This window comes from Cupressus sempervirens, chromosome 9, assembly GCF_028749045.1.
Source record: "Cupressus sempervirens isolate cs-2001-9-10 chromosome 9, ASM2874904v1, whole genome shotgun sequence".
Classification (NCBI taxonomy): Eukaryota; Viridiplantae; Streptophyta; class Pinopsida; order Cupressales; family Cupressaceae; genus Cupressus; species Cupressus sempervirens.
In genome coordinates, this window is record NC_143126.1 from 724,959,991 (window position 1) to 725,032,079 (window position 72,089).

The window sequence follows — 72,089 nt, forward strand, 5'->3', positions numbered from 1 at the left end:
TTCAAAAATAGTTAGGAAATAGCTATCCAAGTAGTTACAAAAGGTTATCTAGAGGAGACTTATAAAAGAAAGACATTTATATTGTAAAAAAAAGGGAGAGAAAGGGGAGACTTTTTGTAAAAGGGGAAAAACTCTAAAGAACTATTGTAGAGTACTTATGAAAACTTGCTTTTTGACTTACACTTTTAAAAAGCATAATAAGGAATGCATTGAGTTTTTATACCTTGAATAAGTTTCTGAGCTGTTATCATCAAATTTTCATCTATCAATGTATTAATTTACTTGTGTACTGGTGTGATCCACCAAACTTTAATTCAACAAATATATACAAATGTTGAACACATTCACACCCTACCATCTTAATTAGAAGTGTTGAGGCTACTTGTTTCCTTGTATGTGGAAATATATTGCCATTCTTTCATCTTTTACATATCCAACTGAATTTTGTGCTTAAATTACTTTGCAATTATTATCTATCATGAAATCCTATTTGGTATTCTGATATGATTTATACTATTTGGTGTCTACTAATATGATTTATACTATTCAACTTTCTTTAGTTTTATGTCTTTGCCTTTGTGTACTTTCAGATTAGAGATACACCAAAAGCCCAAATGACCCCATCATACAAGAGATTTGTCCCTCTCAAACATAAAGGAAGATTGTGACAAATTGTTATTTGGTCAAAATCTCTCCAATAATTGGAGTATTTGTCACTGCTCATAGGGAAAATAAGGTCAATTTTGAAGAGTAATTTGCAGTGACAAATCTATTGATCAACAAAATTCAAACTCGCTTGACATGAACTAGTTGTTAATGTGTTGGACATAAGTGATAGTTTGTTAACATATGAATCTTGCTAGATGCATAATTTTACATGAAAGTTTGACAAGATTATGGGGTTGGAAGGGAAGGAAGGCAATGATAGGTTTAACAGAATTGGCATTTTGGAAACTAAGGTCACTAAGATGGATAAGAGATTGGACAAGATGGAGTGCACTCTTCACATCTCGACTAACTGGAGCCTTAATATTATCAAAGGATTAGATGATAATATTTTAAAAATGCAAGAGATGATGGAGGTGGGAATAGATGGGAATGTTGAAATGGTCAACGAGGAAAATAGGGCTTCTAAAGAAGATGCCAACCCCCTAGATGACAGCCCGAGCTATAAAGAGAGATCAAACAAGAGGAAGAGGGACTGGGAGTATACCCCAGAAGAAAATCAATTAATGACTGAAGCTGTCGAGCCCATGGAGAAGCTAGAGCTCAAGACGACTGAGCTAGTCAAAGATGCGGTGCCATGATCTATTCTCCTAGATTTTCTATTTTTTTCCCTGGTTTTTGTAGTTTAGCTAGGTTTGCCTACTCCTTTAGAGATTGTTCTGTCTTAGGACTAGTTTGCAACCTTCCCTAGCCTATTGTTTATTGTTGTTTTTCTTTTTGTTTTGAACTTTAATTTGGTTTTATTTTGCTTACTATTGTTAGAAATGCTTTAGAATAACTAAGAGGGGGGGTGAATCAGTTATTCAAGGTCCAAATGTCCAATTAAAATTTTTTCATCAAGTAAAGTGAGCCTATTAAACTATTCATACATCCACGCTTAAACTTTTCTTACTTAGCAAGTTACTGTAAATCATCATGCAAGAATAACACATGAAAGATCAACACATAACACAGTGATTTACGTGGAAACCCAATTTGGGAAAAACCATCAGTAACATGCTACTCAATTCTCACTCTTGGGAAGTGATGCCATGTGAAAGGCCTACCCTGTTAAAGGCTACAACACACTGTTAAATGTGACCTAGTTAAAGGATTTAACCACCTTGTTAGAAGTGGGCCTAGTTAGAGGACTTCAGAACATTCACTTGGAATGCAACCTTGTTAAAGGATTTACAAATGGTTGTTAAACCAACCTAAGTCCATAGGATTTTACCCTAATTGATACAATTGCTAGAGAGTAACAATAAGAGCTTTTGACCTGATACGGCTTACAACTTATCTTGTAGGTTTTAGATTACTCTTCAACTCATAACATTGCTTGGCTTTCAGTCTCTGCAACTCTAACAACTTGTCCTCCTTTCAAGCTTTGTCTCCTTGAGTCTCCATGCTCGATATACCAGTGCAATCCTCTATATGACTACTTATTAAAGGAGGGTCTATGTACTCTATTCTTCTTCTCCTTGATGTCTTCTTCTCCTTGACACCCCTCAACCACTTCACAATTTGGCACTCCAGCAACTCTAGCTTCTTGGTCTGTGACTCCTTAAATAGAAGTCTAGAATTTTTTTTTCCGCTCGATTCTTCCCTCCTTTAATTTTAGTTTCAATGGATTAGGTAGGATTCAATGAATCTAACCCATATCTTGTTCCTTCTAGAAACATCCTGAAGAATCCTCCTAAATTCACCTTAAAATGGTTTATCTAAACTTTTGTACCACCAGCTCATCATCCTTATCCTCCATCTAGTTCACAAAATTCAAGGTAACAACTTTGTCAGCTCAAATCTGGTGAATCTTTGACTTTTCCAATAATGCAACAACTTGGCACTATTGAAATTTCGGTGCTTGGCACATACTGTGTTACTCGGCACCAACTACATTTTACCGATGCTCAACACCTACTGTGGATTCACTCGGCATCCACTAAGTTTCTTTGATGCTCGGCACCTATTAGTTTGCTCGACACCTGAACATGCTCAACACCTTCTGTATCACTTGACACACACTAAATTTTTCATTTGCTCGACTCTAACTAGCTTGCTCAACACTCACTAATGAACTTAGTTAAGCTTTGCAGTCAACCTTGATACAACTTATACTTCTAAAGTTTCTAACTGTAGCGAACATTTGTATCTTCAAGTATATTATCAATACATCATTTTACCATTGTCTTAATTGATCCTTGTGCTTCATTACAAAACCATAACTCAAACTTTCCCTTAGGTGCTTTTGTTACATCTTGTTGATTAAATCCTCTTCATCAATCAACTAAGTGATAGTACTTGGATCTTATAAGCAATTGTCATTCCAGCAAATAATAGGTTTGACATCAATGACAAAACAATAATTGAAAACATTCTTTGTCAACCATCTTCCTTCTTTGCAACAATCTCCCTCTTTGATAGTATTCTTTTTCAATTAGATTTCTAACAACTATGGGGTTTCAGGCACCCATTAAAACCTATTTTACTTAATAAAAAACGTTTTACATGAAAGTGGCCTATGATAGAATTTGAAAATTCTGGCAATAAAAGAAATAGACATTAAGAATTTTTTGTTACCTTATCTTTTTAGGAATGTTGGCTCTTCCCTTTTCTTGTATCTTGCCTTAGCTTAAAAAATAGAATCATCAAGTTTAAACATCACATAAGCAAGATGAATTCTTACGTGTTGCATATGTATTGAAGATTTTTGTCAAGTATATTTATTTCTTATATTCACTCTTATTACCATTTATTGGTATAGCTCTTCAATTGGTGTTATTTTCTCTTTAATTTCCTCCTTGTACTTCTTATATATCTACTCATTCATTTACAGTATGTTACAACAACTCTTTGTTTTGTTTATTTATTGTTTTGAAACTTTTGTTGTGTTTATTTATTATTTTTGAAATTTTAAATGTTAGGCCTTCCACATTTAATCTTCTAGAAAAGCTCATGTAAAATATTTTTTAAAGTCTTTCATTCTAAAATATTTTTGCATGCATATCTAGAGTGGCAGTTTTCATTTTTCATATATTACTCTATGTTTTTTGCTTTGATGAATAATCACATCCAAGGAAAAAATTAAATTGTAATGAAGATAAGTTCTACTTAACACTATTATCCCAATTTCATCACATTATTTCAAATTAATAATTCATTCCAACCTTATGAGACTATTCTAAAATTTTGTTCCTTATTAGATTTCCCTTAAGGAAATGGGAATGAATGGTCTGTTAAGAAAATCAACACAACTATATTTTATTTTAAATACTCATTAAGTCTTCTAAATATATAATCTTTGGTACACAAACTTCATCTTTGAAAAGGATTGACAGAGGCATGCAAAATCGCTCTACTAGGGCTTTGCATGCAATACAACTTTCTTTATGAGACCATCTCTTCATTTTACCCCTGGCATACCACATCTTTGTGAGAGCATTAGGGGTTTTTAATATTGCTTCGGCCAACTTTAGAACAATAGTTGGTGCTAGTGTTGGAATTGCTCCGACGGACGCTCGTGGCACCTCCTCTGAACAAACACCCTCCCAAATTTGTTTTGAAAGTGTTTCATGAGGTAAAGCCCCCCTAATATTGTTCTTAACACTCAAGATTTTGATAATGCTTGTGGCTGGTTAGAGAAACATACTTTGATAGGGTATTTTGTGAGTATAACTCCTCCTAAAAGCATGCTTAAAGAATGAATTGTCAAAAGCCTCAAATCCTCATGGGGTGAAGGCATTCAAAGCCTCATCAAGGGAATTTTTACGGTTTGGAAACCCTCCCAAAGTCGATGCATTTTTAAACCACGGAACTTGGATAGTTAGGTCAGCACTGCTTATTTTTCAACATTGGTCCTAAGACTTCTTTATCTTAGATTATAAGAAACTAAAATTGTGTATGTGGGTTGAGTTCCTGGGTCTCTTGTGCCTTGTTGATAATGTATTCATGTTATTGCGCAAACCCTTGGCAAGGTGTTGTGCATGGAGTCAAAGAAGTTTTTTAATGCTCGCCCTCAAAGGAAGACTTGCGTTGAAGTCTACATTTCTCATGATCTCAAGGAAAATGTTGACATTCAAGTTGGGGCTCATTCCTTCACCCAAAAGGTGCTTTATTTGAACCTGCCAAATACCTGCTATCAGTGTCAATTTGTCGAGCATAAGATCAAGGATTGGTCATTGGTCATGCCTTGCAAGTTAGCTTCTACCAAGGAGATGTAGGCTAAGCCTACCGAGAATGGTAAAAAATATTAATGAACAACTATGGTGTGTAAGGGTAAAACTTCCTTGCCTTCTAAACAACCATCGTCTTCTTCTTCTCAGCCCTCGTTGGAGCTTGTTTCGGTGACTTTTTTGTTGTGGCAGTCACGTTGTTGGTGCCTTTTCTGCCACCACTTGTTTCAAACCCTGTTGGATAGGGGACGATGGCATGTGCGAGTGTTTCTCAGCCCGCTTGGGTCTAAACTCTGCAAGAAGCCTCTAAGATTGTTTCCCAACCATTGTGATGGTCTCATAGCCTAGATTGTCATAGAGAATGCCTTGATGGAAGCTCTAAGTAGCGGAGAATAATCTTTAGTGGAGATTCTTCTCCTAGCTTCATAACCAACTCCTTCTTGCACAACAATTTCTCCTTTCCTGGGGACGAGTATGACATGCAAGATTTTTTATCATGAATTTTCTCTCATGGAATTTGTGGAGTCTTACAAACCTTCCTGGGTAAAAGTACAAAGTTGTGTCACCTTTTAAGCTGATGTATCAAAACGACTAGATTTGTGTATTTTTATCTAAAAATCAATTTTGTTAAAACATATGATCTAGATAAATTTATTCTAGCTAAGTTATATATGGTCTCACACTTTTCCAATTGGAAATGGCTATTAAATGCATGTTTCATACTAGTTTGTATCCAATCACTAAAGAAATAAAATTATTTCAAAAAAATGGCGTTTCAATAACTCTTACTATTTTTTATGATTTTTTTTAATAACAAATTAACACCATTTTATAGAGCTCAAAGTCAAGAATATTCTCATAGAGAGTTTATAGTGTTTTAATTAGATATAGTCTACTGTAATTAAAAATTTCTACAAACACACATATTTTCACACTCTAAAAGATGCCAGTTTTGAGAAAGAAAAAAATATCAAATCATATCAAAAAATCTAAAAATTATATGATGTTCTAGAGGAGAGAGTCCTCTTCAAGAATGTATAATTTTTTTGTTGGTTAGAATAGATTTGTTTTTAAAAATGTGGCGAGGGATGAAAACTATCGATTTCAGATGAGTTGGAATTTGAATCATTATAAAAGAGAAAATATAGGTCTAAAGCTTATTTTTATTTTTTTATTATTCTAGCTATATATGTTATGTATAACATAGTCTGAGATCAAACAGAAATAAATTTATTTCACTATAGTTTTGTGGTGGGAACTAGACTCCCAATTTTTAGCATTTTTCAGCAGCTAAAAAATTGTCTATAAAAATTAGGAAAACATATCAATTCTTATTCCAAATAATTATTAAAAATTGTAATTCTAAACTTCAACCATTTCTACACCTTTAATTAGTTTACTTCATTTACAAATTCAAAATAATAATACCAATTTTATGTCATTAAAGGTGAACAATTATACTTTTGTTAGCATTTTCCTTTACAAGAGGGTGACAAGGGTTTGTGCTTTCACCCTCGGACCCACAAATACTATGTTCATGACAATAAACGTTGGCTTGGATTCCTGAATATTTTGTGTCTGCATGAAGTTAAAATTTTAAGGTTTTTGCTCATTGTTGCTTGTCGTGTTAGTTGACCAAACAATGTTGTTTTTTCTTTCTAGCATGAAGTTGGCCAAGGTGGTGTTGTTACTTTACTCTCCCCTTGTTTAATTTTTTTGTTTATTTCACATGGCTCTAACCCCATGCAATGAATTGTATGGATTTTGTTGTCCTTCAATAATCATTATTTTGGTATAGTTAATGTTTATTCTCCCAATGATGTTGTTGAAAGATAATAGTTTTGGTGTTGGATGACGGATCGTCTGCCATTTTCCACTTGAGTCGTTTGTGTTAATGTTTGATAGATTTAGTTGGATAAACTCATGAGACTAAACTAAAGTTACATAATATATTATATATTAAATATGTGATATTTATATAAATTCAAATATATGTGTGTATAGTTAAATAAAAAATTATTACATTGATTAAATATTAATGAATAGGCATGTCTCATAAAGAAACATGTCTATTCATATTTCATCTAATATAAGAGAGATGGTTGCCATTTAGAAAGCTTATACCAAAAGAAGCAATGCAAATACGTTTGCAGATATCCCAAGATTTAACACATTCACTAAAAGCAATGGCCTATGGGCATTGGACCTTTTTGGATTTGGAAAGACTTCAAGAGTAGAATTTATAAGCTTCCTTCTACATCAGAACAAATATTGGGAATTTCACGAAGATCATGTGAATCCAGAGTTTGGAAACTATAGGTGGTTACAATTGATCTACGTATATTGTTCAAGAGGTAAAGAGGGAAGTCACTGTGATTATTTGTCAAACATTTCAGGAAATAGATTTCCCTCATGTGGTTGAATACTCTACAAGTAATAGCATATTATCCCACTAGTGTTTTGCGCAACTCAGACATAACAGGAAAAATCTTAGGTTGCAGCGGCAGCATGCTTTGGAATTTTTTGTGCGACGATTTAGAAGGTATAATGCCATATATATATCCTACCTAAGTCATCTGAATCACAAAATATGATGGGAGACGTAACGCATTCCACTTCATGCAAACTTGGCGACGTTAAAAATAAAGCCCCATTCACCGCATTCAAAACTGAATGAATAGAGAAAGATATCAAAAAATTTAAAACCAGGCATGGGAAAAACATAAGAGAAATGGTATGTTAAAACAGTAACTTCTATTTGGCCAAATGATGTGACGTATTATACAATGGTTTTGTACTCCATCGATCTGGCAATATACGCAAGAAAGATTGGTTTTTTTTTTTTTAAACAAGAAAGGAAACTCGTCAAAGTCTTGTTGTGTGCCACATAGGTAGGTGGACAAAGTATGAGAAGTTCAAGTGCCCTATGAAGAGGATTCATTTTTAGAGATACTAACTCTAAAGGATATTAAATGAGATAAGTATTTTCTTATTATTATATTTTGAGAACTACCTTTATTTACTTTTATAGTTAATCTATTTATAATTATATATGTATTTTAAGAGTTATTTGCCTTAATCTTTTCTTTTTTCTCTGGAGATGTTTTTGCAGAAAAAGAAAGATTGATATCAAATTCAAAAGGAGTCTGACACTTGATCAGAGTTAACATTTGGATGAGGAACTCAGATGATTGATGTTCAGGAGGAGTTTGAAAGTCCTTGTGTGTGACTATATGATTTAATGGACCTACTTGGGCTGTGTAGATCATGAGGAAGTAATAACTTCCAAATGATTAATACTTGTAATTATAGAAGTTATTGAAAGGTGACGATCTTACAATAACTTAATGTTCTATTATAATGGATATCTTATGATGTCAATGTAGATTATGATAGATTATAGTTTTCATGGTGGATGTTCATAAGGTAAGCATTATCAGAATGTGTGTGCACATACATTGTGAACATTTTGAGAACAAGGTGAATGTTATGTAAATTGATGTTCATCAGGCCATTACACATACTACTTGGTGAATATTATATGAGATGACATTCAAGAGGCCATTACTCACAGTACTTGGTGAATATCTTGTAACTCAACATTTTGAAGGCCATTTCTCATAGAGTACTTGGTAAATATCAAATGAGTTGACACTCAGGAGGCCATTACTCCCTATATCTTTACTTGAAGTATTTGGTAAATATCATATGTTGATATTCTGGAGGCCAATACTCATGATATCAAATGTGATATCAAAATGTTAAATATCTTCTTACCAAAGATATTTTATATTACATTGAGATAATATATGGTCTTGTGTATATCCTCCCTGACTAAGAGGGAGTGTTAATGTTTGGTAGCTTCAATTGGATAAACTCATGAGAACAAACTAAAGTTACATAATATATTATATATTAATGTGATTATTATATAAATTCAAATATATGTGTGTGTATAGTTAAATAACAAACTATTATATTAATGAATAGAAATGTCCCATAAAGAGACATGTCTATTCATATTTCATCTAATATAAGAGAGATGGATGCCACTTGGAAAGCATATACCAAAAGAGGCAAAGCAAATACATTTGCAGCTATCCCAAGAATTAATAGTTTGTGGGGATTTCTATATGGTCGAGCTATTTTTTGGCAAAGATGGGATTTTAGCTTTTCGCTAGACAATTGGGCAACGAGAAGCTTGGTACTACATGCGCAATAAATTGGGCCTTTTTATCCCAATGCTCACCACTGCTAGAATGGTGGGGTATGGCATACTTGGTCCAATTTTAGAGCTAGTTCTGATGGGATTTTTAAGAAGCTTGATCGTGTGATGATATCTGCATAATATTTTTTTCTCTTTTTCTAAAAAAATGGAATTATTTGGCATTCCTCTACATGATGTGACTTTTTCAAACCACCATCCCATCTTATTTACTATTGGTTGGCAAACAGCTCAACGAAATCCTTCTAAGACACAATTTTCCTCAACACGTCACTCCTAAGTCATGATCCCACTATAGCTTATATTTTGCATGTTGGAAATTTGGAACCTTAGTCCTGCACCCGCATTGGATGGATTTAATGGTGGAATGATGTCATCTCCCATATGGCAAGATTTCTCCACATCTATGGTAGGCAACTTTTTTAGTATTGCAGATAGTCGTATGACACAACTACCAAAGACCTGTGTGCAACTTTTAAGGCCAAGGCCATGAATCCATTTGATTCAAACCTACAACTTTGGCTTGAAAATCTATGCCACCAGAAGCAAATTGGTAACAATTATGCTGCAAGGGGTGCTCAGATTAAGACTCATCTCCACTGGCTTGAAGTTGGAAACCAGGCTTCTAAGGAATTTTTTTCAGGCTCTTAGAGCTCATCATACTTCAATAGGGATCAAAAGAATTAAGGAAGGCCAACATATTCTCTCTGAGCTTCATGACATTCTTCAAGCTTTTGTTTGACACTATGAGAAGGTTTTCATAGTGCAAGGAAATTCAGCTGACAGGGACCAAGCTTTGAAGGAATGCATTGTTGTTACTCCAAATCAGCTTATGGTTGAGCAACGTGCTTTCTATGTGAAGATGCTTACCATCAGTGACCTCAACAAATTTGTCTTCTACATGGAAGATGAAAAATCTTCTAGGTGTGATGGCTTCCCATGTGAATTTTACAAGGCTTTGTGGGATTCCATTGGGCCCGATCTGCATAAGGTCTACCTTGAAGCTTTCTACTCTAAATCCTTAGGCAACATTATCAACAAAGGAAATGTTAAATTCATACCTACAGCCAAATATCCTAAAGACATTTGCAATTGGAGACCTATCACTTTATTGAATGTCTCCTACGAGATCATAGCCAAGACCTTGGCTCTCAAAATCTATCATCTTTTGCCTCTAATTGTGTGCCCAGAGTAGACCAGTTTTATCAAATCCAAATATATTCTTGGCAATGTAATTGTTGTTTGAGGAGGTATGGAATGGGCTCATAGGTCTAAGTAGCAAACCCTTTTTTCTCAAAATTGATGTTGCCAAGGCTTATGACCACATCGAATGGCCTTCCATTATTTCAATGCTTCAAGCCATTGGATTTGGTCCAAGGTTTCTCCAGTCAGTTGAAATGCTCTTCGTAAATGCTTATGCTTGCATAACCATCAATGGAAAGTAATCTGAGGCTTTTGTTCTCTTCAGGTCCATCCACCAGGGATGTCCTCCGGCTCTGGCTTTGTATGTTCTTACTGTTGAAGGGTTTGGGTATCTACTCGCCCATGCCAACTCCTTTGGCCGTGTCAAAGGTATTTCCCTGCCTGAGTCACCTACTCAGCTTGTCAATTGGCACTTTGTTGATGACTCCTTTCTCACTTTCATTGAGGATGAGGAAAATGTTTCTAAAGCCTTAACACTCTTTGCTTGGCTTCTAGGTTTGTCATTCAATGGCACAAAACTTTGTGCTATAGGAAATCCTTCCTTCCTACCCCACCTTTGCTTGCTTGGTAAAACTAGAAATGGATTCAACAAAAAGAGATTTCCCATTTTTTGGGAATTTTCTTCGCCTTCCAAGACTTAGTTGTGGATCTTTGGAATGTTGTGCTTGCCAAGATTTCCAAAAAGTTGGATTATTGGCTCACCAAGCCTCTTTCCTTGGCTAGAAAATTCCAGATTTATTGTAAGGTTCTTGATGCTACCCATGTGTATTATTCTTCCTATTTGGCTCCTTCTAAGGCTTCTTAATTAAAGCTGGAGAAGGTCCTTAGGGATTTCCTTTGGGCTTCAGGATCTAATCACCATCGTTTTTAGAGAGTTGCTTGGGAGTTATGTTGCCCGCCCAAGGAGTCTAGCAGCCTTGGCCTTATCTCAACTCAAAAATAGGGTATTATCTTATGTGTGAAATGGGTCATCTATGCTCTCATTGGAGATGAAGCCTGGAAAATTCTTCTAAGGCATTGCATTTCTTTTGGATTCACAGTCAAGGGACCTCCTTGGAAGGGGATTGATCTGCAAACCCTTCTCCTCACATCAAAACCAGTGTAAATTCAGGGCACTTTTATTGTTAAAAGCATATGGAGATCTTGGAAAGCCATCAAGTTGTGGCTTCGTTGGGCTGGTGATGGTTTCAGGGATGGGTTATCTATGAACCAACACAACATTTGGCAGTCTCCCCTTTTTGCAATGCAAGGAGTTCCACTTGCTAAAGTTCAAGGTGCCAATGCGCTACATTTTTTTCAAACAAGGCATCAAGACACCCAAAGATATGTTTTCTAGAGTTACCATGAGCCTTAGAACATGAGAAGACATGCAAGTCCAATTTCGTCTAACCCGTCTAGATCGACAAAATTTTGACCTATTGGTCTCGGTGTTGCCTCCTCGTATGCTCCACAAGTTGGGTATTCAGCCGGTCAAGCCATGGTGGAAGGACTGGAAGTGTTCTTTGTGTACTCTTATTAATTACAAGCCCAAGATGGGATACCTTTGGCTGGTGCTACACTTGCCTATGGTTGATTCTCTCAACCAATGTTGGCGCCTCCAATCTTTGTAGTAGAACTGGAGATATAGGTTTAATATGATTTTGAATGCCATCGCTAAGCCGAAGATTTCACACTTTGCTTGGTGTGTTTTGTTCTAGGGATTGCCTTTGGGTCATCGACTCAAGCACTTAGGAATTCCTGACCCTCTTTGTCCCTTTTGTGGGCAACCTGATTCTTTCCTACATATTTTTTGGTTGTCACAGAGCCCAACAATATTGGATCTGTATTTTTATTATTTTTTCAAGCCTTTCAAACCAGAGCCGATTTTTTGGCACATGATCTTGTTGGGAGATTCTCCCAGATTTCCCTTTTATGTATATCTAGATTTTGCATGCTTTCAAGATGGAGATTATTTTCACTCTTTGGAAGGTTAGGATGTTGTTCTTTTCACTCACAACTTTCTAGATACAAATGGTTCTATGTATACTAAAGCATGCATATGTAACAATGTAATGATGCAAATTCAAGTATAAGCCAACAAGGTGGCTCTTGAGGTGGCCCACTTGAAGGAGTTACTTAACCACTAGGGGAATGTGCATTGTGTGGTGGCCAGAGTGCCTCCAAATTCTAGTTCTACTAACTGCACTCCACCCCATGGTTGTCGCCAAGTTTGTAATACTTTAGCCCATTGCTCTCGAACACCTCGGTCACACACTCCCCACCGCTCTCCTAAAAGTGGGAATGATAGGCGGTGTCACCACTCGGCTTCTCTGTTGTGGCGTGGCTCTAGCTAGTCCCAGGATTCTGCTCTTGCTACTATTGGTTGGGCCACTCTTGGTGGTAATTTTATATGCCTTGAGGCCACTTCTTCCAAATGGTGATTTCCTCGCCTAGCCCTAGTTATTTCACCTCCCACAATTGAGGAGGAAAAAGAAGAAGAAAAAATAGTGCTAATGGGTGGTACTTACCCGACCAGGCCGTTAACCTCGCTGATGTATGGGATACTGATGATCGCCAAGATCCTCCTCCCTCGGTTGGCACTACTCTTGCAACCTGAGATTGCTTATTCTGTTTTATTTTTTTAATGAATAGTTTATAAGTTTATCCAGCCTTGCTGCAATATGTACTTTCATGGGGTGATCTTGTATCCCAGGCACTTTTTTTGAGAATATGTAACTTTAATATTTTTTTAATAAAAAAGGGACTATTCATTTAAAATGTATATAATCTTTTAATGATTTTCTAGTTTATTTGAGAAATAGATAAATGAAAAAGAATTTCAAAATTGTTATTTATTAATCATATTGTATTTAATTTCATAAATGAATAGTTTCATTTATTTATTTATTTTTAAAAAGTAGAAATTAGATTTCTTATGCTCTCTTGGGAATATGGATCATGCACTCTCATGACTAATCATATTGATGGATTGGGTAAGTCTGATAACTCAAAGTAGAAACTAGTTTAGTTTTAGAATTTGAATTGATTTATATGGAGAAAAATAAAATAGAAATATTGTTTGTATATCTAGAATATTTTTTATTTTATTTTTTAAATTTAAAGAAATAAAACATTGATATGGTCTATTTATGAAATTGTAAAGAGACAATCAAAATAACTAGAATGGATTTGTAACATAAAAATTTAATTTTTTTAATAATCAAATTCGCATACATATTTTAATTTTTTTTTTTAAATATTATCTCCCATTCATAATTGAATAGTTCATAATTATTTAACCTTAAAAAAATTAAAATATAAATACGCTAGTGGGAATATATCAACATTAGTTAAATATTTTACAGCAAAAATGAGGGTCTTGATTACCTTCACATCAGCCACGATCAAGTTTGAATTAACATTCCTTCATAATGATTAAAAAGCATTTACAGAGAAATAATTGTACAAACATGTCGCTAGCCAGTTTTGATTAGTAACATAATAGTATAGCAGCTTCCTCAACACTCGAAATTTCACAAAACTTAAAACTTTCTTTTTGGGCTACACTGAAATTGAAACATGTTTTAGGATGTGACGAGCGTCTAACTTCCTCCAGCATATCTAGATTTTGTTCTCAAGAGTCAAAACTAAAGGCGGGTCAAATTAATATACAATTTTGTCGTAAAGATATATAACTAGCACTTGCATCTTTGAAGGTTGCAAGGGTTATGCAGATAGTGTTGTATAATAAATAATGCCACTAATGTATAAATTTTTATTATAATATTTTGTGCACACAGTAAAAATAATGGTAGGATAATTTCATCTTTATTTTTCTTCTTCCTTGGTATCCATGGAATATACCTTGCTAGGCTTTCCATTGTTGAGCTTCATCTTTTCTTTAGGAATTTGACTTCTTCGTATTTTTTACCAATATCTACGCACCATGTTTTATTCAAAACAAATCTAACAAGCTCTTCGTTAGGTTAGAATGGTTTGTGCATTTAGTTTCCTCCTCCAAAAGAATGGGTTCAAAAACAACATTATCATTATCGTTAATGAAGCCCAAAATCTTATAGTGGTTTCCATCAAAATTATAGATCTGGGATACTTGGCTCTTCAAGTGGTGTACATGAATCTTTTTTTGAGTCAACATGAAGGCTATATAAATCTCAAAACAATTTTCTCATGTATTTTCTCGTTTTTTCATAGCAGTAGGGTCCAAATGCGAGGTGGGTGGATATAGAAGTTGGTAGACCAATGCCATGAACAACCAAATTCTATCTTCCTTAGGAGCCACCCCATACAAGTAGGGAAGTTCCCCACCCACCACCCCCATCCCCATGCAAGGATGAAACTTCAAATCAATATACATTTAGTCTCTTTTCATCAAAAGCATCAAAAGAAACAATTTAATCAATTAGCATTGACTTGATCACTTGTATTGGAAAGGTATTTAAGCATGGTCAATTTTTTCTAACTAATTTTTTCTATTTTGTTAATCAAATAATATATTTTTCAAATATTTATATACAATATATATGTACTCTAATATCTACCATTTTTCAATTACTGAATTTAAAACTAAATATCAAAGGAACTTAAAATTAATTCTAAAATGAAGAATAATAAGAGAAATAAGTTTCTCTCCAAACACAATATTTCTTAGATATAACTAATATAGACATACGATACCTATATAATTTTATTTTCAAATTATATATTTATATTTACCTCCACATAAAACATCAATATTAATTAAGTTTGAATTGTAAAATTTCCTTTCACTAAATTTTATAATATAACGTAGATTATATTCTTTCTAACACTTTGTTAGAGATTTTGTTGCACGAATTTTTTTTAATGAGCTCAAGCCAGGTTTATTTTTGTTTTTTATTTTCTACATTTCATGTCAATACATTGTGTAACTGATAAAAAAGATGTTGCAGTTTCTATATTTTAAAATTTTACTAATATATAGAATCTTTAAAATAAATATAAAAAATATTAGTTATTTCATTTATAAAACTTCTTTTAAAATTTACATTAAGTAATAAATTTATAATTCTATACAATATTTGCTCTATTATTTGTAGATTTCATTTGAGGTTATATATTGTTCTAATATTATATCTACGGATATTAGTTAAGTGTGATAATTAATGTTATTGCTATTATCGTCAAAACTGAAACCCTCTATTTATAATCAATAGCTCTAAATTTTGAATATTTACAGCTTAATAAAAATCAAAAAACCAAACCAATACAGAAATTAAACAAAAGAAAAAGAACTCTGTTCTTGGTCACAGGAATTTTTGGAGAAGATTATTTATAAATCTTAATTGCAGCAGCTCAAACGCACAATAGTGCAAATTACATATTTTTTCACTCTACCATCTGCGTAGACTTCATTCCTGTATAAATTGTCTGATGACGAACATTAAAAAACAACACTAAACTACAACTTTACAAAGGATTAAATCATTTAAAACTGGATTTTCGCAAAACCAACTATAGATAAACTAGCATGCTTTATTGGAACTATCTGATCACCTTTCTTTGATAAGTTGGAAAAAATTACACATGATCTACTCAATTATAAACTAAGTGCAAAAAAATAAATTGGGGTGGAACTAGAGTTTGAAAGTCATGCACACTCCCCTGGGAACAGCATCAATCCTCATAATATAATTCTTCCTAAAATGCAACAGATTTTTAGCCAAGATTCCAAATTAGCAGTGCCCCACACCATTTGGCAATATGGTCCAAAGCAAAAACATAATCCGTCAATTACATCAATAGAATAAATGCTACATTGTAATCATTTACAGCGTGACTAACCTTACAATAGAATAGAAAATATACCATAACCATAAGGAAAATAAATTAAGAAAATCTCAAAAGCAGGAAAATAATCCCTATCAATGAGGCGAACACTTTCAGGCTGCATAAAACATAGTGTGCAGTTCGGCGGTCATTTTGGTCAAATTTTGCCACCATTTTCCATTAACCGGATCTCGTATAATCTAATTTAAGGGTTCCTTCTAAGCTGCCCATGTTGTTGGTTGTACAAAAAGTTGAATTCCTTAATTCCTCTCAGACAAAAGACGTCTTCCGCACTGATTTACACTCGATAGCATTGCTGCCCATATTTTGGACCGTACATACTTCTATAGAAAAGTCATTCATTCGCTTATGTTTAAAAAGTACTCCCATTGATTAACTCTCTCCACCAAAGCGAAGAAATATTTAACTTCAATTTCATCTGCTGGTGGATTTAATGTGCGCTTAATTTCTCAAATGTCAAAAAACTCTGGAGCTTCATTGTCATCAGTTCATGGACATTTTCTCTTTTTCCATTCCACTTGTAGATGTCAGCCTCTCTACTGTAGGTCTTTTAATATTGGATGTAATCTGAACAATGAGAAATTTGGGTTGGAAGTTGCTGAGGTGGCTAAAACCTCGGCATACTATTCTGTGATAGAAGTTGTCTTTCCAGCGTCCGACAAAATCGAGAAATCATAACATTCCGGTGGCAAACCTGTGAGGAATAAGCCTATCGGCTTAATAACAGGACCTTTCACCTGCCCATGTATCATTCATAACCTCTCTTGTAAAGGGTAGCTTAATGTGCCTTCTTTTAATTTTGGGAAGTTCATTCAGAATTTCTAATTTGTAACAGTCCTATAGCATGGCCTTTTCTGGTGCTCTCATTTATCCTCTGCTTCTAGGGTGAATATCTTCTAATGTAACCACTTTTTTTGATGTCATGTTTACTGAAAATGGGCAAGCAAGCACTCTATTCCTTTTTGACTGATCAAACAGAAAATGATGAACTAAAGATAGGAACATGGGACTAAATACAAGGTAAAAATCTTACATGTGAATAATAATGGGATGTTATATGCTATAGATTCTTAACCATACAAAATAATTTTACACTGCTGTCTACAAGTCAGAAAAGCAACTCATTGTAACATTCGTTCCACCTGGCTGGAACCTAAGAGAAACCCACTTACATACAGGAAAAATACCTGAATATCACAGAATAAATACATTGAATGACACTTTGTTCTTGAAATTCTAAATGACACAGGAACCGTTCAAGAATGTAAATTACAAAATCCACACTTCATGACACGGACTTGGCATTTTCCTTCCTTTCCCACATTTTAACTGTCTGAAAGACATGAAATATAATATCTCAATGACTGTCTGGCATATAGTTGTTCAACTACCTCCTTAGAAAAAAATTGATTGTCAGACATCACCATTCCATTGCTTGTGTTCCCTATTTCAGGGTGACATGCCTTGTTTATGTACAAATCCTATCGGGCCATTGTCCACCATCTTAGAAAGGACAAGATGCACTATCCTATTTCATGAATGAAGATGGACCTGCAGCCCAAAAGAACTATTTAAATTTTGTTTATTTAAATACATCAAAAGCTTCTTCATTGGCATTAAAAAAAATCTTAGATGTGATTAAATTATCCTCTTTTGCATTTGCACATACTGCATGATTTCCTCAGGCTCAAAACAATCGAGGCAACACTGATGCATCCACCAAACTTCAAAATGGGTATGCACGAATTCATGGTTCCTGTCAGCTGACAAGTATGACTCGGGCTCTTCTGGAAGAACCAAAGCAAGTACATTCTAAGTAGACGTGCAAAATTTCTATCCTCTACCACCACCAAAACTCCCACCTTGTTGATTTGCTCGTTTTCCTCCGTCCAATTTTCTCCATATAGCTTAGCATAGCACAGAAAAGTACATTCTAATAAATGCAGAAGTTTACTATCCTATACCACCATCAAAGTTCCCACCTTGTTGATTTGCTCTCATTTTCTCCCTCCAATTTTCTCCCCATTTCTTAGCCTCAGCAACAGCACGCTCCCGCTCACAACCACGGTTTGATACGAAGTTCTTATGGCCTTCTCTAACTCTTCCAGCATAGCTAGGGCTATCTCGCTGACCTTCCCATTTCTCAAAATCATCTAAACTTCTTCTCCCAGATCCTTTTTCCTGACCTGTGGAAACATCACTCCCAGCAATTGAATGTTGTCTAGTAATGCTTTTCTGGGGCAGCTCTGGGGAATTCGGAGATGGTGATTGAAAACCAGTTTGTCTGCTGCCTCGATCCTTATGCAAGACTTCATCCTGGCAATCTGTAGCATCACTCAATCTTTTATCTTTCTTCTCTCTGGGTGTTCCTGGAGCAAATCTATTACTCTGACCAGGCTGCAGACTAGGGTCATATGTTTGAGAAGCCAGGTAAGCAAGTGCAGTTACAACATCACCAATAAGAGGGCGAGTAGCAGCTTGTTCCTGAAGACACATTGCTGCAACAGCAAGAGCTTGATACAATCCACGCATTGGATAACGACCTTGTAATAAAGGATCTGCCATCTGGGGAAATTTTCTGCGGTCTTTGAATAGAGGCCGTGCCTGCACTTGGTCACAAATGATGGAAAAATTTAAAAAATATTGGTAATCATGAGAATTGTAGGGTATTACTTCCAGAAATTACTAAAAGACATACCAAGTAACACACAGAATAATCATCTAAATAATGTGGAGAAATTTACCCAAGCTACAAGATTATGCTCTCCAGCAGCTCGACATTTATCAATGGCCTTTCTTCCTGTAATCAACTCTAACAAAACCACGCCATAACTGTAGACATCAGATTTTAAAGTTAACTGGCCTGTCATAGCGTACTCTGGAGCACAATAGCCATATGTCCCCATTACTCTTGTAGAGACGTGTGTTTTATCACCAACTGGTCCAAGTTTAGCCAAACCAAAGTCTGATAATTTTGGATTAAAATTGTCATCTAACAAAATATTTGAAGATTTAAAATCACGATAGATGACAGGGGGGTTCGCCTTATCATGCAAGTACTCCAGTCCTCGAGCAGCACCAGCTGCAATCTTCATTCTTGTGTTCCAATCCAGTGGCTCCTTATCAGGTGGAAGATCTGGAAAGGGATGTGTGAAACAGAGAAATAATAAATAAATAAAAACCAAAAATATAAAATTATAGTTTAAAATGACCAAATCAACAAGCAGCCATCGACACCTATATACAATAATGGATGAAACTTGCCTTTTATGTAACACAATTCAACCATACATTTGCATCAGACTAGACAAGATGTACAATTTTAAATTCTTGCTAAGAAGCTAAAGATGATATTAGAGACAAGTGATCATAACAAAGCTTAGGACAAGTTTACCAATGTGTGCTGACAATAAAAGTTAGCCAAGCTTAGTGGCTTTCAGGTCCCAACCGACACACCCTAGGGCAATCCCCAGTTCATCTAGGATGTACCTCAAACTTGGACTGTATTCCCCAAAAAATATCACACCCAGCCAATGCAGAACCTCATCCCTGTCAGCTCAGCACCAAAAGTTTAACCATTGTATAAACAATGAGTACTTCAAAATAAGTCAAAACTAGATCTAGCATCACCCGAAATGCAAACTGAATCAATCTTTTTGACTTAATGCTTTCAACTTGTCTCTCATCCCCATGATTTTACTACATGAGATTTTCAAATGATATATTTCCACAAAGAGGGACTTTTTCTGTCAGCATGCAAGTTGAAGGGGTACCACGTTGAATGTGGGAGTGCACAATCTAATGCATGGAAACATCAGACACAGTTTTTCGATGTTATAAAAAAAAGTCACCCCAGTGTACTTCAATACCCCATGTCTTGTGTGCCCACACCAGGTATCCCATTATCCATTCTCAAAACCTTGTCCACCTCAAACCCCAGTAACCCCAGATTGCATTAATGTCTATCCTATGTACTTCCTAGCCAAATATATGTATATATGTTTAGACAGTTAATTTAATAGCAACACTATATGAGGCATAAATGTACGATGTCAACCTTCCATAACAGAATGCTGCATCAGATATTCCAAAGCAATTTATCAAACTTTTGAAGTACAAACTTTCTCTTGATTACTGTCTGGAATTTGGACAACTACTTTGATAACAATTTTGCACAAGCACTTAAGAAGTTAGCGCCACAACTTTGACTGCCTCTTATGAAGCTTCATCATAGACACAGACTCCAAATGCCACAATCAGCTTAACTAAAAAATAAAAAATGTAGATAGAAACAAGACATGACATCAAATGGTACATGAATCTAGTGGCATACTATATTCAAAACCAAATACATTCAATCCTTAAGCATTGTCACAATTGTAGATTGTTGTAAATTTTCAGAGGACCACCTAACTTTAGAGATCAAAGAATTCCCCTTGCAGCCTCGAAAATTAACTCTAACATTCTTAAGACCACACACTCACAAAACCACTGTCTTTACGAGCTATTTGCTGCAAGTTTGACAAAATGAAGGATCTTGACAGTTCAATAAAAGAACTTAAAATTCAAAAATTTAATTCGAAGGATAGAACTTATCTTAATTTAGAGCCAAGTTTGTGGATGATGTGTAAAACTGCTGTATAGTTTATTACTTCTAATCCAGAAAATTTATGGGTCGGATGCATTTTAGTGAAAAGCTCTGATGCAGTGAATATCTTGCTAGGAAATTAACTTTCTTCTGTTTAGCCATCACACACTCCTTGCACATCATGTTCGAGGGTTTCACAAATTTTGGTCTGAATTAGCATTACTCACATTCACAATGTTATCAAAATTTATGACAAAATCTTCTATGCCATAACCAATTGTCATCAATTTTAGCAACCAGGCAACTTATCTCACAGTAGGATTCAACAAAAAAACATTACCACTGGTTCGTGTACCTGTACCAATCAGTTTGTCATTCTTGTCCTTGATTGTGCATGTCTTCTCAGTGAATTGCAGATGGTGTCCATTAAAATTAAGCTGTCCAACACTCAATAAGTTATATTTCAATCCATCAACAAAATATACATCCTCACTGTTAGTCTTACCATCAAGTGTAATAGATCCTTTCTCTTAATAGGGCATGGAGCATTATTACCAACTCTAACTACACCACCATCATCACCCACTATCTATTATCTAAGTAGCCGAATCGGGTACGGGAACGGGTACGGGTACGTGGGTATGAAATGTTGGTACGGCAGAATTTTTTTTAGGTGTTGGGTACAGGTACGGGTACGTCCACATATATATACAAAAAATCTATATATATATAGATAAAATATATGTATGTGTGCTGCTAGAAAACATACCAATATCAAAAACAAATTAAATTTAGAATTTAAATACCAACACATATGCTAGCAGCTAAACAAAACCATTATAAATTTCAGACTTTGAAACATAAGTACTAATTAGCATAAGTAATTAATCTGAAATTCAGTTTTCGATATCAAAAAAGATCGAGCTAGTGTCATGAAATATAGTTATTGTTTGCAATAGAAATAATACTAGAAATCAGTATCACTGATCAGCTCACTAATCAGAACCATATGGGTCATCATCAATAGAAAGATTGTCATCAACATTGACATTAGATGATTGAATCCCACTGGTATTTGCACTAAAAATATGCTGGCTGCTTAAATCCTCCATTGGTAAAGCTGATGCACCAATAGGAAGATCAAAGTCAGTAGACTCCGGTTCTACATCCCATAATTTTGCTGCCCCTTCCTTGTACTCATCAGATTTGTGAGTAAGAAGGCGCAAGTTTGAATGCACATAGACTAAATCCTCAACTTTGCTTGATGCCAACCGATTGCGCTTCACTAAATGGATGAAGGAGTATGTACTCCAATTTCGTTCAGCTGAAGATGAACTAGCAACCTAATGAAGCAAAGGAAGATCTCATTGGAGTCTCTAAAATTTAAGTAAATCAAATGAGTTTGTTAATTTCAAAATGACAACCAGATTTAGAGTTTATAGTATATACAAACTTACCTGTGATAGAACTTTGATTGCTAGAATTTGGAGGTTTGGCGATTTGTGGCCATTGAGGTACCACCAAGAGTGAGCATCCTTCCTATACTTGTCACGAATAGCAGCAAGAGTATGACCAGTGGATGATACAAAATCAGCAAATTCACTTGTAACTGCATCCTCCATTTCAATATCAGGGAAGAGTTTAGAAATAGCTTTCCTAGCCCCTTCACCTACTTCTGCATCACGATATGGTGGCACCCTTATTGGCAAAGCAAGAATCTCTTCACTATAATATTTGGGACTCAATGAGAAGGCAAGAAGATGGAGTGGGGTGGTCATTTTGTTCCATCGCTCAACACATATTAATTGCACCTCCTTGAAGAAGGTTTCTTCAGGGTCTTGCTCTTTTGCATTTATGACAGATCTCATATTCTCAATCATTGAGTCTATTCCATCATAAACCTCCCCCAAGCATGGCTTATCCATGTCAGTAAAGCGTATCATACCTAGGATGGGCTCTGTGAAACTAAGAAGGTATTTTGCACGACTCCACCAAGTTTCATCCAAAATCCTTCTCCTAATATCAATTGCCCTCTCATTATTGGATTGCCTCCATGTGTTCCATTGGTGGCTGATCACCATACTAGAAAGTGCCTCTTGAACCTTCACAAGCCGTCTCAAGACAATTGTATTTGATGCAAATCTAGTCTCAGCAACCTATTTGAAAATTAAAAAAACAAGTAATTAAAAATAAAGAATATGTACATATATAGTTTTGCTGAAATAAATAAGATAATAAGTTATAAACTTATAACTAACGTAAAACATAAAATTGTAGTATTTGAATTTTGGATTACCTTCAATAGCTCCAGGCGCGAGAATGATCTAAAAATGGCTTGGGAGAAGTGGTGGTTCGTTATGAACATTTGGATATCTTGAGCTTCATCATAAACTTGTTTGATCCAAGCTATTTTAGTACCCAACTTCTGTAGCATGAGGTTGAGTGAATGCACGGCACAAGGTGTCCAAAATATATGTGGGAATTGTTTCTCAACTAACATACCAGCTGCTCTACAGTTCTTTGCATTGTCTGTTACAACTTGGACAACATTTTGAGAGCCTACTTCATTAATGCATTCTATGAGAATGTTCGCAATGAATTGTGCATCCTTTACTTCACCCTCACAATCAACAGCTTTTAGAAACATTGCCCCTTTAGGGGACATTGCAATCACATTAATTAAGGGTCTGTTTTTTGCATCCTTCCACCCATCAGAAATAATGGACACCCCTGTTTCTTTCCATGAGGCTTTAATAGGAGCCAATGAAGTTTTTATATGCTTGACCTCCTTTGTCAATAAAGTGGTATGAACCTTCTCATAACCTGGGCCTGTGTACCCCTTTGGAGCTTCATTTATTTTTCTTATCATGTCTTGCCAATAGGGTGATCTGACAACATTGAATGATAAACCGTTTGCATAGAGGCACCTAGCAATCGCTTCATCAGCAATATCTCTATAATCATTACTAAATGCCATCTCCAATGGTCCTCTTGCTCTCTTCAGATTACTAGTCTCATCTTCATTTCTCGTCATAAATGGATGGCTTTCTACAACAATATCAGGAGCAGCACTAGGTGTATAGCTTTGAGATGATGAAGCACGTGACTTCCGTGAGCCCCTTCTTTTGGTCTTCAACAATGGATGCCCATACCTACTTTCAATTCTTGCATCCACTTCCTCTTGTTCCTTAATATATGCTGCTATTTTAGAAACCGGTATGGGTACCTTATTTTTTCCTGGACAAGCTTTGATTCCCTTTCCAGGAATCGCACACAAATGCCCTTTCACTCGGCTGTATGAACTTGTATACTGCACATCACATCCGGGACATATCCAAATACATGTCCCTCCACCAGGAACATGTTCTAATATGTTCACATGCCTCCATAATGGTGAAGCTGGGTCGACAGTAAATGCAGGAGTAGTGTCTGCCATGTTAAATTTGAATAACTACTAGCACCTTGCAATTCATACAAGAATAACTTTTAAAACAAATAATTTAATTTCAATAGTAAAATAATAAAATTTGAAATAAATAATATTTAATATACTTATTTAGCATTTAGTATTTACTAATAGTAATAGTCTAATAATATACTTTTATATATATATATATATATATATATATATATATATATATATATATATATATATGTTTATAAAAATATGATTATTTTAGTGTTTATAAACTTGTATATGATATACTATAAACTCTATCATATTTATAAACTCACTAAATGATATACTCTAAACTATATATAGTATATCCTTTTTAAATAAACTATATGATATACTATAAACTCAAGTTTATAAATTATAAACCTTATCATATTTCTAATGATAAATATATAATTTAATAAACATGTATTTTTGAACCCGAAAATGAAATAATAATTTTGAAACTATGGTAGTAAAAATTAAAACTATCCTTGAAAACGAATGAAACTGTGGCAGTAAAAATTTTAAAAAATCCATGGTCGAAAATGGAGTCGGAAAAACCAAATGAAGGTCGCCGACTTGCCTGGATAATGGTCGCGTCACATTGTTGAAGGTGGCAGTCTGCAAACACAGGTCGTGGTTGAAGATCGCAGACACAGGTCGAGGTCGAGGTCGCATTAATGGAGGTCGTCCGCGCAAATGCAGGAGAGTTGCAAACCCCAGACTCGACAAACACAAACGCATGTAGGAGAAAATAAAACGCGGCCGCGCGAAGTGAAAATAACCCAAAAAAAAGCTGCGCCACATTATGTTTACGAAGATATTTTAGGGTTTTACGCGCGGTCAAAGTCAAGGAGTCGACTTGGAGTCAACGTGGAATCACCGCGTCAGCACAAAATCGCTTTGAAACGAAACGAAATGAAAATCCGATTCCTGTTCGTGCCCACAATCGATTCCCCTCGATTTCTGATTCCGAATCGACTCGTACCCGGAAACGATGGGCTGGGGGGAGCGATTCGGCTACTTAGTCTATTATCCATTCAGATTTATTTTTCTCAATCTATGATACAAGTGTTTTTTCCTTCTAAACAGAAGACTCTTCTTTAATAGCAACAAAACCTATCTCATCTCCATTGTCACTATCTACGAAATTTATTTCTTTGAATTCTATTTCATTATCACTTGCATACAAACATTCCTTTGGTATCTTTGACTTGTAAGGCTTCCTAGGTGTAACTTTTTGTTCTCTCTTTGGACATTGATAAGAAAACTGACCAAATTCTTTGCAATGCCAACAAGCAAACGCTTTCTTACCTTTAGGTTCCCTCTTCACAATTAGTGAAACAAGCTCATAAATGTTCCTTTCTTCTTCCTGCAATTCTGCCCAATCTCTAGCATAATCACCACTAGTGATTGCACTTTTAGTTAGTACCCTTTTATCATTTTGCACACTAGCTTTGAAACCAGATTCAACTCTAGGCAATCTATCTTTTAGTCTACTAGATTCAAATGCTTGCAATTTTCCAATCAAAGTCTCTATTAAAGTCGGACACAAGTGGAATAACTTCTTCTATTGCAATCCTTAGTGTCTTAAGCAGGAGTTAAAGATCTCAGAATTTTGTAACATAACTCATCTTCTGATATTGTTCCTCCAGAGCCTTTTATACCTGTAAAAATCTCAGTAATCCTTTGAACATATGACCTAACAAATTCATCCTCTTGCATTTTGGCACTTTGAAGAAAAGATTTCAAATTCTGCAACCTAGCTTTCTTTGTATATGTATCACCTTCATAAAGTCTTTCTTATCTATCCCAATTTTTCAAAAGCAAGCTATAGACTCTTTACCTCAACAAATTCTGTTTCAGGAAGTGCAGAGATCAGTGCTTCTCTTGCATATATGTTACACATAAAGAGCTTCTTTTCTTCATCAGTACATGAGGGTAGATTCTTTTCTCCCTTCACTACAGTTATAGTCGTTGTGATTAACCAATAGTCAGTTCCCATGCAGCTCAAATGAGTTATCTTATCCTTCCAACTGTCATAGCTGTCTCCATCAAATTTCAAACTCTCATTTCTGAATGCCACGGATCTCCTCAAGCTCCTAGGCTTCTTTATCAAAGAGGACCTAATGCTTTGGGATACCAATTGTCAAAAAGTAAAGTCCACATACACAACTAAGAGGGTGGGGGGGGGGGGGGAGGGTTGTGAATCAATTGTAACCAAATTAAAATTATATCCAACTTCAATAACCAAAATAATGAAGCATAACAAGAGATAAACCATACAAAGTGACACAATGATTTGTTAACTAGGGAAACCCTTGATTACAAGAAAAACTCTGGTGGGGATGGCACCACAAGACAATGTACCAATATAAATGTTCCTTGTGAAAGGATGTGACCCTGTTAAGAGTCAAATACAATGCAATGAATACAACAGTCCTGATTAAAGGACAAATCCCTATTAGGAGACCTTGAAACCTTGTTAGAAGGTTCAAACCTTGTTAAAGGCTGAAAGGAAGACAACTGAACTCACTATCCAAATTGCTTTAGTCAACAATGAAGTGTAAATCTTCTAGATAACATATCCAATACTGAACTGACCAATATTGCAACTCAATTGCCAATACAGTTCCTTTGAAGTCCAATCTCATCAACCAACTCTATCTTCATTCTACTTTGATCAAACTCACATACTCTGACAACAATATCAATACAACTACACATTCTCACAAATGCATCCAAGGAAAACATCTCTCCTTTATACCCTATCCAAATAACTAATTAGGTATGTTTATTAGAGCTTTCCCAATATACAAATGATTACATAGGACCGCATTAAGACATACACGCCTTCTCGAGCATCATTACATTATTACAATAATGTTTCCACACACTACAATACAATTAACACTTTGTCCAATAAAGATCAACATGTTTCACTAGCACAATTAATTGCCAGTAAACATATTGCACACTTTGTTTTTGCGACCTTTTGAGAATGATCTCCAAGATATGTTATCCCAAACATAGCATCACGGACATGTCTTTAACCATGATCCAAGCTTGTTCACCTTAATTCAACCTCACTGATAAGTTACAACCAATCTACCAACAACTATTTCTGTCCATATTTCCTACACACTAGTCTGTTATCAGTCTTCACCAAATGATCTGTAACTTATCCAATTGACAAGTTACAACCAATCTACCAACAACTATTTCTGTCCATATTTCCTACACACTAGTCTGTTATCAGTCTTCACCAAATGATCTGTAACTTATCCAATACTCAACTGAAAACATAAGCAAACATAGATGTAGCATCTACACTCATCCTTGAACACGATCCTAAGCTCGCAAGCTTAACCTGTTTTGTGCCAACTTCGTTGATCAAATAAGCCTCTGTGATGTACAAAATCCTTGCCTGCCATGAACTCAAAAATATATGTTGACATCAATGACAAAACCTGTCATGAATTCAACACATAATCAGCATATCCAAGTGCCAACCAAATCTGTATTCCTAACAATCAACTTCTTCCTCCCTCTTTCCCGTTTAGTGTTAGGCTTACACCTTACCAAGTGAATATAATCATAGATTTGAAACCTACAATCATTGAATAAGCAATATATACAACTATATATTTAATTATTAGGGTTTAGATAAGATCACATCATTATCATGTATTATCGATAATATTATGCATGCATATTATAGATTGGAGGAAACATCATAGGTCAACCAGAAGTCATTTTTAAAGCAAGCCCAACGGTGGATGTCTACCAAAACACTCTTTGCTTGTACCCACTTTCGCTTGTCAATGTCTCATCCTCCCAAAGATATATGCCATCTTGCAATGTTGGTTGGAGGTTGAAGGGGGTTTCGCAATCCTATGTGAGAGCACTCTTGTCCCTAGGACCCACTTATGGACAACTCTAGAACGACCTCCTTACATGATCCTCTTTACGCACATATTATACCTCGGCCCTTCCTACGAGATTGGTTGCAAACAGTCAAGCAAATCATATATTCTATCATAAGCATTAATTTCATCAGCATTATCTATAATTCATAAGCACATATATATAAATATACCACAACTGCTTGTAAGAAGGAAAGATGCTGAAACAGGAGATCTGATATAATATCAGACTGTCGATCTGATGATAAATTCTCTTGGTGTAAATGCTGATCAACCTCTATGAATCGATCTTAAGTCATTTGTCCTCTTGTGCTTACTGCTTGATATAGAATTGTACTCACTAAAGAAATGGACTGCTGAATATATTTTATTGATTGGATGATGTGGCTTCTTCCATCACAGCCCTCTCCATTTGATATCTCATTACTCCTTTGAAGAGCGGCAACCCTTGAGAGGAGACATGCTTCTTGATTGTAAAATAATTATTGGTCCCTTCCTCCATGATTGCACACCCTCAGATTTATTAACTTATTATTATTTATTATTGCCTTGATAAATATTAGTCTTGATCATTGTTTTCTATGGCCTTGATTACTATTATTGTTGCCTTGATTGCTATGAGTCCTGATGGCTGATTTGCTTTGATATACAGATCACTGCCTTATAACCTGATCATTTCTTATTTGATGTTTATCACTTGTTATCCCCTTCGTTGGTGATAAAAGAATTCCCTCAATGCAGAGGCATGACACCCTTAAATAATGCATGTTCATTGGACATAGCAGAATGGATCGTGCCTAATGTGTTTGTAGGCGTTGATTTCATCAGAGCAGTAGATAGACATTATGATGAGCAAAAACAAAATTGTTAAGTCACAAGGAGATGGTACGATGATAGGTGAAACTAGGAATATATTTCGAGGCTTTTGGTTTGAATATAGCAGCGAACAAAGTTATAAACCTTGAATCTTTCAAGGAAAAGCATCAAATAAATAGGAATGCATACAAAGCCTTAAGGTCTAAGCCTCTGTACATTGACAGTTTTCAGGACTATTTCATTATGACCTACTTGTAAACACTGAATATGATTATGCTACTTCTATAGCAGACAACATGCACAAGGAACTGGTAGCAATCAGGACTAACCCAAGGGATGTCAAGTTCAAGTGGTATCTCTCCTTTATCACATGTTCATGTATTCAAAATGGCATAGGGCATTGTAAGACAAGCATTAAGAAAAGGGTATAGCCTATCAAGTCCAGTGTTGGACACATATATTTGGGACAAACATTGCAACACATCCAGCTTTGTAATACTTGAGGAATTCATTATAAGAAGAATCCTATATGTTATGGGTGACGAGATCTATAGATTGCACAAGGAAACTTTGGAGCTCTTGAGACTTTAAGGCAGGTTACAAAAATCAGACATAAAACACAACTGGAAAATTGATGTCTCTGTGCCAAATCTACCATACAAAATAGGTCTTGAACCTAGTAGAAATTTTGATCTGGAAGGCTTAATAATGAAAGAACAAACCTCAAAAGGCTTGCATTCCCAAATGAGATGATGTACAAAGAAGTAATCAGGAATTGCATCTATTATAGAGGTGAACATCAGAAGGGCTAAGTGGAAGAGCATCAGGAGAGGAGAGGAATGAAGAAGAAAAAATTCAAACTAACATGGTACATTTGCAGATGATGATATACAATTGATAGGATGCACAAAGTTTTGGAGAAAGCAGATGAGCTGACAAGAAGGACCCAACCATAGGAGCAAAGGCCTACATATCAACCAAGAAGTGGACCTTACATTGTTCCTCCACCATAGGCTTCCACTGTGAAAGGGAAAGGGCCTATAATAGTTCAAGATACCTCACAGGTGCAAATCTTCCCTACAAGTTGTTCTTACTTAGCAGTCACAGGATCCCAAAATTCCTCAAAAGCAACCTCCAAATAAAAATTTTGACCAACCACCTCTACTTGCAAATACAAGAGCTAATGAGGACATTGCCCAGATCAAGGATGTTGTCACACTGCCCAGAGCTAACCTTCTAAAAGGCATCTGTGGAACTCAAAAAATAAAAATCGTATTCTAAAATTTGAAGTTTGAAACTTCAGTGGTTTTGTACCCAAGGAAATGATTACTTATCGACTTATTCATAAGCATCAACATTCAAACAAATGTATATTCTGTTTATTAAAAGAAAATTGTATTGCATCATACTAACCATGAAGATGATCTTCCAAGGAGCCCATGGGCATATATTCATAGACCAAAAGGCGTTGATCACCTTCTGCACAACAACCAATCAAGTTGACTAAATTGGGATGGTGCAGAAGGCTAAGCATTAGCACTTCCACAAGAAACTCCCTGCTTCCCTGTAGTCCATTTCTATCCAGCTGCTTAACAGCAACAACCTGCAACCATATAATCCAGAAATTTGATAATAAATATCTTAACTTCAACCATAATCCTAAAAGGAAGTTAAGAGACCAAACCTTAAGATTTTCATCAAATGTAACTTGCCTGGCCTGTACTATCTAGAAGTCCTTTGTACACTCGGCCAAAACCACCTTCACCCAAAAGATAGTCTGGTCTGAAATTTTTTGTAGCTGTAGCAAGCTCACGAAAAGTAAAATATTGAGAAGCAATTTGTGGATTTCCATCCTTAAGAACTTCCTTCTTGCTATCCAATTCTTTTAACTTGTTCTTGTCTGCAATTACCATAAGAAAGAAAACAAATAATATCAATGCCTTGCCTATCTAAAGATGCTGAATCAATTCCATTTTCAATACCGAAAGTATAAAGTCCTCAGCTATAGAATAAACTTCATGCAGATAGAAAGTCTTACTCATGGAGATTATTCACCCCATTTGAAAACATCCTTCTCTTAAAATTTAAAACTCTTCATCGCCAGTATTTATTCACAAATATCTCAAGAAACTAAGTCAAATCTATTTTCAATCAAAAAAAGACTGATTTTCTACATAAATAGAAAAGACTGATTCTCTATGTATAAAATGACTTGTATATGAATAGGGCTAAAATGAAAAACACAGAGCAAAAGGTGGTGTGGTTAATAAACAAGTTCAAGGAGGCAATTATGTGATACAATCAGAAATTAAGACAATTTTGCTAAACAAAGACAAATATCAGAGATTGCTTGAAAACTAGATTTGCTGAGTGCCAAAATTTCTCAGAAACACCTCTCAAAAAGATGATTCTGAAAAGAAAACTATATACTTGACAGCAATTTAACTTGTCCGTAGTTAAGGGTAAAGCTGAATTCATCATTTGTTGTATGAAGTTTGCACGATTCAAAAACCAGATTATATTCCAAAATAGATTTGCTCATTGTCAAAGTTTCACAAAACATCTATAAGGACGCTGATACAATGCAATTTCAATTACAAAAACAAAAAATCCCTAGCTGACAGAAAAGCGACTTTTCTATAAATAACAGGTCAAGCTGAACCAAAACAAATTGTTCAGAATCAGCTAACATTCCTTCATTCATTCATAGTTCAGCAGGGGACATCAGTAAGGGGAAAAGGCAGGAAGTTCCAATACTAATAACCCCATTGCTGTTTTATTTAATGTGCACATTAAGGATCGGCTAGATGATGCCATTGGTGAATTTGTTTTGCCAGTGGCATCCCATTGCATGTTACTTGATCTCCTTACTATAGGAAGATGATGTCCATGGTGGCAAAGGATGGAGGGTCATCATCTGTGCCACTTGGTAAGCACAAATTGAGGACCAAGGTCTTGGATAAGCAACATGACAAGGTTGGGATTTTGATGGAAACGATGAAAGCATGTTGGATGGGGACGGGTTGCAACATTATTATGGATCGGTGGACAGATATTAGACATCGTCCACTCATCAACATCATGGTCATATGTCTTGAAGGCCCATACTTTGTGAAGGCAGTTGATGTTCACGGCATTCCAAAAATGCATATTTTCAGTTTGACATCCTTAGGGAGGCCACTGAGGTCGGACCACAAAATGTGGTCCATGTAGTGACAGATGTTGCACAAGTGTGCAAAGCTACAGGGAGGCTTGTTGAGGCAGCCTATAGGCATATTTGGTGGACTCCATGTTGTGTGCATGCTATGAACAATGCACTCAAGGACATGGGAAAAATAGACTTATTGGACATGTGGTAAGGTTAATGCTGGTAGAGAGGTGCAGATGTTTATCTACAATCACCATACTTCACATGCACTCTTCAAGGGCTTTGCGAAAGAGTTTTTGAAACCCAGTTGAGACTAGATGTGTTTTATATTACATTCTCTTGGAGAGAATGCTTCAGTTGCAAGAGCCACAACAACTCATGGTTATGACACAAGAATGGAATAGGTGTGCTAAGTCCAAAACATAGCAGGTGAAGAGGGTGAAGGAGACAATGAAGAGTGATCAGTTCTGGGGTGATGCAAAATACAGTCTCCATTATTGCTCCAATTTTTCAGGTCATACATATGGTTATGGTGATGGTGATGCACCTAGCCTTGGAGAGGTCTATGAGTGCATCAATTACATTCTTGGCCAGAGGAGGTTTGTTGTGCATGAGAGAGAACCCACTCTAGCATTCTATACTGAGCACATACAACCTATCATTCATCGCAGGTGGGAGGAGGTGAACACCCCTTTGCACATGGTTGCCTATGCATTGAATCCTATAGGGTACATACCTAAGCCTAGTAGAGTTACACCACTTCAAGATGATGAGGTGAAGGTCAGGTTCTTTTGATGCATTAGTAAGATGTTTGATGATGAGACTACTGCCTAGATTCACTTGGAGTGGACAAAAATCACCACTCTTACAAGTGATTGCTAATTTGATATTTGTTAGAATCTAGAGATTGGTAACTTTAAAAATTAATTTTATTGTTGGGTATGTTTATGAGACATGACATTATGTTACAACTTATTACGTTTCAAGATACTTAGATTTGGCAAAGGACATTAGAACAATGGCACAGAAGCATCCCATATTATGGTGGAAATGCCATGGATCACAAAGGGAAAAGATTATCACATTAGTCACTCAATTCCTTTCTCAAGTTTGTAGTTCATCTTCTTTAGAACCTAATCATGTTCATTAATTTTAAAATTTTGAGTTTTAGTTTTCTAGTTTTCTTGCAATGGCCATTTGTTTTCTATCTTAGGTTTCTAGTTCCTCAGCTACAGAGAGAAATTAGTCTAAATACAACTTCATCCACTCTATTAAGAGGAACAACTTACCTCTAAGAGAGCAGAGAAGCTAGTTGTTGTACACAGTGTCTTGTGTATCGTAGACTAATGGACACGTGGGTGCAAAGAGAGCTCAGACACATGATGGGATGTAGAGCTAGAGAATCCATCTCAGTTTGATGAGGATGAGACTACAACAAAAGCCAATGTAGGGCTAGTTGATGCTCCTTTGACAAACCTTGATGAGGAGGATATTGAGTCCAGTAGTGATGAGGACTTTGGCTTGGGGGGTGCTTAGTCATTAAAGGCCTCCCATTGTTACATTTTGACATGATTTTAGTTTTTGACATTTGTGAAATTTTGTACTCACTTTGATATTGATCATAATTCATTATGACATGCTACTCTCGTCATTGTAATCACGGTCATCTTTATGACATATAATATTTCATATTTGAACAATGATTTAATCATATATATGAATCCTCAATCATATCAATATGTTACTATGTTAATTGTTCAATGGTTCTTGTTTGTGTTGCAATTTTGCTATGTTTAAATAAATTGTATTTGGTGTGTTTTACTAAAACATCTTTTCATAATTAGCATTTTAAGTTATATATGAAAAATCAGAAATATCAATAAATTGTATTAACATCAACCTAAACTTCTCTGTCTAGACAACTGTCCTGATTATAGAGCACTTCACTAGCATCAACCTAAGCTTCTCTATCTAGGCAAATGTCCTAAATATCCAACAATACGTCAACATCAACCAAACTTCTCTTGGTTGGGTGAATGGTCTAATCACCCAACTCTACATCAGCATCGACCTAAAGTCCTCATGTCTAGAAAATGTTATGATTATCCAACTAAAACTCAACTATCCACATGCCAACAACCCCTCAACAAGTTTGTGGATTCAACTATCCACAAACCAACAACCCACCAAGTATGTAGACTCAACTATCCACAAACCAGCAAACCACTGCATGCCCCCTCTTGATCCTGAAAGGACTAGCAATGAAAAGATGTTTCTTCTACAATGAAACTTCTATGCACAATTAACTAGCTCAAGATAATAGATGTCATCTTGCCTCCATTTCCTCCAGCCTCAACCAAACTTCTCTTCATTGAGTGAATGGTCACCCAACTCTACATCAGCATCAACCTAAAGTCCTCATATCTGAAAAAAGTTTTGATTCTCCAACTAAAACTCAACTATCCACATACGAACAACCGCTCACCAAGTTTGTGGATTCAACTATCCACATACAAACAACCACTCACCAAATTTGTGGATTCAACTATCCACAAACAAACAACTCCTCACCGTATTTGTGGACTAAGCCATCCACAAAACAACAACCCGCCAAGTATGCAGACTCAACTATCCACAAACCAACAAACTAATTCATGCCCCCTATTAATCCTGAAAGAACTAGCAATGAAAAGGTACTTCTTCTGCAATGAATCATCCATGAACAAGAAGCTAGCTTGAGATGTTAGATGTCATCCTGCCCATATTTCCTCCAACCTCCAATATGACCCTGTTACATTCTATACAATTGATTTCACATGTGAGCCTTTGGGAACCTTAAAAGCCCTACCAAATACACTGCAAATATCATCAGTACAACCAATCTTTGATATATGCATGGACATAATTTGATGAGAAATATATATCTTCAGTTTCAAAGTTTTAAATGCTATAAAATTGATAACAAGTATTACACAGTTGCAGGAACAACCAGTGCAGACTCAATCGCTTGTTTTTAAGAATGTTTATTGACAGCAATAAATGTCTAACGCATTGAATATTAGCAAGCCTTTGTTCATAACTTCTTAGCATCCCTTTAACTGCAGGAAACCACATGCCACAAATAGCCAAAACATACTTCTGCTAGCCTAGGGAAAAGCCAACTGTCATGAAAGAAACTGTTCAATTTTATAACTGTGACAATAATTTATTGGTGTCCATCAATCGCCTGCTAGCTCCCCTTCTAGATAACTCTATAGCATCAAGCCAGCTATAAAACTAAATTGTTATTCACAATATGCTTTGTCCATTTCTTTTATCAACAACACAACCAATCATGCATTGTTTAAACATAATTAATGATAATCTTAACTCTTGTAAGTGCCTTTCGAAAAACTATGTATTAATTAAAAAACAGTGATATCCGCACAAATTCCATCATAGGCACACAAGAAGATTTACTCAAATCAATTATTCTTTGCAGCAGAACAAAAATCATGTGTTTTATTCTCTGAGATGAATCATCATTATTTTCAGCTCCCTTCTATACTTTAGGCCCAGAAACTCATTATTGCTCTAACACCAATGTAGAGCAACATTGAAAATTTATATTGTAAATAATTAAAAAAGAAGTAAAAAGGATTTTATTATAGTCATTCCGCATCTATTACACTCAATAGATTGGCATTATAAAGCTATTATTTTTCCATTATAGAATACCTTCCCACCCGCCACCAAGCTAATTTAATAACCAGATTAAATGTAAACCTAAATTTCTAACATTAAAATATAAACCATAATGTAAATTTTACTACTTTTAATGTTTTATATTTATCATACTAATACAAATTTATATATGGTTTTAACTTTTTATCATTATATAAGTTCATCATACTGTTTTTTCCTTTGTAGCATACTAATATAGATTTATCATACTGTTTTTTATTTGAAATTCTAAACAGATCCACATTTCATGATAAATAACTAAAAAACAAAATCATAAAAAAACTTTATTTTTAACTTTAATTTTTTGTACAGACATGCACAAATTATACCCACACCCCAACTTTTTATTTGAGATGACAGCGGCATAGCCTCGTAACCCAATACCTTCTCCCTATGCCATCCATAAAGTAGTAGTGATTGTGCCAGATACATCAAACTTGAGGTGGTAGGACATTTGTTTGGAAATACAATAACTGTCAGTAAAAGCATGCTGCCTTGTACAAACAAGTGAAATCTCATCTGTGTCATTCCCAATATAAGAAATAAAGCATGTCCAGGAAAGGCTGGTAAAGGTTTGCCACCCCATCATATAGCAAAATATATTAGAGAGAAAGAGAAAGCTCTCTAATAGATTTTTCCAATAGCACAAACCATACTTTGAGGAAAGAAGTGATGCAGAGCCACACCTTGGAAAGCTCAAGAGGAATAATCACTCAACTGAGTTACTTCAAGGGGCACGTACATCACCCAAGATTGAACTGCCGCCAAACTCAATAGTCGATTATCTATATCCTTTCTAATCATTTGATTGCATGAATTGATAGATACAGGATTTAACACTAGACATTCATAAAAAATGGTTCTTCAAGAAACACCATGTTGACACCAGGATATATATAAAAATTTGAATCTTCGTATTCTCTGCTGCAAAACACAAAAGAACACCACAAGAAAACTGAAATTTGTTTCCAATGAAAATCCGTACCAACCCTCAAACCACTGAAACTTGCACAATAAAACCAAAACACATTCTTTTCTTTCCAAAGTCAAATCTTCCAAAACTGAAAAAACACACTAAAACTGCAACTTTCTATCTTACTCCAATTCGAATGTTTTCTTACATAGCCGACTGGCTTATTTAAAACTGACTCTCCTTTTCTAATAAAAGGATGAGAAACGTTTTTTCGTCTTCTACCCCAAGAAAAGGATAAGAATCCGAAAATCGCCTACTACCTATTATTGGAATCTGACAATCATGCAGTAGGCCACATGTTTTTTTTCTGTCTTCTATCCAAGAAAAGGATAAGAATCCGAAATTGCCTACTACCTATTATTGGAATCTGACAATCATTAAAACTATTCTAATTTAAAGAATCTACACCCGGTCCTAGGTGGCTATATCTGGAGAGCTCATCGAACTGCTACTCTAGGTATGCCACCACATGTAGGACGTTTATTGAAAACATTAAATTTAAAATACAAAACATAAACCTTTCTTATTCTATTTCCCGCTCTGCTACTGCAGCATACTCCCCTGTAGAAAGAATCTCAAGTCCGCTTGAGATGAGATCGTGAACTGATGAACCATGTTTGCTAATTTGTTGCTCATCCATCCAAATAGCCTCTGTCACTGGTTTGTTCTTCCATTTGACTAGATACTGAGTGTATTGTCGTCTGCGAGTTTTCTTTATTTTTGTATCTAGGATTTTCTCCAACTGAGGTGGTGCTGGTTTAGGTAGTTGTTGCAGATCTTCTATTACTGAATCTTCATGTACGGCTTGTGTTTCAGAACCTCTGTATTGTGTGAGATCACAAACATTGAATATGGGTGAAATACCAATGTCTGTGGGTAACTGAATTTTGTAAGCATTATGTCCATAATTTTCCAGAATTTGACAAGGACCAACCTTCTTAGGTAGTAACTTTGTATTCTTCCTTTGAGGTAACCTCTCTTTCTTCAGATACGCCCATACTAAATCACCAACTTCGAATTGTACTTCTCTTCTTTTCTGATCAGCAACTTCTTTGTACTTTTGATTTGAATTCTGTAGCTGCAACTTGACTTGATCTTGGACCTCTTTAATAGCTTCAGCAAATTCTTCAACATGTGAACTACTTGGAAAAGTATTTGGAAGTTCCCTCAGCTCGAGAATTCCTCTTGGATGTGTACCATACACAATCTGAAATGGAGATTTCCCTATGCTTCTGTTCACTGTATCATTGTATGAGAATTCAGCTTGAGCAAGTATGGAATCCCACTTTTCTCCATGTTGTTTTGTAAGGCATCTCAATAGATTTCCCAAAGATCTATTGACAACTTCTGTTTGGCCATCGGTCTGTGGATGATATGCAGATGAAAATGATAAATTTGTGCCCAGTTTCTTCCAAAGAGTCCTCCAAAAATGACCCACAAATCTGCCATCTCTGTCTGAAACAATATTTAGTGGTAGTCCATGAATTCGCACTATCTCCTTGAAAAATAAATCTGCAATGTATGATGCATCTTTGGTGGATTTACATGGTAAGAAATGTGACATTTTACTGAACCTATCCACAACAACAAAAATGCTATCATACCCCTTCTGAGTTCTTGGTAATCCCATAACAAAATCCATACTAATACTTTCCCATGGTCGTGAAGGAATAGGTAAGGGCTGATACAATCCTGCATTGGTACTTTTACCTTTACCTTTCTGACAAATGGTGCATTCTTCCACAAACTTCCGCACATCCTTTTGTAACTTTGGCCAAAAATAGTGTCTACGAACCAACTCTAAAGTCTTATCCAGTCCAAAATGACCAGATAATGCCCCACTATGTTTCTCCTGTATGATATTATCTCTCATTGAACACTTTGGGATGCAAAGTTGTCCTCCCTTGAACAATAATCCTTCTTGAACCAGAAAATCAGAATATTCCCTATTTTGTACCTTTCATCCAAATTAATACATGCCTGATAAATGTCTTTGAAATCAGCATCATCAACATACATACCTTTCAGATTTGAAATACCTGTAGTTTCCAACTGAATTTGTGACGTAGTCAAAGTTCTCCTGCTTAATGCATCAGCAACCTTATTTGTTACTCCCTTCTTGTGCTTGATAGAAAATGTGAATGCTTGTAATGTCTCCACCCATTTCATGTGCCTATGATTCAATTTCTCTTGACTGTTTATGAAACTAAGTGCCTGGTTATCTGTGTATACAATGAATTCCTTGGGTAGCAAATAGTGCCTCCATTTCTTCAGGGATTGAACAAGTGCATACATTTCCAAATCGTATGATGAATATCTCTGTTTGGCTTCATTGAGCTTCTCGCTGAAAAAGGCTACTGGTCTGTCCTCTTGACTAAGAACACCTCCTATGGCTATGTTGCTTGCATCACATTCTATCTGAAAGACTTTATTGAAATCAGGAAATGCCAGGACTGGTTGTCGGGCCACTTTTTGCTGAAGAAGTTCAAAGGCTTTATTGGCTTCTTTTGTCCAAACAAATTTACACTTTTGGCCTCCTTTTATGGTGTTCAAAATAGGTGCACAAATCAAGCTGAAATTTCTGATAAACTTTCTATAGAAAGTGGCTAAACCATGAAAACTTCTAACTGCTGCAATAGTTCTGGGAGTTGGCCAAGAAAGAATTGCACTTACCTTATTTTGATCCATCTTGAGTGTTCCCTTTGAGATCACAAAGCCAAGGTATGTCAGTTCCTCTCACATAAAACTACATTTCTCCATATTGATCATTAACTTTTCCTCTTGTAACCTTCTCAACACCAAATCTATGTGTTTCAGATGCTCCTCTTTTATTTCGCTGAAAACCAAAATGTCATCTAGATATACGATCACAAACTTCCCTGTAAAATCCTTCAAAACTTCATTCATAAGCCTCATAAACGTACTAGGAGCGTTAGACAATCCAAATGGCATTACCTTCCATTCATACAATCCCTCATTTGTCTTAAATGCTGTTTTCCATTCATCTCCTGGCCTAATTCTTATCTGATGATACCCGCTTTTCAAATCAATCTTTGAAAAATATCTTGCTTTCCCTAAACAATCCAGTAAATCTTATATTCTAGGCATTGGAAATATGTACCTTATAGTGATCTTGTTCAGTGCTCTTGAATCTGTGCATAATCTCCATGTTCCTTCTTTCTTTGGTGCTAGGACTGCAAGTACTGCGCATGGGCTTAGACTTTTACCAATCAAACCAGTCTCGAGCAATTCTCCAATTTGTCTTGCCATTTCTTCATTTTGTTGTGGTGTTAGTTTATATGCCGCCTTGTTGGGTAATGTTGCTCCTGGTATGAGATCAATACAATGACTGATTTCTCGCACTGGTGGGAGACTTTTTGGTATTCCATCAGCTATAATTTCTTTGTACTTGTCCAGAATTGGTTCCACTTCGTCAGGTACCTTTTCCTTGTTCTTTTCTATCACTTCTACCTTCAAGTTTGAAGACTCCAACTCTGAATTTTCTTCCTCAGTCTGATTTTCAGCATCATTCTGCAATTTGTCCTTGAGTACAGGAATCAGTGCAAAGAGTGGGCTCTTCTTTCCTTTCACTTCTTTCAAGAATTCTTTCTTACCTAACATCACCATAACTTTGGCTTCTACGGCTTTTACTTCTTCTTGACTTGGCTCAACTAAAGGTATCAGTTCAATGACCTTTCCATTCTTTGTAATGGTATATGTATTCTTCACTCCATCATGATGTGCCTTGAGATCATATTGCCAGGGTCTGCCGAAAAGTAAATGGCATGCATCCATGTTAACAATATCAAACAATAATCTGTCCTTATAGGCTCCAATCTGAAATTCCACCCAAGCTTGCTCTTCCACTATAGTTTGTTGCCCTTTATTCAACCAAGATATTTTGTAAGGATACAAGTGTTGTATTCTTGGTAGCTTAAACTTTTCCACCATTTCAAGAGACACAAAATTTTCTGTAGAACCAGAGTCCACTAGTACCTTACAAATTTTTCCTCCAGATTTACAGGTAGTTCTGAAAATGGACTTCCTTTGTGGTGGTTCTTCTCTGACAGGCCTTTTCAACAGTGTTCTTCTCATCATAAGTGCTTCCCCTTTTTCCGAATAACCATGATTGTTTGAATCTTCTTGTAAATCCGCTTCTTGTGCCAGATGTATTCTTCTTTCGCCATGAGTACTAGAGCTTGCTTTTGCTGGACATTTGTGTGCCATATGACCTTCCTGATTACAGTTGTAACATCTTATTGGTCCATTCGTCCTTCCTGGTGATCTTCCTCTGAAATTTGGCCTTCTACCTCTGAAACTTCCTCTGAAATTATCAAACTTATTAACTTCATTATGCATCTCCGGTTGTGGCTGAAAATTTGAACTCCTTCCTGGAAATGTACCTCTTCCTTTGAATGGTTGTCTTCCTCTGCCTCTGTTATTATTTTCTTGTCTCCTTTTGATTTTCTCTTCCACCTTCAAAGCCAGCTGATAGCATTTAGCTACCGTGTTAGGACTTAGCAACTGCAACTCTTCTTGTATGTTCATCCTCAAACCATTTAGGTATCTTGCTACCTTGATACTCTCAGGTTCTGCAAATTTTGACCTTAGACTTAACTTCTGAAATTCTTCTGTATAAGTACAGACATCCATATCCCTTTGTCTGAGATTCTGCCTTTTCTGATGCAACTGTACCTCATAGTCTTCAGGGAGATACGTCTCTCTTATCATTGACACCATCTTCTTCCACGAACAAATTTTTCTTTTATCCTCCTTTACCCTTTCTTCTTGCACAAAATTCCACCATGTAAGGGCTGCTCCCTTCATTCTGGACTTAGCCAACTTAACTTGCTGTGACTCTGAAACTTTCTCACATTCAAAATGATTCTCTAAGGCTTCAATCCATTCCAACACTAATTCAGCGTCCATCTTTCCTGTAAACATAGGTAAATCAACGGGTTTTCCTCCCAAAGCCTTTAAAGCTTTAAAAAATGGCCTCTCGTTCTCAGCTATTCTATCTTCTTCACTGTCGGGTACGTCTTCTTCTTCTTCCATTCCTTCTTTCATGTCTTTCTTCTCAACTACACTCTGCATATATTCCAACTTACTGGCTAGTTCTGCCACTATCCCCTTCAACTCTCTATTCTCGTTCTGGAGAAGTTCTTCTTGCTCCTCGACTTTCTTCGCTAACTCTGCATTGGTCACCATCTTGCTTGACCCTATTGAGGAATCTTGATCAGGGGCGTTCAACATATAACTTCACAACCTGCAACTCTCAAGCTCTGATACCAAAAATGATGCAGAGCCACACCTTGGAAAGCTTAGGAGGAATAATCACTCAACTGAGTTACTTCAAGGGGCACGTACATCACCCAAGATCGAACTGCCGCCAAACTCAATAGTCGATTATCTATATCCTTTCTAATCATTTGATTGCATGAATTGATAGATATAGGATTTAACACTAGACATTCATAAAAAGTGGTTCTTCAAGAAACACCATGTTGACACCAGGATATATATAAAAATTTGAATCTTCGTATTCTCTGCTGCAAAACACAGAAGAACACCACAAGAAAACTGAAATTTGTTTCCAATGAAAATCCGTACCAACCCTCAAACCACTGAAACTTGCACAATAAAACCAAAACGCATTCTTTTCTTTCCAAAGTCGAATCTTCCAAAACTGAAAAAACACACTAAAACTGCAACTTTCTATCTTACTCCAATTCGAATGTTTTCTTACATAGCCGACTGGCTTATTTAAAACTGACTCTCCTTTTCTAATAAAAGGATGAGAAACGTTTTTTCATCTTCTACCCCAAGAAAAGGATAAGATTCCGAAAACCGCCTACTACCTATTATTGGAATCTGACAATCATGCAGTAGGCCACATGTTTTTTTCCGTCTTCTATCCAAGAAAAGGATAAGAATCCGAAACTGCCTACTACCTATTATTGGAATCTGACAATCATTAAAACTATTCTAATTTAAAGAATCTACACCCGGTCCTAGGTGGCTATATCTGGAGAGCTCATCGAACTGCTACTCTAGGTATGCCACCACATGTAGGACGTTTATTGAAAACATTAAATTTAAAATACAAAACATAAACCTTTCTTATTCTATTTCCCGCTCTGCTACTGCAGCAAGAAGGGGATCATGGAAGCCCCTTCTTTCTCCATCTCACAGTGTCTTAAATCTTGTCATAGCAGAGAGCCACCCATTTTTGGGCAGGATTGAAGAAGACCCTGCTAATGTGAAAAGAACAGGGGGCCATTAGATAGCGCATTTTAGAACGACACTAGAAAGATTGCAAATCAAACTATTAAAAGATGTCCCTGTGCAAATGGTTTGTCCTTCAATGGTCTTCAATTCCCATATTGACAATGCAAGCAGAGAAAAACAAATGAGGTTTTACAAGGGTACACAAGCCCAAGTAATGAGATGAATAGCACCTTACTAGCAAAAGAGGTGGAAATATCACATTTCATTGACTCCAATAAGAAATTCATGAAAATATATTGAGGTCTCCATTCATTTGTTCGATAGGAAGATGTGAAAAATTAACTATTAATCAATGTGATTGCAGTGTCCCCTAGAGGACCAATGTTTTTGAAAGCTATCACTTGCAGAAATTCATGGAAAATGTTGAGGTGTCCATTCATCTATTGGATGAAAAGATGTGGGAAATTAACTATTAATTAATGTGATTGTAGTGCTCCCTCGAGGAGCAATGTTTTTTAAAGCTATCACTTGCAGGGATAGGTGAAGGATACAAAATTCCTTGCCAACATCTTTATATAATACATTCATACAAGGGTCCTCAAAACATCACTAGTCATAAAGAAACAAAGCAAAGAATTGTAGAGCAATTGGTACACTCACTGAGACATGGCCTTCACATATATTTAGGACACCATGTGCTATCCTCTCACTTAACCTCATGCTACAAAAGTTGGGCTAGTAAATAGATTCGATCAAACAAGTCCATGTTGAGGCTAAAGAGACCCAAATGTTCAACGCAAACCACCACATGTTGCAAGCCATTTTTTAATCATTTTTGTAATTGTAGTTATAGAAGGTAATTAGATACTACAATGTTTAAATTGCAAATTTCAATTTAGTAATTGCTAATTTACCTTTTTTTACGTTTATGGGTGATGCAACATTGCTTTTGCACCCTAAATGCCCCTACACCATCAAGAAGGTTGTTTTCCAACATCTCAACAAGGACAAAAAGAAAATTGTCTAGATTCTCTATTCTTTGCTCTAGTTGTGGAAACATCGACAAGAAGTCCATAATGGTGGTTGAAGAATCACAAAAGATACAAAACCCTCCAACAATTTCTCCAAATAAAGCCTTCACTCACCCTCTCTTTGGAACCCATCTTTGAAGCAAACAAGAACCAAATTGAAAGTAATAAGATATTTGACGCTCTACACGGCTGCTAAAACACAAAAGAAAGACCCTCACTACAAAAACTATAGACACAAACCTTAAAAAGGACTACATCACCAAGACAATAATACACGTCCTAACAAAGTTAGCAAAAGAGTCATCACAATCTAGATCCATTCCCACAAAGTAACCAACCTTATTTAACATCACCTAGTCACCTTCAAAAATCTACAAACCAAATAGGAATATGATAAAATATGATCTAGAAAAAAAATATTTGAAAAGATCACCTTCTTATGATTAAGACAAGGGAACGAAGTGCATAGAAATAATCCAAATCTCCCACTAAACCATAACCTATTAAATCAAAACAAAGATCCTCTCAACCATAAAGTTGAACTAAAGGAGAAAGTAACCTTTCAAACGAACCAAAAGACAAGGAAGCTCAATTTCAAGCCATGACGCCAACATCCATCCAAAGGAGTCCACCCATGAATGAATCTCCTAAAAAAATGGGCTATCAGAGGCATGCCTTTGCATTGTAAGATAAATTCAAGAAAACTAGTCCACGACATTAGATAGAGGCAAAGGATCAACCACCAAAAAAAAGCAACATTCCCAAGAGAAAGCAAGGGAGCACCCTGATCCTCCCTAGGCACAGAAAGACCACCAATCTCCAATTCACAAAAATCCTTGGAAATTCCTACAAAGGACAACCAATCTCCAAAGTCTTTATCCATATCAAGAGGAAGCACTCAAATTGTTATCCACAAAAAACCTTGGAAATTCTTACCAAGGACAATCAATCTCCAAAGTCTTTATCCAAAATGAGAGAGAAGCACTCAAATCATTAGTAATAACATTAAACAAATGGTACTACAACTATGAAACAAATTGCCCATATTCTTGCAAGCACAAAAAGTTGTTCTCTTCTTGTAAGTCATCATCAATCCAAAACAACCTATAGGCACATCCAGTGAGAGTTGATGAGGTCAAACCTACAAAAAAATCAACTAACTCTTGTCATCAAGAGCCTATGCAAACAACTTGTAAATGGATTCCGTGGGGTTTAGCCCATCCCCTCTTCTCCCCTGACTTTAATACAATGGGAGAAACCATAGGAAGGATGGTGCAAAGGCAATTTCGATGGTGCCTCAAAAAGGAATCCGGGACCATCAAGGGTAGGATTCGTAATCAGAGATGTAAGTGGGAATCTAATAGCATTGAGAGGCAAACGACTTCAAGATGGCACTATAAATGTTGCAGAAGTTGAAGTAGCTCTTTTGGCTATCAAAGCTCCAAAGAAGCTAGGGGTTACAAAACTGCATGTGGAAGGGGACTCTCGTTATTATCAATGCCATTATAGGCACTTACAAAACTACATCCAAAATATAAAATTTGAATAGGACACCCTAGAGGACTTCAGAATCACGCACGTTAAAAGGGCTGGAAACTTGCAAGCAGACAAAATGTCAAATTAAGCTTTGACTCTTAACATATCTAAAATGGTTATGGAAGATTTTATTAATGTCATATGGAATGATTAAAACTTACTTAACATTTATTCTTTCCACCTCATTAACACACATCCGCATCCTCATTAATAAATCATGCATTCAGGGATCATGTATAATGTGTCATTCCCAAGCCACATTAGTTTGGATGTGACGAGCATTAATTAAAAGCCATCCTTCACCATTCTTGGTGAAGTTATTTGAGCTTTCTTTTTCAAGCTTGCATGCTTCTTAAGTTGTAGAACTTTTACAGGGATTGATTGTTGAGTGACAAGAAATGGAGAGTTCATTCACTTTGCCTTGCCGCAAGCAACAAAATCCTTTCCATGGACATAGTAGGAGGATAAGAGTGGACAAGAAGTTCAGGATCATTCATCCCAAACTTACAGATGTGGTCAACTTGCTCCTAAGGGAAATGTTTTCTCAGATGAAGAACCACTACCGTACAAACACAGACATCTACTCAATGATCCTAGCTTGGGTGCTGCAATTGGGAGAAAAGGACAAAATCAGATTCATGATGCACCAATTGATTCTAGCGGAAGCCTTGATTGGACTTGAGGAGATTATAAACTACGATTTTCGATTGGGGAATTAACTTGGGGGAAAGGGCTACAAGCATTGAGAAAATTCCTAGGACAAAATACACTCCTTTGGTGTGGCGGTTTGTGGAGAGTCAAAGGCATAAGCATTTCAAAGAAGCTAGGAAGGCTCAGTGTGCCATGAAAGCTAGGGTTGGATGGACAGTTGAAGATGAAGCCTGTCTTGAGGAGAGGCAAAAAGCCTGAGAGGCAGCTATCAAAGGAGATAATGACTGGACGGAAGCCAAAGTTAACTCAATGATTCCAAGCAAGGATTGAGGTCAGCTTCCTTCACCTTGGGATGTCTTTTGGTGGGACTGTGGGTTAGGTGTTGTTGTTTATATGTTTTAGTCTCCTCTACAAAAATGATCTTTTTGTCTTGAATGCAATGGTGGTTTTGTCGTTTTTTTTGGGCTTATTGGTTGATTGCCATTTCAAGGGCAAATTTTAGAAGTGTCAATTTCAAAGCCAGCACTAAGCAAGGACCCAGAGATGAAAGTTTGAAGTTAATAAGCCCCTCTCTGTTTTAACTTTTTGGTAATTAGCAACTAGAATCTGGGGTGTTGGCTTGGCTGTAAATGGGTATTTAGGGTGGTCTGGGTTACTTTGAAATGGCAAGAATGGTCTATTTGTTTTTTGGAAACTACTTTGCATGGCAGCGTACTTTACTGCCAATTTTGTATGAAATTGTGAAGGGGGTCTAGTTTCTCACAGAGGACTAGTTAGAAGCAAGTTGGGTACCCTTTCTTTTTGGTTATGCAAATTGGTGATTTGAAGTTTGAAAATCATCCATGAAAGTCAAAAATTGGTGTAAATCAAAGGCAGGCACCTGCTAGTTCAAACTTTGAGCAATTACCATGGAAGGTTTAGTTCAGACTTCAAGCAGTTACCATGGAAGGTTACCAGTAAATTTAATGCGGGAGTTCTATGTTTTTCGTGCCCATTGGTGTGGAAAGTGTTTCAACATTCATAGATATGGTTGTACAGAGCAGATGCCATTCTTCCTTATTTTTTCTGTTGTAAATTGGTCTCTTATAAAATCAATTTTGTAATGTAATGCTATTGGAATGGTTTCGCAGATCTGGACAAAGCCTGCATATAATTTCCCACCCAGAGACCCTTGGAAACAAGGATAAATATAAGCCAAGATTAAAAAAAAATTTTAAACAAGTATGAATGCACACAGCAACATACGAGGATCACAAAGATCGCAACGAAAGACTAACCAAAAATCCCCAACGGATCTCCAAACGCCACTATAGACCAAAATGATTGACAACGGAAGACACATAATTGAATCTGAATCGAAACATTCCGAACTCAAAATTTGACACCAAGGGATTGAAGAGCACTTAAGAGGGTAGCCAAAACACTCCCTGAAAAGTTTGAGTCTTACCGAAAAGTGCCCGTTGTCTGCCTGGACAGATTTTCGCAAATATCGACGATACTTTAAATCAGCACTCGGCGATACTTTCTAGTATCACACGACATTTCTAAAGAAGCAAGGCGACACTTTCAGGGATAAGGTGATACTTCTCTCAAGGGCGTGCGATACTTTTCAAGTATCATACAACACTCCTTCAAAGGGGGTGCAATATTGGAATGTATCGCACAACAAAACTCAAAGAGGCGTGCGATACAATCAAGGAACGCACGACAAAATCCTAATGGGCATGCAACATAAAATTGTATCACTCCATGTTGATACATGGTCGCCCAGGAAAAGCAAGAAAAACACTTAAGGACAACCAAAGGGTTGAAACTAAGTTCAGAACCTCCAAACTGGGGAGTACCGAATTCACAATTTGAGGCATGAACACTCGAACACACTGCTAAAAGACGTAAACTACATCTAACCATCTAAACAAGCAGTGAAGGGAAAGTATAGAAAGAAACATCGCAATGTACTAAAGCAACATCGCAATAACAGAAATAACATCGCAATGTACAGTACAACCAAACTAAGTACGTGGTTCCTCCCAACCATAATGGCATCATAAGACCATCGTGGGCCCTAGCCATCCCTCGTGCGTAACATCCCAAGCTACCGATCAGATTGTCAGTACTATCATATAAGGACGTCACTACTAAAACATGCTACAACATAAGCATAAGAAAATCTAACATGCTAACAATAAAGCATAAGATATCCTACAAAACCAGATAACATCATCTATTCTATGCTAATCATCACAATAAGGAAATGCGACAATGCCTAACATCATCTAAACATGATATACAAGCATTCCAATGAAAGCATAAATCACAAGAAAGCATACTGCAGAACTCGAAGCACCAAGTGAAAACATCTAACAACGATCATGCTAGAACAATAGACCGTCTCTATACACCGGTCCCTAATAGTGGTATAGGTAGCTATAACTCCCAACCACGTAGAACCCGCAGGTCCACTCCCACCGTGCTGATGGAGATAATGATCCAACTACAAACAAACACAAGCACAACGTCCATGGCTAACACACACGCCAGACAGTATGATGACTGAAACCAAGACATAGAGAATGCATAAACTACAGGTCCTGGTCAAACTCTCAATGGGCTACTAAGTAGGGGCTGACATCATGGAGAGTCGCTTGGCATCAGAAAGCCCAAGCTCGAATTGTGTGTCCTCAAACTTAAACGGGTGCTCACACATTGTGTCCTCAAACTTAATCATGTGCTCACACATTTTATTATCTTGAGATTTATTACCACCCAATGTTTTATTTAGTTATCGCTTATATAAAGCTCCCTCTGCCAACCCATGGTGTCATGATCGTCGGGCTGCGAGATAGAAGCCCCCTCCATATGCTACCCTACCCTACCCATGCTCATCCAACAATGTGCCCGTAGGAATGCAAATTTCCAACCCAACCCCAATGATCATAACTTCCAGAAGTACCACAAAAGATCGGGCCTCGCAAGTCACCCGACAAATTTACGCACACGTATTGGTGTGTGGCACACCACCATCACGAAGATCATAACATAAGGACTAGATGAGAACACAAAGCAGAAAGTCACTCAAGCGAAAATAGAATCGAGATGACAGATGCGACACACATCCCAATGCAACATAAAAATGCAATAAAAATCTGACCGACATCCAAATGGATCGTCCAGGTCCACAATCAAACTCATGCCAAGAAAACCTGACAAAACAGGGCAACATGCAAAACGAGGTAAAATTCCAAAATTTGGAAAACTTCAAAATTGAAACCCATTTGACCTTTGGGTACAAAAACCCTGAAAATCCAATAAAAATTGAGTTCGGACACCATATGCAAAAAAGGTCAACATAACGATGCAAAACCCCAAACCCCCATCACAAAAACAGGGAAAAAGTTCATACCTGACCAATCGGGCAGAACCAGTAAACAAAAACGAAAGAGAACGCTGGTTCTCAACTGCCTAACAAACGGCTACCAAAATCAGAAGTTGAAACGGGGTAGAAACGATAAAACAGGAAAGCCCTACCTGACAACAAAATTGGTAGAATCCGAAACCCGCACAATAAAATAAATAACTTGTTGATACTGCCAAAAATCATGGCAAAGTAAGGTCTCGAGCCGGATCCAACGAGACTGATCTCACGAAAATCCCACGCTTAGCTTCCAGAACAAACAAAAATCAAATCCTTCAAAAGAGGATTTTAGAAAAGCCCTCCAAATTTCTATTTTCAAAAAGTGAGAAGTGAATAATAAAATCCCTTTTTCAATACTTATTCACTTTCGAGTGAATAGTCGATTAGGGCAAATAGCTAGTTATACTAGCTAGACTCTGAATCAACCTAAACGAAAATAGGTTATTCCTCGAAACGCGAATTTTCCTGAGAACATTTAAAGCCCGAAAACCCAAAATCACAAAAATCACTAAACAACTTTCGCAACAATGCAAACCTCTAAATGCACAAACACGCTCATTGGTCTAATCACATAATGCAGATGAGTTTGGATTTAACAATCACCGAAAGGTTTTAATTTAAACAGTTAAAATAAAGATATGTCGACCATACAGGGACGACATTGGTAAAATATGAATAGTTGAATCACTAACTCCATGTGCCACTGCTAGGGATATAAATCCTGCACACTAAAACACACAATCAAGTGCAATTGCATATAATATCATAGACTAAGCAAAATTCATTAAATACCTAATTAGTCCATTTACATCACTCACGTTCGCATAAAGCAAAAAGAGACAAGAATGACGTAAATCACCATAGCATAAAATCCATCACATAACATAATCAGCAAATATGTCCAAATACCAAATAATCAGATATCATCATATGTCTACTATCATCTCAAAATGATAAACTGAACAGCATAGCAGTAAAGCATCTATGGTACTAAGTCAAAGTATAACATTTGACCCTCAGGTCATCTCAAAGTACATATAATAAGAGTACCAAGTATCTCTTGAATCAAAATAGACAAGGTACAGACTGCAAACACGAGAGGCACTACACTGCAATCTTGTTGTGAAGAACAAATTGCATTTCAGTTGGTTTTGTTTGTGCGGGTTTGGGTTAGGGATTTCAGATAAATTTTCTATAGATCCTCATGATGTAATTGGAAGTTGAAGACTTTGGGGTGGTTCTTGTTGTTTCAAGCACTTATAAAACCTTTTTGTACTTACTCTTCACTTTATAAATAAAACAAAACTTATTACCGAGAAAAAAAAATTATTACCTAGAAAAAAAATGTATTGCCTAGAAAAAAAACAAAAAAAAGAGCCTATGCAAACACATCCTTCTCTTCATTTACAATATCATCTCCATAACCACCTAAAAAATTGTGACATGCTCCTACTGCCTTGTGTTCATCCACCATTAAAGATTTCAAACCTTTGAACCATACTTTTTCCTACTCCATAATGCCATCCTCTACCCACATGATTAAACATACTTATTCGATATATATATATATATATATATATATACAAAAATTAGCACAATCATTAGTTTACATTGCCTTTGAACACATGATAGTTTTGCAGTTGGGAGATTTCCACAATCCATGAATTATGCAGTTGTTTTTTCTGGGTCAGATTGTGTAGAAAGTTTTTAATCATCAACGTTTCGAATCATACTCCTGATGATGGATCATGGAGTATGATCCGAAACGTTGATGATTAAAAACTTTCTACATGATAGTTTGCTCATTATAACTACAAGAGTGATGAATTTTGAAGAATCCAGAACTTATTGGTACCTAAGGGCAAAATAGTGGATACACTGTTGTATTGAAACACAAGAATATATTATTATATAGTATTAAAAATTCTAAATGAACAGACTTTATTGCTTTTTGGTTATGTAACTAAACCATCAGTCATCATTTAAGCATTCCAAACAGCTCCAATTCAAATCACAATAATATCTATGAAAGTGAACATTGAACGATGAAGATTCAAAATAGAAGATTAAATGAGATCCAAAATTCAGAAAAACAGTAATCCATAAATATGATTGCAAAAAAAAAAAAAAAAAAATCAAAGTGTGCCCCATTTTGTTTTAATTAATTTTACAGATATATTGTTTACTTTAATAAAACATAGGTTAACATGTCGGCTTTTAGATGTCCCCACTATAACTCAAGCAAAGGGGCATGCTGCAATGTCTCAAAGATGTGTTGCTGTGCTTAAATATCCCACCTACATGTCTTAAAGATGCCAAAATGTCCCAAAACTTCTTCAAGAGGTGAATAAAGTCAGAAAACAACAGAGCATCTATCCAAGACAAACAAGACAATTAAGATAGCTTCCGAAAGAGGGCAACGTGTCCTTGTTCTTTTGGTGAGGGCAAATGATGCCTAAAATTACAGAAGAGTGGTGCAAGGAGGTTTATCAATTATTAATTGTAGAAGAGGAAGATGAAAAATGTTCTGATTTGCAATTTATGAATTATGATGATATTTTCAGAGAAATCATTACAGATTCATAATAGTTCTCAGCTAACAACTGTGTCAGGATTTCACGTTATGATGTGATTTGCACTCAACTTGTATTCAAATGAATCAAATTTATATAGAACACTTACAATTAAGATAGCTTCCGAAAGAAGGCAATGTGTCCTTGTTCTTTTTGTGAGGGAAAATGATGCCTAAAATTACAGAAGTGGTGCAAGAAGGTTTATGAATTATTAATTGTAGAAGAGGAAGATGAAAAATGTTCTGATGTGCAATTTAAGAATTATGATCATATTTTTCAGAGCAAACATTTCAGATTCATAATAGTTCTTAGCTAACTACTGTATCAGGATTTCACATTATGATGTGATTTGCACTAAACTTGTATTCAAATGAATCAAATTTTATAGAGAACACTTAGTACTCCTTTAAGAACTCACTGGAAGTATTTTGTTTTTGAATTTTGCAAAACAACAATGTGTTTTTTTTTAATTCCTTTAAAGGAAGCTCTTTGTAACATAAATTAGCATGATAATTGTTTATATGCATCTAGTTATCTTTTATCTAGTTCCCATGTCTGATAATCCTATTCACGCTAGCTCAAGTTCACTCAGTGGTTTAGTTGTCTCACTTCATAGACACTTGGTGCATGCCTTCACACTCGTCCCAAGTGTTCTACATGTGTCACACCTCTTGGAGGGATTGTCAGTCATTCTATTTTACTCTCCTACTTACTCCTTGATCTATACATGCAAAGAGAGTTTATTGTACATACAAATGTTTTACAAAAAAATATTGACTATTTATTGCATTGTGCTTGATCATTTGTCGAATTTCTTGTGTTCGTTGTTTGCTGCTCAAACATAGTACCAGAGTGTTGAATCGCAAGTTCCTTACCATTTATTGGTGAATCTAGCATTTAGCTCTATCCCACATCATGAAGGCTTGAGAAACAAAAAACTACGTTTTGTACTGTTGAAAATGGTAACTTTGAAATTTCGCAATTTTTGGTGCATAGAACTTTGTTGTATTCTATGTACTATTTTATACAATTTTGTACTGCACAGCTTTTGTTTTAAAATTGAAAAAAAAAATTAGAAGAGGGCATAATTTTTTTGCCAACTAGGCCCATTTAAAGGGCATTTTTTCAATTATTTTTCCAAGAATGTGACATTTCTCTAGCTTGCAGTATTGTCTGTATTCGAAAGGCAAATTTCTTGTTTGGCAAGTTTTAATTGTTTTACAGAAATCTTCGTAACGTCAGAAATCCATACAATGTCTTATCTACACCTGCAAATCCTCATATGGTCATCAGGAAGTCCATTTTGGGCTATGTTGATGCTGTTTTTATCAAGCTTTGAAGATCTCAGAAGGGCTAGTATCAATATCTAGAAAGCCATATGGAAGATCACCACCAGCAATGCAAAATGATCACTGATTGCTGTTGACTTTATGTATCCCTGGGTTCACACAAGCTTTTTCGGGTTTCTCTGACATCCTACACATCAACTAGCATCTCCTCCTATCTCATGCCAAGAAAAAAGCAAAGATCTTGTGGCTAAACAGATTTAAATGTGGTAGCTGTTTCATTTAATCATGGCATGTTGAGCATCCTTCATACTTGGCTCCCATCTCCAACAGCTCCTCCTTGCTCAGTCAACTCCATTTTAGGCACCCCTTCAAGTGGCCCCTTCACTTGCACAGCCTCCAACACGGCCCTTGCATCATAATGACTTGCAATTGCTTCTTGAGTGGATTGGTGACCTTCAAACACTTTCACCCAACAGCATGCATTAATTTTTTGATTTAACATACTATTAAATTAAGTTCATAGATAGATGTCAAGTAACACATGCTTTTAAACTGTGAATTTTCACCTAGTGGTTTACTTCAATTGTTAAATTTTCAAAAACGAAACCCTTTTTTATTTCACAATAACTGGCATGTCGAGGGCCTTTTTTTTGCCACATTTGTAGTCTACGCAAAGCTCTTTTTGCCACCATCACAGTGGCAAATTTTCCAAAATATGCTAGTTTCACCTATTTTCAATTGTAAATTTTCTAATTTTCAACAGGGCAAAACTTTCACAACATTTGTCAAAAATTACAAAAGTCTTTTCAGATTCATCAAAATTTCACAAGGATCCAAATTTTGCAATCAAATTTCACTTTTAGATACACTTTCAAAAAAATTAAAAATCTTCATGAGTTATAAATAGCCAATTTCGCTTCCAAACATCAAACAAACTTATATTTCTTCCTTTACATCTTTCAAAGGGCATCACAATTCAGATATAATACAAAATTTAGGAAGGTTTTGTCAGGCACAATTCACATGCCTTGTTTTGTTTGCATCATAGATCCTAAAATAGATTTGTTAGCTCCAAAAAATAATCACACTCGGAAAGTTGAAGTACAAATATTTCAATCTGAAGGACTTTGGCCAATCATCAATGGACAACAAATGTGGCTTACTAGATAGTTTGAAGTTTGAACAATTAACTTATCAAAACAAGTTGGGAAGGCGATGGGAATCACAAGTCTCCTTGTTTCTGGTAAGTTTCAATTTCCCAATGCTAGTTGTACAACCCTAAGCAAATGTGGGATAACCTTAATAATCTCTTTGGAAAAGTTAATGAGTTCAAAATACTAGAATTGGATTTCGAGTTAAGAAACGTGTCTCCTAATGCCCTTACTTCTATTGAAGATTTCTTGGATCAGTTTAAGTATTTGCTTTCAAACAAGCCTAAGGCAAAATCAGTTTCAAGAAATGATCCACCCTCTAAGCAAAAGTATGCAATTGATTTGCTTCAGAAATTTCAAAGGGGTGATTGTGTAATATTCGTTGCCTAGCTGCACAAAAAAGTGTTGTAATGCTGGCCTTTGATTTCTGATCCCCCGGGCCTATCCATTTTTTTCACAACAGGAATTTGGTTGATGTTCAAGTTCCTATTTTCGAGTCATCGCTGAGGGTTTCGAGTCATTGCTGAGGGCCACTCTTTTAGTTATGACATTAAGTATATAGGTGGTGGGATGTATTTTCCTGTCACCGGGAATTGAAGTGTTCTGGCTTATGCCAATGACAAGGCAAGTCAGCAAGATGAGACTGACGAACAGATTTAGAAACTTCTTCCTGTTTTGGCCATCCACGTGAGAAAGAACGCTACGCTGCTGTTTCCATTTGCTGAAAGAAGATATCGTCTACAGGAGAGGAAACAAAGGCTATCTTTTGACTATCTTAATAGTTTTCTTTGCTTGCAAGTAATTTTCTCCTGCACAGGACATAGCCCCTGTCTGGGAATTGGATGCCAATCCAAGAGCTTCATAGCAATCACATCATTCTGATACAGTTACAGATATTTTCTACAGCCAGGCCTGGCTTCTTTTTTTTTTTCTGAAAACGCATAGCGCATGGATTTGAAGTATGTCATCAATGGACGTTTCCAGCTGGGAATACAAGTAGGCAGTTTAGGCATGCAACTCCAGTTGAAGGCATCAGGTTTCATCATCACCTCCAGGTTCAAAGTTCAGGTTTAGTGTTAGTTATAAGAGAAGTCTGTTTATTTTTCCTGTGATAGACATTAACCCTGTAGAACTTTCTGATTCTCTTTATTTCTATTAAGAGCAAGTAATTCTGATACATATGGCATCAGGTTTCATCATCACCTCCAGGTTCAAAGTTCAGGTTTAGTGTTAGTTATAAGAGAAGTCTGTTTATTTTTCCTGTGATTGACATTAACCCAGTAGAACTTTCTGATTCTCTTAATTTGTATTAAGAGCAAGTAATTCTGATACATATGGTCTAAATTTCTGGTAGAAGTCGATGTTCTTCCTGTTACAAACTAGAGCTGTCGTTGCACCAAAAGATCAACCTGTTAATGCCCAATACAACCACTAGACTTATAGAGCACAGGCACCGTAAAGCCATGTCATGAATCCTGAAGGTGAACGTTGGTGGTTAGTCAAACAATCCCCCCCTCAGCGTTACCCGAGGAGATTCGAACCTGTGACCAAGCTCTCCTACCACTTGTTACAAACTAGAGTTGCACCAAAAGATTGACATGTTAATGCCCGATACAACCACTAAACTTATAGAACACAGGAGGCGGTAAAGCCATGTCACGAATCCCAAAGGGGAACGTTGGTGGTTAGTCCAACACTTCCTGTGTGTTCTCTTTGTTTAAGTTTTTCCAGTATTTTCTGTGTATGCCTTGAATAAGGAAAAGCAGAAGATAATAAATACCCTATTCTCTGCACATTGAATTGTAGTTATTAATCATTATTGTCTATTTTTCTTTGCTTACAACCAGGGATACTTCAGATTGTGAGCACACACAACAAACACCATTTAAATTTATTGTCACTGCTACACTTGCACAGTACCAAGTGTCAATGCTACTTTGTAGAGAGAGTTTGTTGTCTTTTATGACCCATACTCAACTTCATATCACCTTTGTTGTTGGGCTAAACTCCCATTTTTCACATGACACTCATGAGAATCATTGGAAGGCTACCAAGCATACTTTGAGGTATGTTATCACAACACTCATTTTGGGATTCAGTACACACCAGAGGTTTCACAGATAGTAGACTACACCAACTCAAATTGGGCAAGACATGTTGATTCTCAAAAGTCCACTTTCAGCTCTGTTTTTAATCTTGGGTCTAGTCCAATTGCATGGTATTGCACGAAGCAAATTGTTATTGCATTATCACCCATTGAGGCTGAGTTTGAAGGAATAATTCTTGCTAGCTAAAAGATATCATGGCTTCGACAACTTGTGGCAGAGTTTGCTCATTCACCTAATCATCCTAATATACTTTGGTGCAATAACCAAAGTGCCATTCATATTTCCTGCAACCCAGCTGAGCATCAGTGGAAGCAGATCAAGATTCATATGCACTTCCTTCATCAGCTTATCCATGATGGTGTTCTATAATTAGAGTATTTGTGCATGAGAATTTGGTTCAAGAAATCTTCACTTAATTTGGCATCACCTTGCTATCTTGCCTTGCATCAGTCGCTTGGGGCAAAAGAAGTTGTCATTGATGCAGGTCTCAGGTCCTTTGTTTACACATAATTATCTTTTGGAGAGGAGATTTTCCCTGCTGGTTTTTCTCCTTTTACACCGTTTGAGGGAGACTTTTGAATTGTACATAAGTACATTATCAAGCCACATTGTCAAGACTTGTTTGTAACAATCCACAGACAAAGTATCACTTACAAGGTAATGTTAATGTGAAAAATGTCTTATGCATCTAGTTATCTCTTATCTAGTTCCTACACCTAGCAGTCCTATTCACATTAGCTTATGTTCACTTAGTGGCTTGTATCAATTTATAGACACTTTACACATGCCTTCACACTTCTCCCAAGTGTTCCACATGTCTCGCAACTCTTGGAGGGTTAGTCAATCGTTCTATTTCACCTTCGTACTTCCTCCTTGATCTATATATGCAAGGTGAGTTCGACATAGATAAACACATTTTTTGATAGTTTATCGGCTATAGTATTGTGCGTGATTCAGTTGGTGTAGTCTGAACTTTGTGGTCACTGTTCGATGCTCAACATAACCTACAATTTCATTTAAGTTACACATATACAAATTTTACGTCTGTAAAGTACAAAACACTTCTATTTCTTATTTAAAGGAGTTCTTTAAATGACAGACAAGTTAGAAGTAAACGCATTTTATAATAGGAAATTAAATGAATAATGCGATTCGTCTTCTGGTCGTCTAAGTTGCACATATTACAAACTCTTGGTAGCCGCACCATAATCATTCTGCATTTCTAACTCAGAAGAGCTCGATCCCTAGTGAAAAGATACAGGAAAGGCTTTATAAAGTAAACAAGTTAAAGGAATGTCAGCTTAACATACTGTTTGGTTTTATAATTGGCGTTGCATGAAGACTTTCTCTGTGCCTGAAATACAAAGCATTTGTATTTCTAATTTACAGAAGCACGGAGCTCACCTGAAGACACAGCTGAAGACTGAGAACCATTCAAATAATTAACCTGCGCTTCTTTAAAACTCTCCTCCTTAGTGGCCGGATTGAATGTGTTTTCATTTTTAGATCCAAAGCATGGAAAACAGCCCATTTCAACACCAGTTCTCTCCAAAAGAACAATCCTTTCACGTCCTCTGCTCCCTCAATTCTCCCAAATTTCAAATTTACCCACGCATTCCATCTTAATTCCTAAACACCCTGCAGAATATAAAGACAATTAAGAGTCATTCAAACGTTCTCCAACACAACTCGTCTTCGATAAAACCCTAAAACCTCACCAAAAATCTCAAAGAGAATTTTCGGATAGAAACCCTAGCAAATGTGAAGAGTATATAAATTTCCTTAACCTTATAAAACAAATAACCGTTCGCTGAAATGAGATAAAATTATCCAGAAGAAAACTCGCTGCAAAAACCTCTCCCTTAGACTATAAAAGATAATTTCGGCCGAGAACCCAAGGTCACGGCCGAATAAGCCCTCCTCGCTTAAAATGCATGAAGTGCCGCTGCAATTCAACTGGATTTGAAGCCTCATAAAGCTTGTGAGCTCAATGAGAGGCTCTGGGGACAAAATTTCTTCTTACATGTTGTTCTCATTTTGTACTGCAGGTATAACATCAGAGAGGCCGCCATGTCACAGGATCAAATCCTTCTGTAGACACAGCACCTTCTCCTCGGACGCACGAAAGAGCCACAAAAAAAACATCAGGTTACAACAAAAGAATCCGCACAGAAGAAGGATAGGTAATGACCACGTAATGGAAATTAAATTATTTATCGTTGATTTCTCCTAAAGTTTAGGAATTTGAGCGGGCTAATTGGCGTTGCAATTTTTTTAAACGTGCTGTATTTGTGGATCTTTATGACGTGTAGATTGAATTTATGTTTTTCGGTTTTTCAATTTGCGGGATAAATTATTGACCTCTCGTAGTGGCATCTTGGGAGGATATCCACGGTATGTCCAGTTGGCCGCTCTGATTTCGGGAAGATGTAATGATTTGGGGTTTGCAGATATGAATATTTTTCTTGTGGTCTACTCATGCTAAGTGGAGGTACATAACTTCCCCAACTTTTCCCACTTCAATTAAGCTTACTTTCAATCAATTTGGGCCCGTTTGGTGAGCAGAATAGGAATACGTATTCTGAAATACATATTTTGGAATACGTATTCTGAAATAGAACGTATCCCTATTCTCCATTTGGTTCAGCGAATATTTGATGGGAATTCGCGGACCCGAAAATTTATGTTTTCTAAAATTTAAAAAAATGGAATAGGAATACGTATTCCAATACCACCTATTTTGGTGGAATTGCAAAACCCCATTTTTGGGCCAAAAATGGAATACGTATTCCATTTTTGCTTCATATTTCAATCCCGTTTTGGTGCATCCAAACAAGGAATTCAATTTTTTTGGAATACGTATTCCTATTCCACTCACCAAACGGGCCCTTTATGTATCAAGTTGTTATCTAAATGCCTTGAACTAGGATGAGATTAAGTAATATATATAATCAAACCCAAAAAAACGAAAGAAATTAAAAGTTCAAATTTCATTTTGGGAAGTAGGGTAAGTACATCTCGTCTGTAGCCTTTAAAGAGTACAAAGTAGTCTCACATTTTTATCAACGTGTGTAGACCTAAAAATACATGACTAGTATGGTGGATTGATTGTAAAAGGACCCTTTCATTAACACACTTTTAGATTTCTTTCCATGTCATCTCTTCTACTAAAATGAATAATATCAATTGATTCTTGTAAATAATAGTGTTATAAAATTAAATCAATAAGAGTTGGGAGATGAAGTACCAAATAATAAGTGGCCCCAAAAAGAAAATAGACATGGTTACCTCTACAAAAAGGAAAGAACTGTCCAAGTCATGTGTTCATTATAAAGATAAATAAAGGATAATTAAGTAGCAAATGCAATAAAACTAGCAATGGTGTGAGATCTTGATCCATCTTGATTACCCCCACCCTCAACAATCATAGTTGTCTTATTTCGCTAGCTACCAACGAATGAGATTGTTGTATTCTCTCTCCCTACATCCCTCCCACTAGTGGCAATCTTGGATGCCCAATTATAACTTAGTAGTCTTCTCAGAGAGATGACAAGTGTCAAGCAAGGAAATTTGCCTTTTTATAATATGTTAGTACACCGACATATTTGAGATGGCTAAGAATGACAAGTAGATGATTACTATTTACCTTGGTGATCATCTAAAAGAGTCCAACCAATAGGTCATCGAGGCGATACGCTTCCTCTTAAGAATTTCTCATTTTAAGCTCTAGAAAAATGTTTCCAATCTATATAATTTTTCCTTTGTTTAGTTGCTCTTTTTAGTTGTTCCCCTATCTTGTCTCTATTATATTTAACTTGAGCTTGTCTTGTTTACTATTGTTTTTCGTTTCTAAGTATGCATTTCTTTCCAACTTTATTTTTTCATTCTTTATATCAAACTTTTATACTCCATTGTGTCAAGCCTTCCATCCTTTCTTATTACACAGTTGTTTTGTTAATATTTTTGACCTATCTTTACTAGAATGTTATTGTTCCACACCTGACACCTCAACTTGTAGCATGAGTTTTGTAATATCTTTGAACCCAAATCCCCAATATTCAAACTTGTGTTTAAGTTCCCTTCTCAAATTTTTAGCACATGTTGTAATTTAGTCTTTGGTTTACGTTTAGTGTTGTGACCTTCAAAAGTGGAATCTATGCCTACACATATTTGAGAGACATGTTGTTGATATCGACATATTTCTTTATTCAGATAGTATTGCAAAGTTAGTGCAAAAATGTTAGGTGAAGAAAATTGGATCGAAACTGGCTATTGTATAATAGATCATATGTTGTGTAGGTACATATGTATTGAAGGGTGTTTATAGATGACATATATAAAGTTGTAACAAATTTCCACAATCCATGCTATTCTATGTATGCTTTTGGGTGCGATTGTGTGTTATAAATATGATATCCAATCTATTAGCTCTCTCATCCTGATGATGGATCATTGAGTATGATCCGAAACGTTGATGTTGTTAAAATAACACACAATCGCACCCAGAAGCATACGTAGAATATATAAAGTTGCTAAGGGTCACAATAAAATTTGGTAGAGTTATAAAAGATTTACCAAATACTGGCATTTTGATGTTCAGATAGTGCTTGGGAAAGGCACAGTGACAGTATTTGGATGGTGAGGATTTGGTATGAGCAAGTTAAGAAATGTGAAGGTTGTGGCGTGTTAAGGACTTCATTCTACATCCTTGTCATGATGGGTTTGTAGAAATAAGCAAAGATAGTAAGGTTTCTCAGGGGACAAAGTGGATGCTTTCTGGAAGGACAATGTTTGTGGTTGACTTGACGTGTAACGTGTTGAGAAGGATAGTGATGTGCTCTTGGATGCTTTAGAATGTTCAATAATTTTAATATGGATCATTGATATGTAATTGTTGACATACAATGGATTGGTTTGTAATATGAGTTGTATTTAGTAAATATTTTATAATTAGATGTTTGGTAAGGCCAACCTTGTTTATATCTACAAGGTTGATGAATTGTATAAAGAAATATATTTTTTGTGAATACGAAGTGTTTTGGTGGTGTGTGTGGATGTGAGTCATGCATCAAAGATCTTGAGAAGAGGCATGAGTGGAATATAATGAGCTTCAATGTAACAAAAAATGCATGAGGAAGGTGATATCAGGTAGTTCGTGAATTGTGACTTGTTGTCTACATATGTGAGGTTGTGAATCTTCCTTTGTTTTTGTTTATTGGGTGAAAATTGATGGGGTTAATGAGTTTGTAATATAAATTATGTGAGATAAATTCATTAACTAACCATTTCCACACTAATTTTCAATATAGTAGAAAGAGGGACTTCTGAACATATCTCTCAATATAACATAAGTTAGAATAGCAAAATCTAAAGGGATAATGGGATGCTAATGCTAAACTTCAATTATATCAAGGAAGTTCACAAGCAAGTTCTCTTTCATGCAATTTAGGATTTGATTAAAGATGTAAAAATGTAAATGTGCTAATTGATTTAATGAGAAGTGTAAGGTAGATCTAAGTGTTAAATGTAAGCAATCAACCCAATTAAGATGTGAAAACAAGTCTAGACTACAAAGTGAAATGAATGATAAAGTACTCACCTTGAAATGTGTAGAGTAATATGTCTTTTCACTCTGACAATTGTGGATCCAATACTACGAGGGAACTCTCGACTGTGATTTTGCAATCACAATAGAAAACCTAGAAAATGTTGTTTTTCTTAGGGCCTCGAGAAGATGTTGGCCCAGTGCAACATGTCTCAGATGCTTTACGATAAAGTCACTGTGTTATTGGAGCATAATAGAAAATTTGAGCCAAATTATTTGGAAGTGGTTTCAAGAATGATTTTTAGATATGTAGTTGCAATTCTGCTATCCCTGGATTAAGAAATCAAGCTTGAAATGGAAATGTAAATATTTAAGGAAAGAAAGATAAATGTAAGTATTCACCTTTCTTGTATAAAAGCTTTATCAATAAGGATTTGCAATGCTTGAATATTGTAGATGTTGACTTCACAATAAAGAATGTAGGAAATCTCCACAAATGCAATGTATCTACCAAAACCACATTACAAAGCCATAAATGTAAATTTGCATAAATGAAGAAGATGATAAATGCCTAAATGTAGATCTCATTCCTTGATGGCCAACAAAATTTTAGATCTTGAAGAGGAAATAGTCACAAAGGATCCTTGAATCTTTGAACGCCTTAAATGCTTGATTAGAAATTTGTTTAATTGAATGCTTGAATGTTATAAATGGAATCACCCAAAAAAATTATAGTAAACTATAAGCCCCCTTTCAACATTTTTAACCTCTATGCTAGACTTCATTTTATGCTTAATCAATTTTGCATATTTATCAACCATTAATCCTTGATCAAATCATTAAATTATCATTTATTTGATTATATCATATGGTTTGACCATCCTATCATAAGTCATTTTTTAATTAGAAGAACATGTCCCCTTTTAATTAAATAAATCCCCTTTATCCTACATGTGCAGACAAAAGGAGTTTCCTAATTTAAAAACAAAAGAAAATGACCTTTTGTCTACACATTAAATGCACACTTTTCAAGGTGAGTGGAATCTCTTTCACCTCTTAATCCCCTCCACACATCTTTTGCCTCTAAAACACAACCATTGATTTTGAATCTTGAGAATCTTGTGCACTATAGTCAAGATGAAAATCATTCTCCACTATAGATTTTGCCTCTTAATCTCTAATTGTCCATTTCTCTTTAAAATGAGGCTTTCTCCCCGCTCTCTTCATGTTTGGAGTTCATGTTAATGTTATGTTGTTGCACTTTCATTTGAACACTTGAGCACTCTTAGTTGCATTACCATTCTAGTTTACTTCCATATTAGCTTAGTCTTTCTTTTACTTGCATTGTATCTTAACTCAAATAGCTTAATTAAGAGGATTGTAATACTCATCTTGTTAGATTAGCTTTACTTTCCTTGTTCTTGAATTCACATCATAGATTAGCTCTTTCATTTCATCTTAGTTACTCTCATTTGCATTTGCATCTTCATTTGAAGCTCCTTAGATACTACCATTCTTGCTTCTATTCCATCGAATCTTCCATCTTGTAGTACACCTTGAAAGGGTCACTTTCTTGGCTCATTTAAGAGCACAAGAATCATATTTCACTCATTTTCCTTGCATGTCATGGATAGAGCCATAAGCTTCCATTCAAGACTCCATCTCCATTGGATATCTTAGATAAAAGTGTACCCCATTTTTTAGCATGCATTGTTGGCACCCATCGTGGGGCTAGACTCAATTTTAGCTCCATTTTTCTTGCATTTTTGGATTTTGTTGTTGTAGGTTCACAAATTTGGATTTGTGCAGGTAGTAATATTGTATGACAATTTATAGTACCTGGAGATGACATTTATTTATGTTGCAGACAATACTTTATAGTTTCTACATTATTGTCTCCTAGTTACGTAGTGTGTCGTCTCAATTCTACTGGAACATCATATTGGTTTAGTATGCTATGTCATCCAGGCTCGAGCTATCATCTAGCTTCTGGAGGTACATCATACAACATTTTGACAAAGTGTGAAGTGTCACTCAAATTAGATTGCTTGCATAGTCTGAATCATTTAGCTTAGTTTGTTGATTTTTAGCTTGCATTTTCATATTTTCATATTTTTTTTATAGCAACTAACACTTGGTTTGCATGGTTTCATTGAGTTTTCATTGCACATCTTGTGTCCTAACTTGTGGTTGCATAGATATTGCTTGCTAAAGGAGATTGCATTGCTAAAGCATACTAACAAGCAATTTTGTAGGGTTGCCTTGAAGGAGAAGAAAAGAAAAGAAAAGAAGTATTATGTTTATTTTCTTATATCTTGTTCTTGTTGTTAGTAGTATTTCATCTCATAGGCACCTAATAACTCATGAGTACATGGAATCATATTAATGGTAGGATAGTATGCTTTTGTCTTTCTAAGACAATGAGAAACATTGACCCATTAGTGTGAATGGAGAAAGTGAGTGGAGAGGTCACTCTTTGGTGACTTTAATTAACCTTGCTTGGTGTGTTTAGAATATACATTTGGAGCAGGAGAGGACTCTTTGAGGTAAATCATAAATCTTGACCTCCTTGTATGGATTCACTTTGCGTGCAATCTCCTTGTGAGATTCTCACCTTTAAAGGGCCTATTATTGGGGGACGGGGGGATCACAATAGGAACAACCCAAGTGGGAACACGAAAAACCCAACTTCTATATCCCACTATAATCACAAAGCCCTTGGCAAAGGCCAAAGCCTTGGAGGGACATCATATCTTCATTCACTCTAGTGAGGACGCTCATGGAACTACAACCATGAAGATTGAATACTATTGCTATCACAAAGCCCTATTTTTGTATCAAATGCAAGGGGGTATTATGAATATAGACCTTTACTAAGAAGCTGGGATTAAAGGCCACCCTATTTATCCACTCAATATCTTGGTGCAAGGAATGATCCTAGTGGACTACCTAATGTTGGGATTAACAAGATAAAAATAATAATTACATGCAAATATAACCAATATCATAAATTAATAATGCACACATAAGAGAGTACAAGACATAAAGATTTAAAATAGTTCACCCAATCCCTGGGCTATGTCCACCAATAGCGAGTCTAATATTCTTATTATCTAATGATTACAACCTGATTACGATCTATAATCTGTTATAGCTCAATATCACTGCAAGAAGCTATAATCTCACCATACATGATAAAATACACAACCCTAAGCTATTTTATACAAGATTTTTGTCACCTACAAAATTAGGGCTAGAATGAATTGACCAATAGAAAAATATAACTCTCAACACTTTTTACAATAGTAAATTCATTTTTGGCTTTGGGGGCATTGCCCCTTGACCCTACCTAGGGCGTAGCCCTAGGAACCCACAAGGGGCGTTGCTCCACCCCTAGAGCATGGGGGTACTGCCCCCAAACCCCCATAGTAAAATCCAGAGGAAACTACAATAAATGAAGTAAGGGAAAATTAACCTTCGAGTTTGATTACACTCCACATCATAACACCCATATCACCCCAAGATTTGATGAACCATATGTGTTCCTTTAGATGTGTTTATAGCACTTTATGACAAAGTCAATATCTATTGTGGGCAATGACTTTGTGTGAGGCAAGGGAGCATCAAGTCATGGGCCAAGGTATTGAGTATTGAGCCATGTCCTTTAGGTAGAATTTTCTAGATGTGTCTATGATTTCTAATAAGACTTGTGGAAATCTATTGAATATACACATAATGGTAGTATCTTAGGGGTTTTCCCCTTGAGACTTTATAGGTGTTTGTATCATGAAAGGTTTCTTTTTCCCTTTCTTGACTGTTTGAAGATTATTCCATGCATCACTTTTTGCATTAAAAAACTTACCTTCTAAACTTCAACTTGTTGTCAAAATTGAGATTACACACTCTCAAAACATTTTAAGTTGTTAATTGTATCAAAATGGTCATTCAAACTAGGCTTTTTGAGTCAAAACCTTGTCTTTTTGCACTTGTTGATTTTATTGTCACCTACTTTGATGAGAAATATTGTACAACCTTCTCGAGTGTCATCTAGCTTTCTAAGAAACATCGTCTAGTTATACTATGAATTATTGTCTGCCCATATTCCAGAGTGTCATTTCCTATTGATGTGTCATTTGGCTTCTCTATAAAGTGTCATCCTACTATCCAAATATCACCTAGTTTTTTATCTGAGTTTTTCACACTCCAAACATATTCTTAGTTGATTAGGGCATCTCATACTTGGCTTTTCTGATTCCTATGTCTAAAATTAATAGGTTATAGGTTTTTTCCAATTGAAATGATTACTTCTATACCTTGACTACATTCTTGATTAGTAAGATTATTCACTTGTCCATCTTTATCTTTATCTATTAAACTTGTTTTGGCTTTCATCCATCTACTTTCTCACAAGTGTTGTACATATGGTATTTACCAACAGCTTGGGCACTTTGTGACAAGATATCCTTTGATCTTTTTACTCCATTTCTTGCTTTTGGACAAGTGGACATATTACTCATATAGCTTGGACATCAATTTTTCTTGAGTCATCCTACTAGCTTGTTACATTATCTTACATGTTGGTGATAACTAGGTTTCCAATTAGTCAATGAAAGAAACATCAAATTAGCTTTGAAGAGTTATCTTTTACTACTACATATCAACATCATTTAGGTAAATAACATCAGAGCCTCTTTAAAGAATTCCTTAAGGCAAATTCAATGACTTGGTTTGAACCCTTTAATCACTTTAGCATCAACTTTGAAACACCCCTAACATCACCTAGATATAAAAAATAGTCTCTCTTGCACTATGTCTAGAGAGGACCGTGACAAGAACATCCATGATCTTTTCATGCAAAATAGAAGACTTGGGAAAAATGGTTTAGGGAAGAGAGCTTACATAGAAGAAAAAGCAAAATGTTTGGCTCAACAATTCAATAGAAATGTGTTTAGAAACAATGGAAATGGTTTACCTCCAAGAACTTCTCCAATATCATCTCATAATGTTAGATATGATTCGCCCTCTAGATCTTCATATACTAGGCATACTTCACATGTATCCCAACATGGCCATTATTCAAATCCTGAGATTACCAAAGATGAGATCCTACAATTCCAACAAGATATATGCTTGCAAAATCTTATGATAAAAACTTTGGAATAAAATAAGGATCAATTATTTGTGCATCTAGCTTTCTAAGGTGTTAAATTACCTCACAACTTTGATGTTGCCAAATTAGTTCAAAAAGAATAATCTACACCTTTAGATAAAATTCCAAAACAATTTGAGAAAATACAACAAGAATGAAAGACAATGAATATGGAATAAATCAAACCTAAAACATAATTATCATGTGAATCTATATGTGCTCTACCTTTTGACAAGATCTTGTACATTCCTTCTTTCCCAAGAGATGTTGAGCTCCCTAAATATGACAAACATGATGGGAATGGACATCCTCATGACCATGTGAGATGATTTTAATCCTAAAGTATGGACTTTATGTACGGTGACATTTACCTTATGAGACTCTTTCCTAGGAATCTAAATGGTTAAGTTATGTAATGGTTCACAAAGATTACCCCTCCACTTAAGACCTTTGATGAGCTTGGCCAAAGATTTTTTCAACACTATTCTTACAATATTCAACATCTAGTCATTATGCTTGACCTATGAAACATAAAAGAAAGACAAGGCAAATATTTTATTACATTTTTACAAATTTGGAGGAAGTTGCAATCACATTATCCTTGACAACTTCTTGATCATGAAAATATTGATATTTTTGTCAACAATCGCGTACATGAATTACACTATGACCTTAGGGAACAACTTTTCCTCACATTTGATGTTATGATGGAAAGTTTGTTCCACATAAAGGTTGTTTAAGTCAAGAAGGGTGAGATTACACTAAACAAGGACAAATCCAACAATGATAATAACTCTTACAACAAAGATAGGAACAAACCTTGGAACAAGAACAAGCATATGGTCAATGATGGTGTTGTTGATACACCCAAACCTAAGAAGCTTATTTTAAACTTGAGTAGTGTTAATCAAATGACTAGAAAACAAGAATCTTCCAAAAAAAATGAATCAAACAAATCAAATAACTATAGAGGATGATCTAATTGGGTGCCTAGACCTAAACATGACTTCACTCCTTTAGGAGATTTGTATGAGGTGGTCTTAAGACCCTAGTTTCCAACAAGGTCATCACACTGCCTAATAACTCTAGAACTTACAAGCCTAAGGATAAAACTTAAGTGGTCTAATGATGACCACTCTTGTGATTATCATAGAAATAAGGGATAGTAGACTTAAAATTGCATAAGGTTGAAACATGTCATTCAAGATCTTATTAACAATGAAAAGGCGAGAGTTGATGGAATTGTTAAGAATATTGATCACAAAGCTTTTAAGGAACCACTCCCTGCATATGAGAAGGTTAAAATGTCTAAGAAGGAAAATAGAGATGCCAAAATCAACTACACCTACATTGATAATGATAATGTGATACATATGCTTGAACCTATTGAGGAAAGTATACACATGATTAGACCCAGTGGTGATAAATACAATTATGATTTAGACATTGATGAGCCACCCAAAGTTATCTTGATAGATGTTATCTCTTCTTTCATATAGTCATGATCTTACAACGATGATACTAGAAGAAAACATGATCAAAACCCCTTGATTATTATTAAAGGTTCTAACTCCCCTTCACAAGATGAAAATTTGAATGATATCACAAAATGTCAACCTAAGGTCATCCTTAAGGGTCTCGATTCCTCTAAGTATTCTATCTCCAAACAAGTTGGGTCCTCTTCTAAACAAATGCCTACTACGTCCAAATCTAGCTATGATATTGTTGATCAATTGCAAAGAACCCCAACCTAGATTTCTATCTTTAACTTTTCAAAAATGTCACCTACACAAGAAAATCTTAGAGAAAGCTTTGCGCACAACTAATCTTCCCAACAACATTGATACTCATCAGTTCCTGACTGTGGAAAACAATATTGTTGATCCTCATTACCTCTCATTTTACGAAGAGGATGACAAGTCCTTAAGCCATCCTCATAATATTTCCTTACATATTGAAGTCCAAATCTATCAAACCTGATTCAAGATTGTGCTAAGATAATGGTATAGGGTTAAACATTTGTTCATTTGATTTGGCCAAACAGTTGCAATTGTTAAAATTTACTATTGACCCAAGGAGAAAAATCACTATTAAAGCATGTGATGAAGTTGATAGATCATCTAAAGGACTAGTTGTTTTACCTATTCGAGTGGGTCTAGTGGAAAAAGATGTGATCTTTCAAGTTTTGGATAGTCCTCTTTTTTAAATTGTGGTGCTAGGTAGACCTTTGATTCATGACATGCAAGAAGTTTCTTCAACTTATCATTAGTGTATAAAATTCCCTTACAATGGTACCGAGGTGTCTATACTTGGGGATTATGTCTATCAATGCTCTAATTGAATCTTTAGTACCCCGCAATAGAGTTTATAAGGAAAATAAGAGTACACTTGTTGAATGTGAAAGGAAGTTGAAAATGCTTGATATTGGGATAACAAAGTATCGCTTAGATTCCATTGCCACACTTCCTATGTCGATTCAGTCCTAAGGTAAACCTTCTGAGAAAAAACCTTCATTTTCAGCTGTGACTTCTCGTGGAAACTTTGTTCAAGTGTTAGTCCTTTTAGAAGATGAGCATGAAGAAAGAACTATTAGAGAATGGGTCTATAGAGGAGAACCCTCTGAATAAGTTACATTAGCAGCTGAAATAACTCCTAAGAAATATGGAGAGGGATATAATTTTTTAGCTAATATGAGATATCTAGGTCGTGGTCCTTTGAGTAATAAGAAGCACATTCTTGTTGAACCCTTGAGTTATACAAATGGACAAAAATCTAAGGATAATACTGGATTGGGATTTTCTAATGCTAATAGACTACCTATTTTAAGAAGAGACTTTGCCTATCAATAGTATTGAACAAGATGATGAAAACTTTGTCCTTTCTACTGTCATTCTATGGAATAAAGAAGAACCTCCATTAGAAGATGAAGATGAAGCATCTACATCTCACTAACATGACGACTCAAAAGTTGAAGATCCTAATAGAGTGAGAATTTGAAGGAACATTGCCCATTTTCCTGAAAGAAATCTAAGTTCAGATTTGCATGAATATGAGTGGGATTTAGCTTTAGTAGAATTTGTAGATTCTTAAAATCATGCCAAACACTATATTAATTGGTTTAATATCTCTTGTAGTAGTTTAATTAATTATGTATGATACATTCATGTACCTATTTAATTAAATATGTTCATTTCCCAAAGGTATTTGAATTAAATTCAAATACACCTCCCTAATGTATTAAATTGATTTAATATGATAGTGCTCCATAATTCTCCTTTTTAAATAAATTTTATTTATTTAAATCCCTCCATGTGATTAAAATTTCTTAAATCTATCATTAAATTTTGTTTTATCCTAAATCCTACCTAAAGCTTAATCTACTACCCATCCCTTTCATCCACCCAATCCTACTCGCTAGTTAATTAAGATTAATTGGCCTAAGTATGTTGTAGCCACCTTTTTAGATTGTAATGGGTTGCTCACATGTGTTTGAGCAACTCATTCCAATGAGCCTCCCTTTCCTTAAATCCTCCAAAAGGCACTCTTACATCTTTGTCTCCCGCTCCTTTCCCTAAGGTTGTTCACACATGTATAAGCACACCTTAAGCTACTCAAACCTCAAAGACTTGGTTTGACCTTTTTACATTTCTTGTCCTTTGCCCATGTGTCTCCATTGTGGCACCTATGTGCATGCCACATAGATGCTACCTCCTCAAGGTCTCCCCCAAACCTATAAATAAGACCCTTGTCTCAAGCATTTCTCATCTCCCTTATTTGCATTGTTATCACATGGTAGTTTATTGTTAGATATTTTCATGCTTAGAGCTAAAATTTGGTAGTTGTTTGCATTTGGTTTCCCATTTCTAAGGTTGCATGGTTTTGTTTTCGATTTTCCCATGCCTATGTTTTCTCTCTCTTCAATTGTTTTTCATGTAGGTGGAGTTTCTTCGAGTCCACCCCTAATATGTCATTGGATTGGTTTTATATCAAGTTAGTGTGATGAACTTAACAGTAGGAAATATGGGTTCCTATAAAAGGAAACCAGGTTTCATGGTGGAAAGTTTATCTAGCTAAGGGGAGGCATGATTAGTCTCTTATTCAGTGTCTTTGGTCTAATGGTGTGAGTTCCTTTCTCCTAGTTTTTTGAGCACTTACTCTATCGAAGGATGTCCTTTGCCATCTGGGTACTCTTTAGTAGCATGTTTTGATCTTGGTTTTGGTGCGAGGTAGGATTTGACTGGTCGATTCTTTCCTTACTCAACCAAGGAAGTTACAAGTACGCCTTCAGGGGTGCCTAGGTGGTAAATTTTCTAGCTCCAAAAGGTGAAATGTATGAACAAAATATGACTATTACATGTACATGCATGACCTCAACCATGGTTGAATGAATAGTGGATTGCTTGGTGTTGTACTAGTGGCTCTATGACATTTTGGGTAGCAATGGATAGTGGTTTGTTGCTCCTCTCACCAGCCTAGGTGCAACATTCTTCCTTTACTTGAGTGTCTTACATCATTCACGATGCATTTACTAGTATTTCAAAATTTAAATGATCGTCACATCAAAAGTACTTAGCATTAAATAATTCTATGTGTCATGTGAGTGTATGTTAAATAGTGGTCTTGTGAATTGTGTAAGGACAACTTAGTGTCATGAACCACATTGCTAGAA

The 72,089-nt window shown here is 35.9% G+C and overlaps 2 protein-coding genes across 3 annotated transcripts; both read right to left on the reverse strand.

Moving 5' to 3' along the window:
* Positions 1 to 17,167: 17,167 nt before the first annotated feature.
* On the reverse strand, positions 17,168 to 59,017 carry LOC149540765 (putative serine/threonine-protein kinase PBL7). Of its 2 annotated transcripts, XR_016356441.1 has the most exons (7): positions 58,514 to 58,911; positions 58,131 to 58,364; positions 30,613 to 30,800; positions 30,314 to 30,503; positions 18,876 to 19,267; positions 17,801 to 18,735; positions 17,168 to 17,682 (listed from the first exon to the last, which is right to left on the reverse strand). XR_016356441.1 is itself a non-coding variant. In XM_089801857.1 (6 exons), exons 2-6 carry the CDS (start codon positions 58,255 to 58,257, stop codon positions 18,085 to 18,087), a joined length of 1,548 nt encoding a protein of 515 aa, XP_089657983.1. In that variant the 5' UTR covers positions 58,258 to 58,364; positions 58,514 to 59,017; the 3' UTR covers positions 17,168 to 18,084. The 2 variants fall into 2 exon arrangements, 1 of the variants encoding a protein (XP_089657983.1); XM_089801857.1 differs by having other exon boundaries at positions 17,168 to 18,735; positions 58,514 to 59,017.
* Positions 22,023 to 24,161, reverse strand: LOC149540766 (uncharacterized). The gene is made up of 2 exons (XM_089801856.1): positions 23,016 to 24,161; positions 22,023 to 22,875 (listed from the first exon to the last, which is right to left on the reverse strand). The coding sequence occupies exons 1-2, from the start codon at positions 24,153 to 24,155 to the stop codon at positions 22,156 to 22,158; spliced, it is 1,860 nt and encodes a 619-aa protein (XP_089657982.1). The 5' UTR covers positions 24,156 to 24,161; the 3' UTR covers positions 22,023 to 22,155.
* Positions 59,018 to 72,089: the final 13,072 nt, after the last annotated feature.

Bases quoted from the DNA above. Each gene is read 5' to 3' on its own strand.
- LOC149540766 (XM_089801856.1), bottom strand. From the start codon at position 24,155: ATGGCAGACACTACTCCTGCATTTACTGTCGACCCAGCTTCACCATTA. The intron at 22,876-23,015 runs GTAATCCAAAAT...ATTTTCAAATAG, and splicing joins CGCGCCTGGAGCTATTGAAG to GTTGCTGAGACTAGATTTGC.
- LOC149540765 (XM_089801857.1), bottom strand. From the start codon at position 58,257: ATGGGCTGTTTTCCATGCTTTGGATCTAAAAATGAAAACACATTCAAT. The intron at 30,504-30,612 runs GCAAGTTACATT...ATATGGTTGCAG, and splicing joins TTCTAGATAGTACAGGCCAG to GTTGTTGCTGTTAAGCAGCT. The intron at 19,268-30,313 runs GTTAGTATGATG...ATCCCTTTCCAG, and splicing joins CTTGGAAGATCATCTTCATG to ATCTTCCACCTGATAAGGAG.